At 42.5% G+C, this 58491-nt stretch overlaps 1 long non-coding RNA gene across 1 annotated transcript; it reads right to left on the bottom strand.

The window, feature by feature from the left end:
• Nucleotides 1-37493: 37493 nt before the first annotated feature.
• Nucleotides 37494-51833, bottom strand: LOC124527076 (uncharacterized). The gene is made up of 3 exons (XR_006965800.1): nt 51797-51833; nt 38371-38742; nt 37494-37735 (listed from the first exon to the last, which is right to left on the bottom strand). It is a non-coding gene; the product is annotated as an uncharacterized LOC124527076 (long non-coding RNA).
• Nucleotides 51834-58491: the final 6658 nt, after the last annotated feature.

A 58491-nucleotide genomic window follows, 5' to 3' on the forward strand; every position in this document is an offset into this window, starting at 1 on the left:
GTATTGTGTTTCCTATATGCATCCACACATTTATGTTAAGCTGACTTCTCATTTTTTGATTCACATTTCTTTGGCAAAATTGTCTATATCAGTAGTACTGATATAGTAGTACTTTGGCTAAAAGTAACAGAAACTCCATTTCAACTGGTTCATACCTTAAAGGGGATTTACTGACTCATGCAACTAAAAGAGTCCAGATGTACAATAGCCATCAAGTGTGGTTCCATCAGCCTCCAAACTGCCTCTCGATCGTCTGCTTGGTCCCTCCCTCTTTTGTGGGTTCGCAGCATAGTCAGGCTGACGGCAAGGTGACCGTAGCATCTCCTGGCTTTGCAGTCTGGCCATAACAATGTCCAAAGAAGAGGGACCACTCGGCTCAGTAACACGGCTGTTAAGAGTGAGACCTCTTAAACACTCTTTACCCTAGACAATAGATGTCACATGTGCACTGTAAAAAACTTGAAAAATAGAGACAAACAGATTGAAAATCGTAACTCAGTCACTCAGAAAACCACTCCTTTAGCATTTTTCTTCTAACGGGTTTTTGCAATTGTTAAGATTCTAGAGTGTTAGCAATTTTGAATCCTTTTTATTTAATATTATGTCATAATCATTTTCCACATCATTATAAATCTCTTGAAAATACTACTTTTAATGACACAGTGCTCAATTAATTTCATGTTCTAAAATGGAAAAAAAAAAAGTGAGACCTCTTACCCTGAAACTCCTGCCAAACCTTCCATTGCATCATCTCATTGGCGAGAATTTGGTCAGATGCCCACCCCTGAACCAATCCCTTTGGCCTGAGGAATGTCACACACTAACTGTCTAAGGTCTGGATTCCTAGACTTTTTCTGCGGCAAGGAGGGAAGATTATTCAGACCAATCAAGCCCACACTGCAACTGGAGGTGGAGTCAACTTCCCTAAACCTCAGGGCTGCATGGACCCAAACAAAACTCCCTGAACAAATCAGGGGACCGCCAGAAACAGGCGAAAGGAAAGGGATGCTGGGTAAGCATCTTCAAAGTTCCTTCTGTACAAAATTATAGAATACCTATCTCATCTCATACCACTAAACAGGATACAGGCATGTCTGATAACCAGAGGCTGTAATGTTCACAGAGTTCAAGTCTGCCAGATCTTTATCTAACAAGGAAATGGGAAGCATGTAAACAGTGACCGCTCTGTGGGTAACCATCCACCAGCATACGTGAAGCCAATTGTTTCCACTCCATATGGGATACTAATCAGCTTAATTGTGTGGGGGAAAAAAAAAAAAACTCAAGAACCAAAACTGCTCCAACGTTTCACCAGAGTTGGGGGAAAAAAAAGGTGAAAAATATGCTTTCTTCAAACAGAACAGGAAAATGTTTGAAAGGAACGATCAAAAATGAAATATTCTTTAATCGCTGGGGTTTTTTTCACCAGAGGAACATAAAAGATGTTGGAAAATATACTCTGTTCAGATAGAAAAATAGAGTGTTGGAAAAGATCAATCAGAGACTGAGCAGTTTTTAACTGTCAGTCGTTAATATCCATTTTTATTCTGCTACCAAATTTACACTCAGCATTTATATAGTATTTGCAAAATACTATGTTTATCAGTTTTGTGGGTGTGGCGAGAAGTCTGTCAATCCAACCCTGCTTTTGGTCTCAAATTGACTTAGAAGAACAGTCGATCCATTCTTCCAACAAAACATCTATTGAGGGCCTCTGACGTACCAGGCTGCCCCGTGCCTGCTGCATAGTCACGTGGTCAGCCAGCTGCCTTCCTTACCTTTCACAGAAAGAGGGTGCCTTGGAGGCCATCATCCAAGGCCCTTCTTTTGAGCACCCTGATCCTTCCTCTGATGCCAGCTCAGATGGGTCACCGACTTATTAAGCTCCCACTACCAAGAAAGAACAGTACAAAATGCGTGATGTGAAGATAAAGAGAAATCATTAACATACCTCATATTCCTGGGACCTTCGCAACCTTTCTGGAGATATAGCACCACCAGGAAAGAAAGAAGAGCCCATCTTCTTTCAAAGAGTTGGTGAACTGACACCGGAAGGGTAGGTAGTGCAGGAGTAAACTATGTCCAGGTTAATATAATATGTGTGCAAGGTGGGAAGGGAGACTGGCATGAATGCAGAACAGTGGGAATGAACCACTAAAGGCTAAACTGTGGAAGGCTTGGAAGTCAGAGATAGATTTAGACCCCATGGGCTAAGGAAAAGGGAAATGGTTTACATCTCAAAAGCAAGGCTGTGATCCAGTGCTTCCTCCCCCCACCCCCCCCCCCCAAAATCCTGCCTGTTGAAGCAGCCAATGTGGTACAGTAGAAAGAGTAAAGCCTTTGGTGTCCAGCTAACCTAGGGTTGAATCCTGGGTCAACCACTTGCCAGCCACGTGACCTTGGGAAAACTACTTATCCTCCCTGAGCCTCGGTTTTCTCATGTAAATAAAGAAATGAAGCCCATGTTCTAAAGTTGTGCTGTCTAGTGAGGTAGACATAAGCCCTGTGTAGCTATTGCACTTGAAATGCAGCTGGTCCAAATTCAGACGTACTCTTAGTATGAAATGTACACCAGATTTGGAAAATTGAGTATGAAAAAGTAAAAAGAAAAATATCTCATAATTCTTTATATTGATTATATGCTGAAATGATAATGTTGGATATATTGGGTTAAATAAAATACATTATGGAAATTCATTTTATCTGTTTCTTTTTGCTTCTTGTAATGTAGCTATTGGAAACTTTAAAATTACATAGCTATAATGTTAGGCAAGGCAAGAAACAGTTCTTTTTTTCTGGTAGAAACTGGAAGTAGAATTTTGTTCCTTAATGTCTTTAAAATCAGTGAGCACAGTAATTTGTAAACGTGGCCACAATTTCTATCAATGCCAGTTGGCCGTGTCCTCCTACTCAGATTCTGAGCTGAACTTGCTACTTGCTTTGCTGATGGGATTTGAGCAAACAGGGTGCGAGCAGAGGCTGTCAAAGTGCTTGTGCATCAGGGCTAACTCTCTTGTGTTCTTGGGAAACTCACAGCTAAATGAATAAACCCAAGCTAGCCTGCTGAATGACAAAAGATACATGGTCAAGTTTCCCCCAATGCCCCAGCTGTCATGGAGCCAACCTCCAGACATGTAAGTAAGGCCATGCTAGGTCATCCAGCCCCAACTGAGCTGATCTAGCTGACCCATAGAATCATGAGAAATCATAAATGTTTATTGTTTTAACATAAGTTTTGGGGCATCTTGTGCAGTAAAACTTAGCTGGTAGAGTGTGGATGGGTCCATGACAGCCATGATATTCATAGAATCTTCACCAGAGTCTGGGGAAGAATGGAGACTAAAAAATTCCAGTTAATCTGGTCTCTGTTTGAGGGGAGAACTTCCAACTGCGTTCATACACACACATACACTCACACACACACATACACACACACATACACACACAGAACTGACAGAAGAATTAGAAATGTGGGTGCAAACAGATTGAAGATCTCACACGGGAATTTCCAACCTTTTGGGGCATAAAGATTTCTTTTTCTGAGGGAAAAACACTTGGACACCTGTATTCTGGTAGTTGTTTATTAATATCTATCTATTGGCAGAGAACATATATAATGCCCAGAGAGCCCCTGCTGGTATTTACATGCATTTATGAAATTGAGATAAAAGAAGTCTTTCTAGATGGATCAGTTAAAATATGGTGCCACCTGGGGATGACTCAGCCCCAAAGTAGGACAAATGGCTCATGGAAAGGAATTGGGGTTCGTTTTCAACCCTTGTATGAGCCCCCTCATACAAGGCACTTTGGGCCAGGGGACAACCCATTTAACCATAGGGAAGCCCTGATGACCCAAAGACTCTATGGATTCAGTAAAGCCTTGAAATGAAACTGTGTTTGGCTCATAGGAACAGAATCTGGATGAATTTGAAAAATAGTCATTATTTTACATAAAAGACAAAAAAAAAAGCTTTGAGGTTTGAAATGGATTCAGACTCCTTGCCATAAACTTATACTTCCCCAAGGCTCTATAGTCCAGAGCTGGGTTCAGACAACTCAAGATTGTGTCTAATGGTCACAGTGGGGCAAGAGTGAGGGTGACATTGTCCATCTCTGGCCCGAACTCAGTTCACAGCTGCAGATCAAGTGTGAGTATTGGCAAAGGAAATACAGTGACAACTTACCACTTCGCCCCACATTGAAATCACGGGATATGATGCTAAATTAATCCTTTTACGTTTTGTTCACACGTATTTTTCTGTGAAAAAAAGATGCCTACAAGTGAATAATCTTAACATAAAATTCTGAGTTATTAATAGCACTTAGTTTGAGCCATGAGTTAATTTAGCCACTCAAGTGTCCCAGCGTAACCGAAATGTGCCATCTTAAAAACTGCTCCGGTGCATCAAGTTCCCCCAAAAGGGCACAGATTCCAAAGATGGGCATTGGAACATTATTCTATCGCTCCTCACATCCAACCAAACACTAAATTAAATACAGAAATATGCCTTCGTATCTGTTGACTGTTCTCTTGAGACTGTGTGATCCTCTGTAACGATCTCTTGTGTTTGCATGAGGCATTCGCTTTTTTAGAGCCCATTCATGAAACCACAAAACATAAACCATAGAACTATTTTAGACAGTTAAAATAAGCTTTTCTTTTCACAGTGATCTTATGGGATGACAGGGGCAAGCATTGCACTTTTGCCTGCTTCAGAGATGGGGGCAAATTGCAGGACAGAGACGGTATTCTCAAAAGTACTAGCAGAACTAGTCAGTGCCCAGCTCTCCCCACTAACATGTAGCTGCTTTATAAGGGGCAATAGGACATCCCAAGGACCATACTTTTCAACTCATTAGTTAACCCAAGCCAGTGGCGTGCTGGCAAATGTATAACAACTGAATCTCCAAGTGACAAAGCCGTGATTTGCACAACTTGCCAATTTCCATGGTATAAAGACGCCTATTGCAGCTGATACCCAGCTACCGCGTGATATCACCGAGTGCAGCTGGGGAGAGGTGCTCAGCAATACTCCATTATTTAATATTTCTGAACAATAGACCTAAGCAACCTCAAGAATGTGATAGTAGTAAAATGTAGTCAAATAATTAGTACATGATGAATTTGGAATATTTGTTACCTCCATTTTTAAATAGAATTTATTTAATTGTAAGTTCTTACAAGTTAATTTTTAATGATGGCCGTATCACCCAATTCCTGAAAATTTAACAATTGTCTCTCACTTGTCAGGAGGAGCTAACTTCGCATGCTCCCCGCCCCCCCAAGCCTTCCTTTCAAGTTATTTCAGTTTTAAAATAAAATACATATTACCCCTAGGGGGCACAGCCAGGGATACACTTAACTCAGTCCTCCCCAACTAACACACATATTTTGACACTTTTTAGGTTGCACAAGCAAACGCATAGCAATTTGTAGATGGCCTGGGCTAAAAGTCAAAGACAAGTGCTAGAAGCAGAGGTCTGAGGACCGTTGATAGGATTAAGGAATATGCACTGAGGAATGTTCATACAACCTTCCTGAAGACCAGAACAAAGAAAATCTGCCCTCCTGTTGCAGAAGAAGAGAGTACCTTTGGTCTGAATTATTCCGCTTTGGCTACTGACTGAACTAAACCAGATTATTACACAAGTTTCCATTTTCTTCTAGCTTGGCCTAAGGTTTATGTTTGGGACATAAAATATTAGCACTGGGAAAGATAGTAGTCAAGCCCGCCTCATCAGTTTACAGATGAGAAACCCAGTGGATGAGGGAATAGAGTAAGGCAAATAAGGTACTGGGGGTGCAAAATTTAAAGAGGCATGTATTCTCAGGATCAAGTGCAGTAAGGATCCAGTGTCTCCTTAAATTTTGCACTCGAGGCACCTCACTCACTTCGCCTTCTCTTGGTCCTGAAACAAATGCCCAAAGAGGTCCAGTTTACTCTGCTAGCTGGAACTAATACAGGTCCTTTAACCTCTGCTCTGGAATCTTCCCCCTCCAGTAGGCTACCCTCAGCTCTGGCCAACCTTTGGAGGGAAAACCTTCAAAACCACGCAGGAAGTTTTGTGCCCAGCTAGGGTAGCAGTTCTGGCTCTCAATCGAGGTGGCATAATAGAATATCCCCAGGGAGCCTTAACTGTTTCTGATTCCCAGGTGCCACTCAGATTTTAATTTCAGACTTGTTCTGAGATGGGCCCTGCATCATATTTGTTTATTTGTTTTTTTTTAAATTTTTTTGAACGTTTATTCATTTTTGAGAGAGAGAGAGACAGACAGACAGACAGAGCATTAGTGGGGGAGGAGCAGAGAGAGAGGGAGACACAGAATCCAAAGCAGGCTCCAGGTTCCGAGCTGTCAGCACAGAGCCCGACGCGGGGCTTGAACTCACAAACCATGAGATCATGACCTGAGCTGAAGTCAGATGATTAACCGACTGAGCCACCCAGGTGCCCCTGTTTATTTGTTTTTAAAGCTCCTCTGTGATTATTATATGCAGCCAAGGTTGAGAACCATTGCATAATAAAAACAATAATAATAATAACTGTCCAAATAAAAATCCAGATTAGTTAAGAAAGGGCAGGTTTTGTTTAAGCCGTGGTGTGGAACATCATTGTTTGTGTCCCTTCCCATTGTTATTGTTAATTCAGTACATTATCTGCATCCATAAAGAACTACCTTGTTTAAGAAAAAAATGAAAATCAAACAAGCAGGTAGCACCTTGGCCTGCATTAAGACTGCACTGATTCCATCCCACAGTGCAAGACCTCACCCACCACAAGGCAATCATAGTATTCCAACGGGTGGACTTTTGCACTCTCAGTGGGAAAAATGCAAAGCAATATATATACAAGGGTGGGGCACTTGGGTGGCTCAGTTGGTTAAGCGTCTGACTTCCACTCAGGTCATGATCTCACTACTCGTGAGTTCAAGCCCCACATCGCGCTCTGTGCTAACAGCTTGGAGCCTGGAGCCTGCTTCAGATTCTGTGTCTCCTTCTCTCTCTGCCCCTTCCTGCTCATGCTCTGTCTCTCTCTGTCTCTCAAAAATAAATAAATGTAAAAAAAATTTTTAATAAATGAACATTTAAAAAATTAAAAAATATATATAAACAAGGGAAATATTTATTATTCTTTTTTTTAATTTCTTTTTTTAACGTTTATTTATTTTTGAGACAGAGAGAGACAGAGCATGAACGGGGGAGGGGCAGAGAGAGAGGGAGACACAGAATCGGAAGCAGGCTTCAGGCTCTGAGCCATCAGTCCAGAGCCCGACGCGGGGCTCGAACTCACGGACCGTGAGATCGTGACCTGAGCTGAAGTCGGACGCTTAACCGACTGAGCCACCCAGGCGCCCCTGAAATATTTATTATTCTTAAGAAGGAAAGCTACAAACTATTTCTGAGTACTGGTAAAATTATTTTCAATAGAACCATCTGACCAAACAATGACTTTGCTAATTTACAAATCACTCCTCTTTGTGATTGAGACACAGAGGATCCTCCAAAAGGAAGAGTGATTTTACCATTTTCATCAGTGTTTGTCAGAGATTTGAGAGCAAGAATTCTGCATTTATTCAAAAACATTCTAGACTATAGGCTTTTTAGTAACACGGGTATACCCAGAAATCCCTATTTCACTCGAGAAAATGTAAACTTTATGAATCAATTTGTGGTGGTGGTTCCCTGATTGCATACATTAGTCAAAACTCATAGAACTGTACACGCTAAAAGTGGTCAATCTCACTGTAAGTAAATAGCATCTCAATTTTTAAAAATTAAACATAGGGAGGGGCACCTGGGTGGGTCAGTCAACTCTTGACTTAGACTCGGCCCCACGTGGTTCATGAAGTCCAGCCCCACATCGGGCTCTACGCTGACAGTGCGAAGCTTGTTTGGGATTCTCGCTCTCCTTCCCTCTCTGCCCCTCCTGTGTGTTCAATCTCTCTCTCTCTCTCTCTCTCTCCATCAAAATGGGTGAATAAACTTAAAAAATAAAATAAAATTGCTCTTCTGAAGGCATCGTTTGTACTGCAGGCCAGCATCTCTGAGACTAAAGACCCACTCAGTTGCCTGTGTAATCCTGGGTATCCCGTTTAAGCCCAAGTTATTCATCTTTGAGAACTAACAAAATCAGGTATTAGAAATCATGGTATCACTGAGTAGAATAAATTGTCTGTGAATTTAAATGCAACAATAGTAGAAAGTTTGCCATATGTCAGGCACTGTAATGAAATGATCAAACTTTTCTTTTCAATAGGGCCACTCTGGCTTCTATGTTGAGAAGTGAGAGAGGTGAAGGGAGGAAGGGGTGTGAACAAAGTGGAAGCAGGGAGGCCCATTAGAAGGGTATTGAAACATTCAGGTGACAGATGGTGATGGTTTGTCCGCAGTGAAGGTCGTGAAAGTGGTGGGACAAGGTTGCCGTTTGGATATTTTGAAGACAGAATCCATCAACTTTGCCGATAGATTGGATTTGAGGTGTTAGAGAAAAAGAGGAGGCAAGAATATCCTATAGATTTGAGCTCCTGAATAGCTAGAAGGATCGAGTTGCCATTTCCTGGGATGGGAAGATAAAAGAGAAGGAAATTGCAAAGGACAGAAGGTCAGGTGTTCGGCATGTTAAGAGTGAGATATCTACTAGCTGTCCAGTAGGGTTGTCAAATGGGCAAGTGGAGAAATGAGTCTGGAGTTCAGAGGAAGGGTCAGCACTGCAGGTGGGTAAGCTACAGCCATGACGCTGGAAAAGTCACCATTGGATGAGGGAGGTGAGAAAGAGAAGAGGTCCAAGGACTGGGATCTGGGACACTGCAACATCAGAAGGTTGTGGAGGTAAAGAGCAGCCAGCAAGGGACCGAGCAGGAGCAGCCAACAAGGTAAGAAGAGGGTGACATCCTGGAAGATGAGGGAAGACAGTGTATCTGTAGGGGGAAAGATCTACTGCATCAAAAAGATCTCAGAGGTCAAACTTTTAGTGAGGCAACCTGAAGGCTGAGTGGCCGGTAGCCCTCCCTGGATCTCAGTCCAAGAGGCCACCCTTCCTTCCTCACTGTCAGCTTGCCCATTTCTATCTCTGTCACGTGTGTTATTACTCTCCCCTGTAGTCAGCTCCATACTCTATCTTGAGCTCTCCTCTTGGTCATTTCACTATTTCCAGTGCCCTGTGTATGCTCCATAAATGGTTATTGACTAAACAAAAGATGAATGAGTGAGAAAATGGTCAGGGATGGGGACGGGACTGGAGAGAGGTTTATATGCCTCCCATCCCCAATATCTAAGGAAAATGAGTTGTCTTCAAGTGCCACAAGAGTCAGGGTTCAGTTGGAGCCTCTTCTCTTGGCTCACATGCACTGTTATATTTTCAGGAATTCTGATAGCTGGCTATTAAAAACAGCCATAATTAAAAACTACATTATGCAAACTTATACCCAAATAAATACATTAAATGCAAAGGTAATAAAATCTCCATTTCCCAATGATTTCACTACATTTTACTATTCTCTATGCTCTTGAGTTTACCACTTCTATTGTATCTGAATGGTGGAAACACTATAAAATGCGGGGCTATTGGATTCTTCTTCCCAACATCGCATTCGGTGGTATCACGTTGGTAGCTTGAAACAGAAACGGACTACGGTGAGAGTGTTTCCACCACAGACACAAGCGCTTTCTACAAATCAGGGACCCCTCCCCCCAGTCTGTTGTTAAACCTTTGCCATCTTACCATTGGCAATGTTCTTTTATTATTATTTTTTTATTTGAGAGAGAGAGAGAGAGAGAGAGAAAGTGCACGCATGCACCCATGGGGGGGCAGAGAGAGAGAGAGAGAGAGAATCTTTTAAAAAAATTTTTTCGGGGCGCCTGGGTGGCGCAGTCGGTTAAGCGTCCGACTTCAGCCAGGTCACGATCTCGCGGTCCGTGAGTTCGAGCCCCGCGTCGGGCTCTGGGCTGATGGCTCAGAGCCTGGAGCCTGTTTCCCATTCTGTGTCTCCCTCTCTCTCTGGCCCTCCCCCGTTCATGCTCTGTCTCTCTCTCTGTCCCAAAAATAAATAAACGTTGAAAAAAAAATTAAAAAAAAAAAATTTTTTTTCTTTAAATGTTCGTTCATCTTTGAGAGAGAGAGAGAGACAGAGCATGAGCAGGGGAGGGGCAGAGAGAGAGGGAGACACAGAATCCAAAACAGGCTCCAGGCTCCGAGCTGACAGCACAGAGTCCAACACGGGGCTCGAACCCGGGAACGGCATGACCGGAGCGGAAGTCGAACACTCAACCGACTGAGCCACCCAGGTAAATATATATATTTTTAGATGTTTATTTATTTATTTTGGGAGGGGAGGGGCAGAGAGGAAAAGAGAGAAAGAATCCCAAGCAGGCCCCATGCCCAGCACAGAGCCCGATTTGTGGCTTGATCTCACGACTCTGAGATCATGACCTGAGCAGAAATCAAGAGTTGGACGCTTAACCAACTGAGTGTCTCAGCCCCTGGTTGTTCTGTATTTCCTTTTTTTTTTTTTTTTTTTTTTTTTTTTTTTTTTTTTTAAATTTTTTTTCAACGTTCATTTATTTGTGGGACAGAGAGAGACAGAGCATGAACGGGGGAGGGTCAGAGAGAGAGGGAGACACAGAATCGGAAACAGGCTCCAGGCTCTGAGCCATCAGCCCAGAGCCCGACGCGGGGCTCGAACTCACGGACCGCGAGATCGTGACCTGGCTGAAGTCGGACGCCCAACCGACTGCGCCACCCAGGCGCCCCTGTTCTGTATTTCCTATAACAACCTCCAGTAGGCGACCTTTCTTCAACGGGGGAAAAAAAGATCACTGAATTCTCTGAGAAAGCAACATTTTCTTCTTTGAATTTCTATCTTTTACTTGTGTGGATTGCAGGTGGACAAAACAACCAGTGGATTCACTGAATTCTTTTTCTCCCACCAGTGGTTTGATGGTTTGCAGACAGCTAGTGTTTAGCGCCATCAATCAAAGAGGTTTCAACATCACCACTGATGACTTCTCTCCCAACCACCACCCTGCAGCCTCTTCCGCTGGATTCTTATGAGAGAAAGTTTAGATTTATAAAAATCACTCATTATTATTTAACTGGGTCGGCAGCTGAGCTGGTTATGAAACATGTGTCTGGATCGGAAATGTGGGTATAAACTGCCAGACTTTAGGGAATTAAAAAAAAACATATATGGTGAATGTGGAGGAGAGTAGGATTATTCCCTTTGAATGCTAAGATTCCAGCCTGATTCCTCTCCAGGTCTCTTTCCAGCTCCCGGATGATGCAATTCATCTCCCCACTGGAGTGCATTATGCTCTCTTTAAAGACCCAGAGCTAATGGAATGCTGAGAAAATCAATCCTTTCTTATTATGCAGGCCTGCTGTTTGGTAAATGGAAAGCAAATCCTTTCTTCTTCTAAGTAGGAAAAAAAAAAAAACCAAACAAACTTGAGAGACACCTTGATTATATCCTCTGCATGTCCTGAATGAGAGTCTACACACAATATCTGTGCTTAACATACATCGAATTCAAGAAGGCCAGGTGCATATCCACTCACAATTCAATGGAGAGATGGCACACACACACACCCTATCTCTCTTTCTTTCTCTCTCTCCTCTGAAGAGGGCATATATCATAATGCAATACTTAGAAGGAGATGTATTAAATTGACATCTCACATCCATAGTAATTTTTTTACCATTTATTAAGCATTTACCATGTGCCAATTATCATGCTTTAAGCATACTTTTTTTTTTAATTTATTTATTTTGAGAAAGAGAGAACAAGTGGGGGAGGGACAGAGAGAGGATCACAAGCAGGTTCCATGCTGTCAGCAAGGAACCCATGAGCCGTGGGGCTTGGGCCCATGAGCCGTGAGGTCATGACCTGAGCTGAAATCAAAAGTCATAGCCAATAGGTGCCCCTAAACATTTCTTTTAAACAACAACCTCAGTAAGTATATTCTATTTTTATCCCCATTTTACATTGAGCAAACTAGGTGAGATAAGTGGACTGAGGACACTGTTGGGAACACACTCTGGATTTAAGCCCAGTTCTGACTCTAAAACCAGGGCTACTAAACTTAGTTCCATGTTGATGATCATGCCTCACTTAGAACTAACAAAGTGAAAAGCTATGGGCAGTGTCAGATTTGATATAAGGATTCTGCTAAGAGTGAGAATACATTGCCTTGCAAAAAGATGAGCTCCCTGATACTGGAGGTATTCAAGAAAAAGTTGAAAGAACACTTCCTAGTGGAGGCTTCACCATTTGGTAGGCTTCTTGTTCTAAGAAGAATGGTTGGTCAAATCTGCTATTTCCCTAAGTGGATTTTTCTCCAGAGAAACAGAGAACATATTTTTGGTAAGAAAGTTGACTGTTCTAGGGGCACCTGGGTGGTGGCTCAGTCAGTCAAGCGCCGACCTCGGCTCAGGTCGTGATATTGCGGTTCATGAGTTCGAGCCCCGCGTTGGGCTCTGTGCTGACAGCTCAGAGCCTGGAGCCTGCTTCGGATTCTGTGTCTCCCTCTCTCTCTGCCCCTCCCACACTCGCCCTCTGTCTCTCAAAAATAAATAAACATTAAAAACAAAAGAGAAAGAAAGAAAGAAAGAAAAAAGGAAGGAAGTTGACTGCTCTACAAAACCAGACTAGAAATGATGGACAAAATGCAATGATTGGGCCATCATGAGGAAGGACTTCTTTTTAGTCCATGCAGTGAACCAGGCTTCGCTGAGAATGATGACCTTCTCTCCATGAGGTTGTTTATGGAAAAGCTGGTGACCACACATAGAGTTCCTTTTGCCTCTACCCTTGTCTAGGGGACTTTATTTTCTCTCACTTGTAGTTTTGCCCCATTTTCCTAACTGATCCGTCCTCCAATCTCTCCACAACCTACCCCATCCTCACACTGATCTGAGTTATCACCACCACCACCCATGGCAGTCTTACTTTTCGCTCTCTTGCTTAAAGACTTGTTAGCTCACATTGGCAGGCTGAGTTCCCAGGGAAGCAGGATGAGACAGAGACCAGCAGGTCCGATGCTTACTCAGCAGAGCTCTTGACATGAACACCTGTGGCCAGGAGGAAAGGAGGCAGGACTGGGCACACGGAGAAGTCATCACAGCAGAGCTGCAACTAATCCCAAGGGGGACTTTCGATACTGGGACGGCCCTTCAGAGTTCTCCTGAAGTGGGGTAAGATGGGCAGCCTCTTTCTACTCCTATGTAGACCAGTCATCAGATGTAGGCTGCTCCAGGAAGCTGCGCGAGTTCAGGCAAGGCGGCTGCCTTCAGGAAAGAGTGCAAGAGAACTGAGACACGGGGCCATCTGCTAGCAGCACTCCATGAAGCTTAAGCCCACCGGTCCTGAAAGGGGATCTGGGCAACACAGCACAGTGTATGCCAGTGGAACACACTCAACTCCTTGACCTGACATGCAAGGCCCTTCGCAATCTAGCCCCTGCTACCTGCCCAGCCCCATCTTTCTCCATTCCCTATTGCTGAACACAGATCCATTCGGCTTCTCAGGGGATTCTTCAATGTGCTGCCACTTTCATGATTTGTATATACGACTCGCTCTTTCTAGGATCCCCTTACCTGCTGTATTAGCTTCCTATGGCTGCTGTAACAAATTACCACAAACCATGTGCCTTAAAACAACACACATTTATTTCCTCACAGTCCTGGAGGTCCAAAGTCCAAACTTGAGTTCACCCAAGTCGAAATGAAGGTGTCAGCAGAGCCATGCTCCCTGAAAGCTCTGGGGAAGAATCCAACTGTCTTTTCCAGCCTCTAGAGCTACATTCTTCGCATTCCTTGGCTCCAAGTTCCTTCCTTCGTCTTCAAAGCCAGCAGCAAAGTAAGTATCTTGCTTCATTGTCACCTTCACTTCTGCTGCTGTTACACCTACCTTTGTCGCCCTCTTATAAGGGTATTTGTGATTGCATTTGGGCGTCCACCGGGATAATATCGGACAATCTCTCCCACCTCGAGATACTTAATCACACCTGCAGGTCTCTTCTGTCATATAAAGGTAATGTTCGCAGACTCCAGGAAAAAGGACCTGGTTATCTTTGGGGGCCATTATTCCGCCTACCACACCTGCCTCGACCCACCTCCCTCTCTTTCAAGTCCCAGATCAAGTGTCACCTCTTCTGTGAAACTTACACTGACATTCTCAGGTAGCTTGAATTGGCACCGCATTGTCATCCCTCAGCACTCAGCCTATGTCTTTATTCAATCAGTTACGCTGTCATGCATACTTCAGTCATGAAACGATGAATTCATTCATTCGTTGAGCACTTCCTACGTGCCAGGCACCATTATGAATTCTTGGGATTTGAACAGTGAACAAATGGGACAAAAGGCCCTGCCGCTGTCTAGCTTCTATTCCAATGAAGGTGGACAGACAACTTAAAGTTAACATAAATAGTGTGTTAGAAAAAAACAAGTAGGCAAAAAAAAAAAAAAAAAAAAAAAGCAGGATCATGAGCATGAGCGACAGCCAGGTATAGGAGAATAGGAATGTAGCGGAGGAAGATGGAAATAGTTGCAATTTAAAACAGGTGGCCAAGGAAGGCCTCAAGGAAATGGTGACATTTGAGTAAAGCCTCGAAGGAGATCTGGATGGATATCTGACAGAAGAGCTTTCTCTAGGTAGAGGGAAGCACCAGCACCAAGGTTCTGAGGCTAGTGTATGGCTTACCTGTTTGGGGAGTAGAGAAGAGTTTCTAGAGCATTTTGTGCAGAGGGGTAATGTGATCTGTCTTTTAACAGGATCCCTTTCCTGGGGCTGCCACATATAGCCCTATGGGGTGTACATTCCACAGCACAGTCTAGTGGGTTCCGTTCCCATGTTTAGTCCATGTACATAGACTATATGTGTAACAAAGAAACTATAATGGCTACTGGCTGAGAAAAAATGAAGGAGATGCCAGGGAGGAAGCAAGAAGACCAATGAAAAGGCCTTTATAATAATTCAGGCAATCTATCTACCGCTAGGCATCTCCAATGCCTAGAACGGTGCCTGGAACGTGGTAAGCAGACAAGAATAAAATGACTATCACATTTTATATCATAGTGTAAGCTAGACTTGAGGACTCACTCACTGGTTACTTCTTGGATTCATAGTCTTGAATGAAGGGGTAGACCAGATGATTTTTCAAATCTAAAATTCTGTCAACCCAACTGCCATCTGGGCTTCTCCATTAGGATGTTCCACTATCATCTCCAATTCTACACGTTTAACCTGTATTTCTTTCTTTCTCCCCTCCCCACCTGAAAGAAGTTCCTCCTGGCTTTGCTCATCTGTTGATGGAGGCATCATTTTCCCACCTAGATTTGAAATCTGTTATTTTAACCAACTGTATCCAGGTCCAAGTCCTGGGACACCTCTTCTTTCAATTTCACTGCCCATAACCCAATCCTGCCCTCACCACGTCTCCCCAGGAGCCAAGAGCCCACGGTGGCATCTCATTCTCTATCTGCCACCAAGTTTCTGCATTTGCGTCTTGCCATCCCTCCCCACCCCTCAGATGCTCTCCTGTCCTTTGCTGTACCTCCAGGACTTCCATCCAAGCTCAAGCCCTTTACGGTCCTTTGTCAGTCCCTATTGGCCCCGTCCCTCTATGATCCCCTTCTCCTCAAAATTTCTCTGCCCTTTGTGGCCTGGCATTTGGTAATATCTAGAGAGGAGGTGATGGGTAGGGGAAAGAATGCAAGCTTTGGATGCAGTCAGGTGGGAATAAAATCCCAGCTCAGCCATCTCCTAGTGTGGGGTCTTGGGAATTCATTCACATTCTCTGGGCCATAGTTTCTTCATATTAAAACTTTTTTAAAAAATTAAAACTTTAAAAAGTCTACTTCGTAGACCTGTGTGAGCATCCAAAGATAATGTTTACAAAGCATCTTGTACACATTAGGCGCTTGGTAAATACTGATTCCTTCTTCCCTGCCTGCTGTCCCTTGCCCGCAGCTCCCGTGCTTGTGTTTGGCATTTTGATTCCTTTCCCTACCACCTTATTGAATTCAGTTAAATTCTTATTTATAAGTATATGTTAATAACACATTTATTGCAGCCCGGGTTAGAACACCAGATTTTGGAAAACCCTTTCTCAGTAATTACCTACTTTAGATATGTATCAAAATCACCTTACAATTGTCACTGTCAATTTTTTCAACTTATTTGGATATTTTCAAAAGCGCTCTACAATAGAAGAGAATAGTGTAATGAACCTCTGTGTACCTGTTACCCAGCTCCAATAATTGTCAATTCTTAGCCAGTCTTGTTTCATCTATTACTCTAAATTTTTATTTCCGAAGAAGCATTTTTCCCCAGAGTATTTTACAGCAAATCTCAGACATCATATTGTTCTACATATAAATAATTCAGTAGGTATCTCTACTATGTAAAGACTAGTCTCAGTTTGCTAGACCTGCCATAACAAAATACCATAGATTCAGTGACTTAAACAACAGAAATTTATTTTCTAACAGTTCTGGAATCTATAAGTCCAAGATCAAGGCGTCAGCAGGTTTGGTTTCTCCTGAGGCCTCTCTTCTTGGCTTACAGATGGCCACCTTCTCTCTGTAACCCCACATGACCTTTTCTCTGTGCCCATGCACTCATGGTATCTCTTCCTCTTCTTATAAGGACACCAGGCCTACTGGATTAGAGCTCCACCCTTATGATCTCATTTAATCTTACTTATTTCTTTAAAGGGCCCTGTCTCCAAATATAGTCCCTTTGGGGGGTAGGGCTTCAACATTTAAATTTTGGGGGAACACAATTCAGTCCATAATAGGACTTCTCAAAAACATGATTGTAACATCATTATTATACCTAAAAAATAATAATAATTGCTTAATATTATCTAATATCCTGTCCTTGCTTAAACTTTCCTAGTTGCCCCCAAAAACATTTTAATTTTTTTTTAAGTTTTTTTTTTTCTTTTGAGAGAGAGAGAGTGAGACAGAGCATGAGCGTGGGAGGGGCAGAGAGAGAGGGAGACACAGAATCCAAAGGCGGCTCCAGGCCCTGAGCTATCAGCACAGAGCTCGACGCGGGGCTTGAACTCACAGACTGCAAGATCATGACCTGAGCCGAAGTCAGACGCTTAACTGACTGAGACACCCAGGTGAGCTGCCCCCAAAACATTTTTAAATTGTTTAAATTAAGATTCAAAAGGGGACATATTGTTTTAGAAATACAGATTCCCAGGTCTTTACCCTGGAGTTGTGATTTACCTTCCACCCAGCTGCCTCTTCAGGAGACAGCCTCTGTGGAGTTATGATAATTTTTGACTGTAATGCTACCCCAATGGAAGTTTGGCCATAAATGTTTTAATCAAAATTATGCCAACATTGATAGATTTCTATCAAGAAAGTAATTTCTACAATAAGTGTTTTGTTTGTTTTTGAAAGAGAGAGAGAATGACCAAGCAGGGGAGGGGCAGAGCGAGTTGGGGAAAGAGAATCTTAAGCAGGCTCCATGCCCAGCTTGGAGATCAATTTGGGACTTGATCTCACAACTGCAAGATCATGACCTGAGCCAAAATCAAGGGTCTGAGGCTTAGACAGAGCCACCCAGGTGTCCCTAGAATAAGCGTTTTCTTTACTGAAGTATAGTTGGCATACAATATCATATTCGTTTCACATGTACGACATAGTGATTGACAATTAGATACATTATGCAGTGCTCACCATAGTAAGTGTAGTTATCATCGGTCACCATACAATGTTATTACAATATTATTGACTATATTCCCTATGCTGTACTTTTCATTCTTGTGACTTATTTATTTTATAAATGTGTGCCTCTTAATCTCCTTAATCTCCTCGACCTACTCTCCAACCTCTTCCTTTGCTGGCAACTACCAGTTTGGTCTCTCTATTTATGATTCTGTTTCTGATTTTTTGTTTGTTCACTTGTTTTGTTTTTTAAATTCCACATATAAGTGTAATCATATGGTATTTGTCTTTCTCTGTCTCACTTATTTCACTCAGCATAATATCCTCTAGGTTCATCCAGGTTGTCACAAAGGGCAAGATTTCTTCTCTTTTTTTATGTCTGAGTAATATTCCATTGCATATATGTATACATGACATCTTTATTCATTCATAGGGCTTGTTTCTCTATCTTGGCTATTGTAAATAATGCTGCAATAAACATAGGGGTGCATGTGTCTTTCTGAATTAGTTTTTTTTGTTTTCTTCAGGTGAATATTGAGAAGTAAAATTACAGGATCATATGGTATTTCTATTTTTCGTTTTTTGAGGGACCTCACATTTTTTTCCATAGTGGCTGCACCAATTTATGTTCCCACCAACTGTGCATGAAGGTTCCCAGAACAAATGTCATTAAGTAATAAAATTCATTGATTCCCTAAGCACAATTCGTTTCCAGTTTTACCACTTTTATTATAGTTTATGGGACTTATTTTCATCAGCATTAATTGTTTTTCTGTTTAAATGTTATAATGAAATCTGATTCAGGTTTTCATCCGTGTCAAATTTTCCCAATTATAACATCTGCCTTTCATTTTGTGGCCATTATTTCTACTAAATCCAGTTTTTTCCCCAGTCAGATTTGGGTGTCTACATTTTGGTCAAGGTTGGATTCTTCAGGCCATTTTTTCCCGGTATGTAGTTTTAGCTGTTGTTACTCTTATTTTGTGGTGGTTATTTCCATCAGGAATATTCATTATTACTTGGTAATAGGCTGAGAGCTTAGATTTATTTCTTTACTTATCCATGAAAAAATGCTATGTATCTAAGACATAGCAAGGGAGATAAAGTGTAGGAGTCAGAAAATGACAAAAAGAGACACACACAGGGGAGACAGATTGAGACAGAAGCTGCAGCTATCTTGAGATACTGTTTGCTAAGCTCTCTGAGGGGTCTGAATGTCCTGAGGGTCAAAATGGCGAGATTAAAACAATATGGAGACCGCAGTATGGTTGTTGAGCATGGGCTAGGCAAATAATTCCAGGACTTTAAATCCTAGGAAGTTAAACACACAGTGTTACTCACCCCGCCTCCTCCCCCTTTTATGGCTCTTTTTATTTCCTTCTTATCCTTGCCTTGGGACTGAATTTTAGCCCTCTGCTCTTCTTGAACTTCAGACTGACCACAGCCTGCCCCAAACCTCTGTTCCTTCCCTTCCATTGTTCATAAAGCACCTTTATCAGTGGTGACCTCCCACATGGTTTTATCAATGTCTAGCACAGTGCCCTACATGCAGTGAGTGTCCAATAATTACCTGTTACTGGTTTATCTTAAAGTATCACCCTTCTGATTTAAACTCCCATAAGCTAGGCCACTGTTAACAAAATCCAAACACATCTAACTCGACCTACCACTTCCTGGGGCTTAAGTGGGTGGATGGAGCCAGATTCGGCAATTCTGAACTGTTGGGGGGCCTCTCAATCTGTCTGCAGAATTGAAGCTTGAAAAGTTTTATTTTTTGCCGACGTTCCCTAGCAAATGCCTGCTGCACACCCACACACTTAGCCAGCAAGAAGAGAAGAGCTGTTGCAAGAATTGTTCCCTCTGGGACCAATCACCACAGGGGCAGCCCTCCCTGAAGATTCGTCCAGCGGAGGGCCTCCAGTCCCTCTAGTCCAGCCCCCCAGCTGCCATCCGCAGAAGCTCAGAAGGAGGAGGTGTTGAGGGGAGGTGCAGAGAAGGGCTACAAATGGCAGCTCCTGGAGGGAGAGTGAGGCCCTGGCGGAGTGACCTTGTGGAGGCCAGGAGGAGGGACACAGAAACCAAGCCAACAGAGAGACAAGTAGATAAGGAGGAGACTACAGGGCTACGTTTTTGCAGATGTCTTAAATGGCTTGGAATGGCGGCACCCATAACGTAAACTGTGTGATTACAGCGTTAAAACCTGAGGATTAGCAAAAGAAAACAGAAGTAACAAGAGAGATCTGCTGGCATTTAAGGGGAATAGGAGAAACAAGACTGAGACGGGCTAGACTTGATGTTTCTCAAACTCGGCTGCAGGTTGAGATCGCCTAGAGAGATTTAAAAAGACTGAGAGGCATGGGTCCCACCCCAAGAGACTTAGTTAATTGGTTTGGGGTGGGTTCTGGGCATCCAGATTTTGTAAACGCTCCCCAAGGGGTTCTAAAGTACAGCCAGCTGAGATCAACTGAGCTACACTGAAGACCAAAAAGGAAATACAATCTGCTGTGTCTTCTGTGGCCCCGCAATGCAAGAGAGAAGGACCTTGGGCCGGACCCCCTTTGGTGTCTGTGGCCGGCTGTGTGTCTCAGTGGAGACAGCTGAGCATGTGCATCTCAAAGTCTTGGTTCTGGTTTGGGCTTGACCACCACCGTGGCTGGTGTGACCTTGGACAATGGGAGTCCTGGTCAGAGAAGACCTGAGCTCACCCTGTGCTGGGCTGGTCACTTCTCCCTGCCTGCACTTCCCTCATATAATCTCCAGCTCTGAAACATTTCAAGTCTCTACTTTCATTAAAATAGCCCAGTCACTTCTAGTTCAACAGATTTTTTTTTCATGAATTATTCAAACTTGGGAGTTGAATGTTGAAAATAACATGTTCGAGTTGTCCTCATTAGGAAGCTTTTAGCTGCGGATCTCCTGTCTTCCACTATATTTACAAAGCCCGGTATCCGCAGTTTTGGGGATGAATGCAGTCAATCATTTACAAAGTCTCTAGAGAATTCCACATGGAAATAAAGTAAGTAATAAAACCCACACAATAAACAGAAATGGTGCAACAAAGGGAGCAATAAGGAGCAGCCGTGGGCACCCACAGCCTTCAGTAAGCCTCTCGGCCTCGCTGGGCTTCTGTTTCACTTATGTTCATGAATGTCTATTTCATGCCTACCTTGTAGAAGGGGAATTAAACAGATGACAGTTGCCCTTGAAGGATCCCTAATCTGGGGGATTGTGGCAGACTCATAAATAGCCAATGATAAGGGAATATGAGTGAGAGGCAGAATGTGGTACAGGCTTTTAACATCTGACTTTCTCCTTGACTTTTAACCATGAAGCAGTAAATCAGAGGAAGCAGAAGGTGGGACTGAGCGATGACACCCCTCAGAGGGGCCCAGAGCCTCTGCTTGTGGGACACCATAAAATCATCACAGACGTTGCCACATTCCAGACAACACAGGGCTTCATTGCAATTGCGTCTTTAGATGGAATTGCTAAAGTGTGGAAATGCAAACCTAGTTGTCTGTATAATTTGTAATAAACTTATAAATATATTGTAACTCTAGAAGAAAGGTATTTCTAGAGAACAGAAGTGAGATAAGATTCATTTGCTTGGTTTTCAAGATCATTCTCCTTAAAGGGGCGCGTGGCTCAGTCGGTTAAGTGTCCGACTTCGGCTCAGGTCACGATCACACACAGTCTGTGAGTTCGAGCCCCATGTCGGGCTCTGTGCTGACAGTTCAGAGCCTGGAGCCTGCTTCAGATTCTATGTCTCCCTCTCTCTCCTCTCCTCCCCTACTCGCACACGCTCTCTCTCTCTCTCTCTCTCTGGCTCTCAAAAATGAATAAATGTTAAAAAAATTTTTTTTAAAAAGATCATTCTCCTTATTATTACTTCATGATTAAATAAATCCCACCCAGGACAGTGGAGAAAGTTATATCTGGTGACTGTGTTCATGCATATCTCTGCAAGAATCAGCAGACAGTAATATCTGGAATTTTCACAGTATATGTCAAGGAGGTGCGGAAATTAAAATGCTAAGACATTTATGATATCATTTTACTTTGCATTGGAAAAGATGGCTGTAAGCTGTCATAATGTAAACCAGTAATACCTGACCTCTAGTGTGCATGGGAATCACATGTAAGCTCGGCTAAAACACTGCTGGTCCCACCCCCAGGATTTTTGATTCAGTAAGCCTGGGCCGGAGCTGGAGTATTCACATTTCTAACAATTTCCCAGCTGCTGCTGCTGCTGCTGCTGCTGCTGCTGCTGCTAAGGGACCACACTTTGGAAACTGCCAATAAGGGTATATGATTTCACTATACAAAATGCTGTGCAAGGCAGGAAAAAAAATGCATTTGAGGACTCTCAGTGCTGTGCTTCTGCTCTACTGTGTGATCTCTCTTGTCTATGCATGTTCTGACTTAGCTCTCATAACCTATAACACTGATCTGTGGTTGATCAGCAGTAGAGAAATGTGTCTCTTCTTGGCCACCATCATCTTAAAGTATTATTGGCATATAAGTGCTATTGTAAAATCTGAAATTTGGCTCGTCGGTGCAGATTATTTTTCCGCCAGTATCTTCACGAGTGAATGAGATGATTTTTAAGAACTTGCCCTGGGCTAGAATCCCATGATTTTATGAAGCAATGATTTTTAAGAAGCACTGTCCATTTGTTTTGGAAGGGGGAGGAAAATCTGTTATATACATCCATTCAGCTACTTATGTGCTAAGCCTCATTTAATTCTCTTGTGGCCCTTCGAGCTGCTGGCCATCTTAGAGATAGAGACATAGAAGTTCACAGAGCTTAGGTAACTTGTCTGCATCCCTCAGCTAATGAGTGATGGAGCAGATTTTGAACTCTGGGCAGTCCTTGCTCTGTCCAGCACACTGTGGGCTTTTCTGCTGTGGAGGCAAAGTGAGAATGATGTCGGGGAAATGCTCCTTCCCACGGACTTCTCCCAAACACCACTGCCACTTGGGTGTTTGTGCCCAGGAGGGAAGCTTTGGTGCCAGGCCCCCTTGTTTAGAGATCTGGAATCCCACACACATGGAGAGTGAATGTGGGGCTAGGAGGGAGGGCGGAGGGCTAGGCCAAGCTCAGATAGCACAACTGTCAACCCAGCAAAAAATACAGAGAAAGGCGAAAACATTTCAAAAATACAACCACAGCCATTTTCTTCTTGTTAGAGCCAGTAGCTTTTGACCCTCGATGTGAATGGGCTTTTATTTTCCGTAAAAAAAAAAGAAAAAAGAAAAAGAAAAAAAAAAGCTATTCTATTTGCAGCTCCCCTAATGACAGTGTTCACAGGGATGATGGGAGGAAACCTCTCCGTGACACAGGCGGGTCTTGCCAATCTTAACATCAAGTGATTCAAAATCACAGGCTGGAATGAAACTCAGAGAGGAAAACAGACCTACCCAAATCTGACCATTAGCGAGAAGGAAGTAAGAGCTATCAACCAACACTTACCAAGGGTCCCTTAGGGGCCATCTAGTCTTACATAAACAGCTTTTCAAATTATTTGTAATCAGAAAGCCCAGCTCAGCCAGTCCCATAGGCTGCTAGAAACCCAACCAGCAGACTTCGTAGAGAACGGAAGCCAGGAGCATTAGCAGCAGACGCTGAAGAGGTATTTAAATGATAGCCTACCCTAGGAAGGAGCCCACGCGGAGAACACGGACAGATTCCAGGCTACGAAGCCACGTTCTTCCAGGAGGGGAGTGGCGGTGGTCCAGCTCAGTGTTTCTCAGACTTGAATGTGCTTGCAAATCACCCTGAGATTCCATCAAATGCAGATTCTGATTCCATAGGTCTGGAGTAGGCCCAAGAGTCTGCATTTCTACCCAGCTCCCAGGTGATGCCGATGCTGCCTGTCCACAGACCACACTACAATAGCAAGAATCTGGACAACTTACCATGTGAGTCTTGAGTTCTTACGGGAGTCAATTTTCAGATCCTCAAAGCCCGTTTTTCCTCTTTTCTCAAATCTACCTAAGAAAAAATGAGGTCAAAGTTGTACGTTCCTCTTGTGAAATGGACTTCTTTCCACCTTACAGAGCAAAGGCCCTCCTCCTTGCATCTTACATTTTAGGGAAAACGTTGCCTCGGGTGCAAAACCCACCAGGTTCCCTGGTAAAGCAACAATGTGAAACATCGATGTTATGATGAGAAACTGACTCACTCTAATAAATGGTTACAAACATTTTCACAAGTCAAAGAGTATTGATTCATTGCTTGCAACAAAGTTGAAGGAGATGTCAATTATCCACTGAGTGTTATTTTAAAATAATCTTGAGGGGCGCCTGGGTGGCTCCATGGATTAAGTGTCCGACTCTTCCTTTCAGCTCAGGTCATGATCTCAAGGTTTGTGAGTTTGAGCCCCTGATCAGGCTCTGCACTGACAGCCCGCAGGGAGTCTGCTTGGAATTCTCTCTCTCTCTCTCTCTCTCTCTCTCTCTCTCTCTCCCTCTCTCTCTCTGTCCCTCCCCCACTTGTGCACGGGCGCAGACACACACACACACACACCCGGTCTCTCTCTCTCTCTCAAAATAAATACATTAATAAAAAAATAAATTTTGGGGGCACCTGGGTGGCGCAGTCGGTTAAGCGTCCGACTTCAGCCAGGTCACGATCTCGCGGTCCGTGGGTTCGAGCCCCGCATCAGGCTCTGGGCTGATGGCTCGGAGCCTGGAGCCTGTTTCCGATTCTGTGTCTCCCTCTCTCTCTGCCCCTCCCCCGTTCATGCTCTGTCTCTCTCTGTCCCAAAAATAAATAAAAAACGTTGAAAAAAAAATAAAAAATAAAATAAAAAAAAATAAATTTTGGGGCGCCTGGGTGGCTCAGTCGGTTAAGCGCCGACTTCAGCTCAGGTCACGATCTCGCGATCTCGCGGTCCGTGAGTTCCAGCCCCGTGTTGCGCTCTGGGCTGATGGCTCAGAGCCTGGAGCCTGCTTCTGATTCTGTGTCTCCCTCTCTCTCTGCTCCTCCCCCGTTCATGCTCTCTGTCTCTGTCTCAAAAATAAATAAACGTTAAAAAAATAATAATAATAATAAATTTTGAGGAAAAAACAACCACAAAGTGATTTTGAACATTTAACTCAAAAAAATTCAAAGAACTAAAATGACATTTCTATAACAAAACTTCCAATCCCACTGCTTAAATATGAACAAAATATCTCAGCATTTACATCTTTTAAAAAACAAAAAAAAAATTGGGGTGCCTGGGTGGCTTAGTCAGTTGACTGTCCGACTTTTGCTCAGGTCATGATCTCACATCTCGTGAGTTCGAGCCCACAACAGGCTCTGGGCTGACAGCTCAGAGCCTACGGCCTGTTTTGGATTCTGTCTCCTCCTCTCTCTCTGCCCCTCCACCACTCGCTCTCCATCTGTCTCTCTCTCTCTAATATAAATAAAAATTTTTTTGAATTAAAAAACATAAAAATAAAAAAATGAAAAAATAGAATGAGTACTGATGCTGAAACCTATTCCATTTTGGCAATTTTATTAATAGTCAACATGGAAATATTATTTAATTTGTTTTAAAAAGCAGAGCAATGTAAATAAAGAAAATATCTATCTTATGAAAAGATCTGTTTCCAATAAACATTGTTTAAAAATAATAATTACCCAAACACATTTATGTTGTTTTCATAATTTGTATACCAGTGATGACTGTATGACTCAACCCAGAAGAAATGTGTTAACACTTAGAGACTTATAGGCTCTGAGTTTATATATATTATTTTGTTATAGAAAAAGATGACACAAATTATGTTTCATAAGGATAAAGTTTTATGAGGTAAAAGAAGGGAAATAGGAATCAAAGAGAAGAAAGAATGATGCAACGTTTAAGAACCTGTTCTTCTATTTCTAAAATGATGCTGATGTCAAATCACCATGGTATACAGGTTCCATTGGAAGCATTTTTAAAAATCATATAAAAGTCTTGTTTTAAATGTCAATACTTTATGAAGAGTTTGCCCTTGTGATATATTTTTATCACATGATTATATATCAAATTACCGTAGAATATAGATTCCATTGGAAACAGTTTTTGAACTGTGCAAAAGGTTTGTTTTAAAATATCAGCATTTAGGGGTGCCTGGGTAGCTTAGCTGGTCGAGCATCCAACTGTTGATTTTGGCTCAGGTCATGATCTCACAGTTCATGGGACCAAGTCCCACGTCAGGCTCCAAGCTGACAGTGGGGAACCTACTTGGGATTCTCTTTCTCCCTCTCTCTCCACCACTCACACTCAATCTCTCTTTCAAAATAACTAAATAAACTTAAAAAAAATAAAAAATAATAAAATGTTGGTATTCATAATAAGCAGACACTTGCACTCTTTACAACTACTTAAACTCATAACAAAATGTAAATGAAAATTATGAACTATACATAGTTTTTCATATTTTCTCTAACAAGTTCACAGCAAAACAAACAAAAAGTTTGAAGACCACATGTCTGAAAGCTTTTCCTCTGATCTTCAAGGCGCATCAGGGCATATCAAGACACAGAGTCATCTTGTCTGCGATGAAGCCCTCTCAGGCAAGCAGAGCAGCCCCCTTGTGACCTCGTGCCTCCAAGTCTGCCCAAGACCTGATTCCAACCTCACACTGGCATCCCGCAGTGCGATTACCTCTAACTCCTGTTCACATCCTCTCTAGCAGCTCCTTAGCCCAGGCATGAAGGAGCAACTCAATGCTGGAGGACAGATGAAGGATGGATGGATACATGCATACATGGACAGATTGCAGCCTACGTAGTCAGGCATTCTAGATTATTCAGGACAAAAGCATTGATGTTTAAGGTTAAAAACAGCTCTCTGAGACCCTGATTCCAAGGGGCTCTCTGTATAATAGCATTCCACCAGATTATCACCACCTCCTGCTCATATCATAAAGGGTGCACCTGACTGGGAGGAATTAATGTCGTGGCAGAACAGTCTTCTCAGCTTTTAGGAGAATTATCTTTGGTATCTTGGTTTTACTGGTTAGTTTTTTATTTTAATTTTAAAATAACTGTATTCAAATTATGGGTTATTTATATGGTTTTGTTTGTTTTCTTTTTTTGGAAGTGGGGAGGTGGGAGGAATAGGGAAGGTTGATAGAGAAGATAAAAGAGAATACAGATTGGTATCTCCAAACAATACCATCACTTCCTTGAGTTATTTAATACATAGCCATCCATTCCAGTCATCTTCTCATTTCTGATCTCTGTTTTTCTTCCTTATTTAATACTTACAAAAATGTATAAAGTATTAGTAATAATAGTATAAACTGGGGCACCTGGGTGGCTCAGTCAGTTAAGTGTCTGGCTCTTAACTTTGGCTCAGGTCATGACCTCACAGTTTATGAGTTTGAGTCCCATGTTGGGCTCTACACTGACAATGCAGAGCCTACTTGGGATTCTCTCTCTCTCTGCCCCTCCCTCACTTGTGTGCTCTTTCTCTCTCTCAAAATAAATAAATATACTTAAATTTTTTTTTAAAATATGAACTTTCATGATTCTACCACTCTGTTCAAGAAAGAGAACATGATCAGTCCCAAGTCCCCTCTGTGCCCCACCTTCGTGTCTTTCTCCTGACTTCCCTTTGCCCAAAAGTAAGCACTGCTCTAAGCTGTGTGTATATCATCCCATCACTTTTTTAAAAATAGATTTTCACACATGTCTTAACACTATATGGTTCAGTTTTGCCTGTTTTTGCACTTTGTATGTTATCATAGTCCATATATTCTTCTACAACGTGATTTTTTTTCACTTGACATTTTGTTTGAAAAAAGCATCCATCTTGTGTACATAGCTAAAGGTCATTAATTTTCATTGCAGCAAGGTATTCATTGTATAAGTATGGCAAAGATGATCCATTTTCCTATTGATAGCCATTTAAATAGTATTTTATTGTTTTCACTACAATAGAAATACTGCTGTGGACATATTTGAACCTACCTCAGTTGCACGCGTGTACGAGTTAATAGGAGGAGGGATCCACACATTCCTAGGAATTTCTGGGTTACAGAACACTTTATGTGTATGTTCTAGTATGTTTACTAGATAATGCCAAATTATTTCTTTTTTTAATTTTTTTTCATGTTTGTGAGAGAGAGAGATCAGAGCATGGGTGGGGGAGGGGCAGAGAGAGAGGGAGACACAGAATCCAAAGCAGGCTCCAGGTTCTGAGCTGTCAGCAAAGAGCCCAACGTGGGGTTTCAACCCACGAACCGTGAGATCATGACCTGAGCCGAAGTCAGACATTCAACCAGCTGAGCCACCCAGCCGCCCCAATAATGCCAGATTATTTCTAAAAGTGGTTGGAATAATTTATACTCCCACCAGCAGTGTATAAGACTTCATGTTAACCCATGGCTTCACCAACATGTTTTTAAAATGTTTTATCAATTTGGGGGCTATAAAATGTTACCTCATTCTTTAATTTGTATTTCCCTAATTATAAATGATTGAACATGTTTCCCTGTTTATTGGACATTCATGGTTTCTTTTCTATTAAATACCTTTCTGTGCCTCTTGCCTATTTTTTTAATAGAGTTTTTGCTTTTTCATTGATTTTTAAAATATGTGTGTATTAAACGTGTGTTATAAAACATACGTCTTATATATATATTACACAACGTACGTTTTTTCTGGATAGAATTCCTTGTCAGTTATGTTTTGTGAATTTCTTTTCCCAGATTATATCTTGTATTTCACATTGTTCTGCCCTCTTTTGATAATCACAAGTTCTTAATTTTCACAGGGCCAAGTTTGACAACACTTTCCTTGCCTATTTTTCTTTGTTTAGAAAACTGTTTCCTGTATGGAGATCAAACAGGTATTCTCCTACATTTTCTTCTAAAAGTTTTGAAATTTTCCTTTTCACACACAACTCTTTGGTTTACCTCGAATTCACTATTGTGTTCTGTGTGAGGGAGGAACCAAACCCAAAAAAATTTTCCCGTAAGTATATTGCATGTTCCATACTTTTCTCCCCAATCTGTAGTGCCAGCTCCATTATTGGTATAAAACATTCCTAACCATGCATGGGGCAAGTTCTGGGATCTGCTCTGTTCCATTGGTTTCAATTTAAAAAATCTCTCTTTAGCTTCTTTCCAATTGTGCTTCAATCAGTGTGGGGAAGTCATACCATTACCCTCATTTGGCTGAGGATTTGGGGGGCTATCTGGTAACTGCATCTACTTCACAGCATTGGCGTGAAGATCTCACACAGGATATGACACACACATTGTTTAATAAAATGCCTGGCCCAGAGTAAACCCCTCAGTAAACTGTACTTATCATTACCATGATACCTTATAGTGTTCATAATTTACTTTCTTTAGTGTCAACAGTGGCTACATTCCTTAAAAAATAAATTTATTTTATTTTTATAATTTATTATAAAATTATCTGAGGATATTCAGGGAGGGGGCAGGCCATGTAGCATATACTGCCTGTTTTGTGCCAACAAAATTAATTAAAAGAAAAGAGGAATTAAGTCATGAAAAAATATGTGTCTGTATCAGAAGGAAGGATATTAAAAGGAGAGGTGGGCTCTTTGGCCAATGATCAGCTTAAGCCAGATCTGAGAGTGTTTGAAAATTTCATCAAGATTTAAATTTAAGGCATCTTATGGATTGTGGTGATATTAAAATATGTCCACAAATTCTTTTTTTAAATTTTTATCATTTTATTTATTTGAGAAAGAGAGAGAGAGAGAGAGAGAGAGAGAGAGAGAGAGAGAGAGAGAGAATCTCAAGCAGGCTTCACGCTCAGCACGGAGCCCAGTGTAGGGCTCGATCCCACAACCCTGGGATCATGGCCTGAACCAAAATCAAGAGTCAGACACTCAACCGACTGAGCCACCCAGGTGCCCCTGTCCACAAATTCTTTAACATTCCTCTTCTCAAAAAGTGGAGCCTAAATCCCTTCCCTCAAGTGTGGGCTAGACTTAATGGCTTACTCCTTACTAACTAATAGATTGTGCTGGAAGTGATATTTATGTGACTTCCAAGATCAGGATCCAAGGTGTATGGCTTCGTTTTTGCCCTCTTTTGAATTATTCATAGTGGAGAAAACCAAGTGATATGCTGTGTGGACACTCAGGTAGTCCTAGGGAGAGGTCCATGTGGTGAGGAACTGAGGGAACCATCTTGGCAACAGATCATCCAGCCCCAGTCAAGCCTTGAGATGACTACGGTCCCAGCAAAATCTTGACTGCAACTTCATGACAGACCTTGAGTCAGAACCACTTAGCAAAGCTGCTTCCTAATTTCTCAGCCCCAGAAACTATTGAGATAATAAATGTTTGTTGTTTTAAGCCACTACGTTTTGAGTTAATCTATTACACAGCAGTAGATAACTCATATATGGGTCTTCCATGGTTGATAACAAATAAAAAAATGTGATAAAAAATAAATAATTAAAACATTAAAATTAAAAAATAAATTAATTTAAAAAATAAAATTCAAACAAGTTAATTTAAAAAATTAAAAAATAAAGAAAAAGAAGCTGAGGAGAAGACAGTGATGGATATGGGGAAATGACTTGATGTTTGTATCCGGATAATGACCAGGGTTGGTAGAGGTTTCCATAGTCCAGTGACATTTGCTTAAAAGTAGAAGAGGTACTATCCCATTTGTTAATTTGCTTATTTTTTTTTTTAATTTTTTTTTTCAACGTTTATTTATTTTTGGGACAGAGAGAGACAGAGCATGAACGGGGGAGGGGCAGAGAGAGAGGGAGACACAGAATCGGAAACAGGCTCCAGGCTCCGAGCCGTCAGCCCAGAGCCTGACGCGGGGCTCGAACTCCCGGACCGCGAGATCATGACCTGGCTGAAGTCGGACGCTTAACCGACTGCGCCACCCAGGCGCCCCTAATTTGCTTATTTTAATGAGGGAAGAATATTAAGATGAAGAACAGCATTTTAAGTACATGATGTGTCTTCATCATGAAGACACATGAATAGCTCCGTTTTACAGATGAAGAAATATAGCTCAGAGTTACACAATCAGTAAGTGGAGAAGTCTGCCCAACTCCAGAGCCCATTCCCTTAAAATTTATGTTATACTGGAATCTTCTATGATACCATAGTCAGTCTTATTATAGAATATCTAATTTCTACTATCCGATTTCATAAACACTTGTTGAACACCCACAGTGTAAGCATCTTACTACCTATGTGATTCCAAATTAAATCTGGGTCTGTCCCTGCTCTTGAGTTGTACACAATCTCAACATAATATCTAAAAGCTGTGACCTTCTCACCACCTCTACTGGCACACCCTACCCGAAGTCATCATCCTTCCTCACCTAGACCCCAACAAATAGCCTTCCCTGACGGGTTGCCTTGCTGTATTCCTGCCCTGCTCCCTCTGTTCTCCATGTGTCCAAAGTGATCTTGTCAAAATACCATTTCAGTCATGACACTCACCTGTTAATACCCACCAATGGCTTTCCACCGAATAAAATCCAATCCCTTCACCACAACCTGCACAACTCCACAGAGTCTAGTCTCTGCCTGTCCCTAATCCCTCTTTCTTTCCCAGTGGCCTCATTTTCCAGCCACATAGGCCACTTCTCCAGTCCTCAGTCCTGTCGGTCCTCCTTCCTGGAAAACTTGTCCTGCTCTTCCCATACTTCAAATCTCAGTTTAAATGTCACCTCCTCAAGGGAGATTTCTCAGACCGCCCCCTTACTCTACCCACCATCTGTCTCCCAGCACATCACAGGTTTCCTTACAGCAATTATCACAATTTTATGCACTAATACATTTGCTTATTTTTCTATTTTCCCCACTAGAATGTAAACCTCTTGAAGGCAAAAGCCATGTATATCAAGATCACACTTCTTTATGTCCAACCTAGTTCTGTGCCTGCATAGTGTGGATGCTGAATAACTATTTATTGAATGAATCAACCAATCAGCTGAGGGGGGGAGAAAACCAGCAAATAATTATAATATAGATGTCAATCATAATGGTTACCATTTCTCAAATGCTCCTGATGAGCCAGGCAATGTATTCATACACTTAAAATCTTGTTTTGTTGAGTTCTTATATTGTTCCAAGTCCTTACAAATACCATTTTTTATTTCCACAAGAACTCTGCAGAGCAAATACTATCATCTTCAGTATTACAGATGAGGAAACTGAGGCTGTACACAATTTATAACATAGTTTATGGAAGGCCACTAGACAAGAAAGTGGAAAAGTCAAGATGTAACAGAATAGTCTTGCTACCAAGACTAGACCTTTGCCTTTTTAAAAATATCTTTATTTATTTTTGAGAGAGAGAGCATGAGCAGGGAAGGGGCAGAAAGAAAGGGGGAGGCAGGGTCCCAGGAGGGTTCTGTGCTGACAGTGGTGAGCCTGAAGCGGGGCTCAAACTCAGAAAACATGAGATCATGACCTGAGCCAAAGTCAGACACTCAACTGAGTGAGCCACCCAGGTACCCCTACATCTCTGCCTTATATCACATCATGTCTCTAAAACTTGGTACGTCACACAAAACATGAGTTAAGTGCAAATCCTTGTATCACCATCACCCTATTCTAACCAATAAAGAACCAGTTATAACCAGGGATGTACCAAGTGCTATAGAACTCCCTGCACTTACTTAATAAAATATAATTATATACATTAACGCGTTTACATATATGAAGTGCTTAGCTTCATGCCAGGCACAAAATAGTCACTCAAGAAACGGTTGCTCTAACTGGGAGGTTGACTCTCAAGGTGGTTAAGGGCATGGACTTTGGAGCCGGGCTAAATCTGAATTTGAATCTGGTCTCCTCAACTTACTAGTTACATGACCTCGGGTAAGTTTGCTCACACTTCACATCTCGATATCTTCTTAGGTTTGCTGTAAGATTAAATGCATTTCAAATGCTTGGCACAGTACCTGGCACATGATAAACAGCTAACAATCAATAATTTTCATTGTGTTGGCTATTGAAGTATCACAGAAAAAGTGTTTAACTCTCCTCAGAGCAGCTGCATGCTGTGTTACCTGATGTTAGCACCTTTGCATTTCAGGGGCTGTGCAAGCATGGAGCCCATCAATGCTGCCCCATTTATTTGGTCATATGGCTGACCCTGTCTTCTTTCAGACAGTTTCCTGATAATGTGGAGCATTTGGAATTCTTAACTTGTGGTTATTGTTTACCAAATGAAACAAATATATATATATATATATATATATATATATATATATATATATAGTTAGAGTGATGCAAGAATTTTAATTATGGAAAAGGGAATATTGATTAATTTAATAATGTCATATTGTGACATGAAAAAGAATGTTGAAGCAAGAGAAAACTGACCTCTCATATCAGCTCTTCCTAGCTGTGCATGCTTGGGGTTGGTTAAGTGACTTTTCTGAGTTTCTGTTTCTTCGTCTATAAAATGAATACAGTAAAACTTACTTGCTAGATTATTAGGATTATTTGAATGTATACGAGTCATGTGGGACAGTGAATTGTGCACAGTAGGTCCTCAATCCATAGCAAATAAACTCATTTGCTGATCCAGAGACCCAGACCCTAAGTTAGGTGTCAAAACTAAAAAAGAAAAAAAAGGTATCTTTCTGCATCATAGATTCTAACACATGGATTATAAAATGATAATTTCATTTGGATCACATGGTGGTATTGCTGTTGCCAACTTTTAAATATTGGCAGATATATTAATACCGTTGGATAACTTCCATCGTCCTCAAGGTATGTTTTCACTAGAAGCATTGGAAGAGACAGTAGGTGTTGTCTCCCATAAATTAAACACTATATTAATAATTCATTAATTTATGATGAAAAACATTAACAACTTTAGGAAGCAGGACTCAAGCCTTCTTTAATCAACACATTCTCTTCCGGGAGGAGATGTACATGGATGGCCAGATTGTAGACAGAGGATTCCTTGGTGAAGAGCAAATCAGAATATGGGGTGTGTTCAACAATTCCAATGGCCAGTGACATCAATCCATAATGAATTCATCCAATAATTCCCTCCAAGGGGAACTACGGGAAAGAGCTCCAAGGGGCAATTACCTGAGTCTATGCTCTCTAATGGACAGCCCTGGAGAACACCATTGACTTGTTATTCTTTTGCACACTTGACTCTTCTTTGGTTGCGCTCCATGCAGACATAGTTCAGTTCAAGCCCTCCTATGTAATAAAATTGATAAGTGTAGTGTGTTAGCAGAATACTTTATTTTTTTTTAATTTTTTTTAACGTTTTATTTATTTTTGAGACAGAGAGAGACAGAGCATGAACGGGGGAGGGGCAGAGAGAGAGGGACACAGACACAGAATCGGAAGTAGGCTCCAGGCTCTGGGCCATCAGCCCAGAGCCCGACGCAGGGCTCGAACTCACGGACCGCGAGATAGTGACCTGAGCTGAAGTCGGCCGCTTAACCGACTGAGCCACCCAGGCGCCCCAGCAGAATACTTTTTTAAGTAAATAGGGGAAAAGTTCACTGGAAAAAAATGAGGGAATTATAAGAAAAGAATGCATTCAACATTTTATTCCAAAATTTAAATGCACCTTTGTATGTCAATCTTTTGATCTAGGACTAAGACCGATTCTTTAAAATTTACCTCATTTCCCTTGCATAAAGCCCACCTACAAGGAGTCATCTACAATTTCCTTTTAGGTTTCTTTAAAGTGGAGAAAGAACATAAAGGTCCCTATGAAGCAATCTGAGAGCAGAATACTTCTAGATTTTTACAATTTCAACCCAAAGTTGTCTCATTTACATATCATTCAATGGCAACTTTAATAAAAAGCACCTTGGCCAAGTTTTTCACAGCACCTAACTTAATTTTCATCAGTACAAGAACTCATCATTTTTTTTTTTTTGCACTCATTATTTCACAGATTAACATAGTATTTTATTTAAGTATATAATTACAAAAGGCACAACTGGCATAAAACAGGTTTGGGAACAAACCCAACTGAGTCTAAGAAAGTCTATAATGTTATTAGGAGACATACATCAGACTGGACTTCCAGCCAGAAGTTTTTAGTGAGATGTGGGCATTCATCAGAATGTCTTACAGAGAAAACAGCACATCAGCTAACCTAGCTAGTCTGTTTAGTGGGAGTCAGTTAAAAAAATACAATCTAGAAGCTTTTTTTTTTTTTTTTCAGATCATGGCTTATATAACTGGTTGGATCCATGCTCTCTTAGATACAATTACAATCCTCTCTTGCCTCCCTGAGAATACAGCCACCCACTATTTAGCCACCCAATGAGTGATTATTAAGTCAGGAAGATTCCCTTCTCATTTATCGCAAGCTCATTTTGTAGCTCCAAGTTTGGAACTTACCTTGCTATAGCCACTGTGTGATACTTCCAGGATCTGTTGTAAGCATCAAATGTGAGGGGTGCCTGAGTAGCTCAGGTGGTTAAGTGGCCAACTTTGGCTCAGGTCATGATCTCGAGGTTCACAAGTTCAAGCCCTGCATTGGGCTCTGTGCTGACAGCTCAGAGCCTGGAGCCTGCTTCGGATTCTGTGTCTCCCTCTCTCTCTGCCCCTCCTTTGCTTGTGCTCTGTCTCTCTCACTCTGGAAAATAAATAATAAAACATTTTTTAAAAATGTTAAAAAAAAAAGAAACTGTATCTGTGAGAACACTTTGTTAACTCAAAAGCCTTAATCTAAAGGCTGTCATTCATTCTGTGTGCATTTATCAAACCATCCTGTTAGATTGTGGGTTCCATGAGGATAGGAAAAAAACCATTCCATACAAAGCCAGCAGAGTACTGACCACACAGTGAGGACCAAGATTACTTGGGAATTGATATTCCAAGGGCATATGTAAATCATCCTTGTTGTTCTTATCTGCCAGGTACAAGCATATGCTGGAAAGAGGATCCCGTCAATTCTGCCCATCCCATAAGTACTAGAACATTGTCAATGATCAAGAAAATAATGAATTTTACAGGATCCTTCACTCCAGAAGGAATCAGCTGGTGGCAGCTCCTCGGAATTATCTGGGATGACAAAGGAGATTGACAAGGAAGATGAGCAGGTGGTTTTGTCTGAAAGGAGTGGCACTTTCACATAAAACCACAGCTCAATTTTTTTTGACATTTTTCTTTGCTCTCTTCCTATGCTATAAAAAGTCTGTTTTGAAATCATTGAATGTATTTTTTTACAGGCAAAGTTTCTGTTTTTTCAGGAAGGATAACAACCTGCCATTACTGATTTATTTCTTCCTGGTCATTGGTGATATCTTTGTGGTATTTCTTTTCTTTTTCCTGTTTTTTTCTTTCTTTCCTTTTTTTTTTTTTTTTTTTGCAAAGATGGTGGGTGGCAATAGAATAGTATAAAGAAGTGTCTGTTACAGAGAAAAAGCATCTGAGTTCTTGATGTCCCAAAGCCAGAGCAAGTCTTCTAAGCTCAAATATTCTATAACAATCATTCTCAAACTTTAATCAGAATCTCCTGGAGGGCTTGTTAACCAGATTAGTGGACTCCGCCTCCAGGGTTTCTGATTCAGTAGGTCTAGGATGAGGCCCCAAGAATTTACATTTCCAACAAGTCCTCAGCTGATGCTGACACTATAGGTCTGGGACCATACATTGAGCACCACTGCCCTAGCCCTAGAATGCTAGTTCAGTTACCATATATTGAACACCTACAATGGGCTAGGCTCTGTGCTGGGGACACCAAGATGGGTGAGACTCATCTCATGCCCTTGAGGAGTCAAAGGCATGGAGCAAAAAATAGACACAGACATGAATTCATTTACTCATTGAGCACTGTTAAGGGAATACAGCATCAAAGTTCTTTCTCTGGGCCTCAGTTTCCCTCCTCACATCCCAGGCTTCTGGTGTACCATCCCACTGCTCTTTTCGACACTAGCTCTTCCCTTCTCTGACTGGGTGACCAGGGTAGAGAACCGGCTCCAGAAGGTCACAGATGAAAAGGAACCTTGGGTTCTTGAGGAGTGGGTGGAGAAGACAGGGGCTGGTTTCTTTTTATTAGCATGTCCGTGAAGCTCCCTTCTGGGCCAAGAGAGCACTGAGGAAGGAGCCAGAGGGGCCTGGACACAGGTCAGCAGCACTTTGGTGTGGAAGGCAGAGTGAGCATGTCAGAAATTATCCCCTCACCCAATCTCTACCCTTGAAATCCTTATTTCTTCATGTCCAAATGTCACCCTTAATTTAAAGCTTGGCTTAGATGCCATCGTGTGTGCAAAGCCTTTCTTGGCCCTCTATCCTTCACTGTCTCCACTGAACCTGCTTCCCTCACTGTGAATAATTACAGGATTTTATTCTTGCCTCTTCTGGGGCAGCTGCTTCCTCCTGCCGTTTAGAATAGCCCAGTCTTTTCTCTCTTGCTGACCATGAATTCCATCTTTTCTTAGAATTCTCCATTGCACGTGGTGCCAGGCCTCACACAGCATTCAACACACATCAGAATGTGGAATGAATCAGAATGTGGAATGAGGAATGAATAAACTAAGAGTTCATGCTACAGAAATCACTTCAATCCCAAAACCCACAATGTGAAGCAAAAGAGAGCAGAAGGGAAGTGGGGATGGAAGGAAATGGGAAATGGAGTAGGTAGGCTGACCAGTTCCAGAATTTGGCTAGGGACTGGACTGAAGAGATTATAGGCCTTGCCAGAGATTATGATTTAGTGGAGGATCACGGGAGCTCCAGGGTTCACGTATTCACTCAGTTATTTGCTTAGTTTTTCCTTTCTTTAGTGTTCCCAGTGTAACCAGGCTCCCTTGGGCAGCACCTGCTCTCACCCTGAACCTCCTGGAAACAGAACTCACCATTCGATGTGCCCCTCAAGACAGATCCACAATGCACTCACAGAAGAGACAATTTACTGAAGGTTTTGTTGGAGAGAATGGAGAGAGGATTGACCTCACACACCACAAGACTTCTTCAATTCCTAAGGGGTATCTTGGTTCCCTTCCAAATCCTCTTCTAGTCAGCTCCTTTGCTGCTCCCTGCTTCCTTCCCCAGACAGCCTCCAAAGCCCTGTTTGCTGCCCCGAGCACTTCAGATCTTCTCAGATACAATACTTCACTCTGCAAAATGGAAGCCTAAGAGTTAGTCAACCACAATAAGCTATGGCTCCTGACAAGTCCCTCGGAGGCCCCAGAACAGCCCTCTCGCGCACTCAGTCTTATTACCCAGCTTCCACACTGCTCCCCACTCAGTGAGGATGCCCTTACGGAGTCCCCTCCCAAACGCATTAGAGCTGGCCTGTGTGACAAATAGAATTTGGTGTTAGTAGATTGTGTGACTGCTGGATTAGAGCAAAATGGCCTCCAAACCTCTACTTTATTCTTCCAGATTACCTGCTCCTAGTGCCTTGAAATGCATGTAAGATGCACGTCTATCCTGAGGCCACGAGCTGGAAGTACCACATGAGAAATCTCATAGAGAGTCTTGGCTCTGTGCAAAGGGAGAATGAAATGCCCAGCCAGCCCTCAGCAGATCCAGCCCCAGCCATTTGAGTCACTCCAGCTGGGGGCCCAGACGTGGCATGGAGCGGAGACAAGCTCTGCCCAAATTGCAGATTCCTGATAGACTCCTGTGACTTTAGGCCAGTAACTGTGGGGATGATCTGTTATACGGCAACAGATAACAAGGTAGGTGCTTTTATTACTTTTATTTTATAGAGGAGAAAAATGCGGGTCAGAGAAGTGAAGTAACTTACCCAGTAAGTGGTGGTGTCTAGATTTGGATGCAAGCAATCTGGCTTCTAAGTCTGTTCTCACAACGTCAAAGGCTTTACATAAACTCAGAGCCTTCTTCAACATTCAAATGTTGAAGGTGTGGACCTCACAGACTGTTGTTCTTTATGGGGCCATGATGCTCCAGGCACCGTGATGTAACTTCTGGCCCACCACTGCCTCTCTCAGTCTGTAAGTTCTTGTTCTCCGTCAGCCAGGCATGGCATACACTCAGTTTCACACCAGAGCAATTCAAATTCCTGAAAACCAGCTTACACATCCAGCAAATCCACTCTCAAGCACATCAGGACGCTCCTGTTGGCCAGTCTTCCATTTTCCTCATAGCAGGGGAGCCTCTTTGGAAAAAGAACTTGGGGTCAGAAAACTCAGAGCCAAGGGAGTAAATGATGCATGATAGGGAGGTTCAGCCCAACATGTGGGACTGCAGTGGGGAGGAGGTAGGGGGTCTGCCTAGTGTCTGGGTTGTGAGGTAAACAACTGATGTGGTCATGTGCTGGCTATTCTCTGCCTGGCCCTGCTCTCCTGCATGCACTCTCCCCCTTCCTCTGCCCTGCTCTGCGCTCAGGGAAACTGATCCCAGGGGACTGCATCAGCTGGGCTCCCTCGTCAGGTGGATACTGATTGGACTCAGCAATGAGAGGCACTGGCCGGAGACTGGAAAGTGGGAGAAGAGAGGATTCAGCTCTGCACCGTATTTGTGGCCTTGGCTGCACCCCTCCACAGCCACAGCTCCTCAATGGCTCCAGCTCACACGAGCTCTGGTAAGACGACCTTTTTGTCCCTTTCTCCTTCCAAGCCTAAAAGGGTGGTAACATCTTCCCGCCAGTCTCTGGGTGCCTCAACATCCTGTTTGTTCCCTTGACCTGAACACACCTTTGTAAGCAGATCCCTCCTGAAAGTCTCCTCGGTTGTACCATCTGGGTGAAGTTGATTTCAGCTGAGACTCTGATTCAGGTGCCCAGGCATGCACATGGGCTGAGCAAGGTGAGTCAGAAGAAGTAAGGGGCAGACTGGGGTGGGAGTGTTTGGGAGCTGGCCCTGCACCAAAGTATAAATGTCAGATACTCTCAGACATAGTGCTGGCTGGGCCCAACAGATGCTTCTAAGAGGACTTATTTACCATCCACCCATTTGGGGAGCCTGGCAAAGCCCTTCCTTGTATAGGAGAATGATAATCCAAGCCTCCTATGGTCTTCACTGTGGCCAGCCAGGACACCATTACTCTAGGACAGAGCTGGAGAAACCCTCATATATGCTTTTGCTTTTGTTTTTGCAAACATTGCAACATTCCCTTTCTAGCATAGAACGTAGATACACCTCTGCTTCAGTTCAGACCTTGGCTCTACCCCTTGGTACCTGTGCGACCTTGAATAAATAGGTAATCCCTCTGGGCCTCTGTGTTCTCATCTGTAAAATGAGGGATAATAATGGGTTTGGGGCAGGGACTAAATGACCTACTATATATACAGCTCTTAGCACAGCGCCTGACACCAGCCAGTGCTCAAAATTGTTACTATCTCCACCGCTTACGTAGCCACGCGACCCTAGGCAGTTCACTTCACCTTTCTGTGCCTCCATTTCCTCCTCGATCAACTGGAGAAGTAACACAGACCTCTTGCATTACAAGGAGATCAAAATGAAGAAAATGTCATTGAAAGCATTCTAGAAGCTCTAAGCATCTTATGAATACAAGGCCTGTTTAAAAAAAAATGTAATAATAATTACCACAATTGAAAAACTAGCGGGGGCCCTAAAGACATGTTTCAGTAAGTCTTCATGCCATTATCCATAATGATATGGAGAAGGAATTTAATAATAAGACCCCTGAGAAAGTCTCAGGTAAAGAACAAATCATGAAAGAAAGAAAGAAAGAAAGAAAGAAAGAAAGAAAGAAAGAAAGAAAGAAAGAAAGAAAAGGTTAAGAAAACTTCTGAGAAATGGATTTGGTTTCATTTCTAAGCCTACCCATTTAAACACACCTCCTGAAAAGGAATTTCTACCACAATATATTTTCCAAATTCACTGATCATTAAGCCACGTATGAACAATGACTAAAACACACAGGATCAGATGCACTGAAATGAGTGAGTCCCCCCAGGAAAACACCTAGAGGAGTTCCCCCACCTCCCCAGGCATCCAGAGTGGACCACTCCCCTCCTCAGGGCAGGACACCTCCCTGCCCATGCCCAGCCGGGAAGACAGCCACAGGCCAGGGCCCAGGGCCCGGAGCCATGACTGTGTTTTTGGGAAATTTAGACTCTCAAACCAGACTACTTTTGTTTTCCTGCCTCTCGTGATCTGCCTTTCCCTTCATGATAATGAAAGCATTGACTTTGTGGTAAGGGTTTTAACATCTCCAGACTCAGAGTATGGTCTGTGGACCAGCAGTATCAGCATCACCAGGAGCTCGTTAGAAGTCTACAATCTTAGGCCCCACCTCAGCCCTGTTGAATCAGAATCTGCATTTTAACATGATCCTCAGGTGATTCGTAGGCTCATTAAAGTTTGAGAAGCACTGTTTTAATCTTTCTGAGCCTCATACTTATCTTGCAAGGTTATTGTGAGGATTAAATATGTTCAAAGTGGCTGGCAAGAACTAAGTGCTAAATACATTTTTATCCTCTTCTTTACCCGGCACCCTGCACTGCCTCTGTGCCCGGCCTCCATCTGCCTGAGCCCTTCTTCTTGGCCTGGGCTTCTGAAAGCTGACCTTAACTTGCTTACTCAGACCCTGCCACTTGGCCAGTGCCCCAGACTGACCTCAACTCTTTCCTTGGAGTCCCTGGCAGACTCGCTGGGGCCTGTTGCTATACTTTTCAGCACTCCCTGGTGACCTAGACTGTCCTAGACTTATCCTTGCTCTCCCCAAGCCCCACCTCTCTTGGCCCATCGCTGCCTTTGGACACCAAAAACTCTACAACAGCACGTATTTTAGTCACGCTGCCATTGCTCAAAATGGCCTTGGAACCGCTCCTTGGAATTTGCCTTTACAACCTCACACGGTGCCTGGCCCAGCAGAGTCACTAACTAAATATTCCTTAGAGGAATGAATGAAGAACAAGCCTTCATACTGGGCCACAGGGTTTGTATCTCCTTTTGGGGATTCAGTTTCTTTGCTTTTCCTTTTTCCCACTTTTCTTTGCCATCTCAAAAGTGTGATGCAGAAGGCTGAGATTCAATGTTGACCCAGAAAGAAAGAGCCAATGAGAATGCCTGACTTGTTACGATTCTAGACCTCAATTCTCTATGCAAGGGAGCCCCTGTGGCCCCCAGGGTCCAGCCCTGCTCACTATGATAACATGCTGGGGCTTGAGGCCAAATTGCCAGAAAGTATTGTCAGGTCCTGGCCTGGCCTTCTGTGCTTAGGTGGCTATGGGCTATCGGTATCCTGTCCAAATATCCTTCACTAGCTAGTACGCACGTCACCCAGCTGCTGCAAGTGCTAGGGCCCGAAGCTCCCACCTGTGACCTTCTTTGGACAATTGCTATTGAATGAGCCACCTCACCTAGAAAATTAGGATATATGTCATCCTCATTCTCACCCCAAGGAACCAATGACTGAAGGATATAGGGGTATAAAAGCCAGCACCTTTTTCTCCAGGTGAGAGAACTCTGTAGTGCAGTTCACATTGCAGAGTTCCCACAGATCAGACCAAGGCTAGAATTTACCTGAGACCATATCCCTGACCAGTTCATTCCTCTGCTTCCTTTACTCCTTTACAAGTTTCCTTCTAGGGCATCCCTCAATAAACTGTGTGCACCTGAAACTCTTTCTCAGGCTCTGGTTCCAGGAAAACTGGCCGAAAACAGCACTTTTGGGATTGAGTGGCAGAACAAGGTTTCTGTGTTCAGGAGCCTGAGGGCTCAGCAGACACCATCTCGACACCAGCCCGACATGACTTATACTGGCATCTCCCCCCCACTCCCATCAGCCCCTGGAGGCCCCAGAGCCAACTCTAAGAGAGAGGGATGAGAATCTAGAGCCGTGTTGTCCAAAATGGTAGCCACTAGCTACAGGTGACTGCTGAACATTTGAAATGTGGCTCATGCAATTAAAAAGCCGAATAGTTAATTTCACTTTATTTTAATTAAAAAAATTGGTATTCGGGGTGCCGGGGTGGCTCAGTCGGTTGAGCTTCCGACTTTGGCTCAGGTCATGATCTCGTGGTCTCTGAGTTCAAGCCCCGTGTCGGGCTCTGCGCTGGCAGCTCAGAGCCTGGAGCCTGTTTCTGTGCTGACAGCTCAGAGCCTGGAGCCTGCTTTGGATTTTGTGTCTCCCTCTCTCTCTGCTCTTCCCCCGCTCATGCTCTGTCTGTCTCTCTCTCTGTCAAAAATAAAAATAAACATTAAAAAAATTTTTTAAATAAAAAATAAAAAAAATAAAAAATTGGTACTCAATTCAGTTATTAGGAAACTATTAAGCATATTTGTAACAACTTGGGTGTGTAAATCTACATCTTTGCAGGTTGCAAATCTTTCTTAAAAAAATTTACATCCAAGTTAATTAGCATAGAGTGCAATAATGATTTCAGTAGAATCCAGTGATTCATCTCCCACATATAACATCCAGTGCTCATCCCAACAAGCGTCCTCCCTAATGCCCCTTGCCCATTTAGCCCATCCCCCCACCCACCTCCCCTCCAGCGACCCTCAATTTGTTCTCCGTATTTAAGAGTCTATCTTGCCACTCTCCCTGTTTTTATATTATTTTTGCTTCCCTTCCCTTATGTTCATCTGTTTTGTATCTTAAATTCCACATATGAGGGAAGTCACATGACATTTGTCTTTCTCTGACTAATTTTGCTTAGGATAATACCCTCTAGTTCCATCCACATGGTTGCAAATGGCAAGATTTCATTATTTTTGATTGCCGAGTAATACTCCATTATATATATGTGTGTATATATATACACACACATATATAATTTATCCATTAATTTGTCGATAGACATTTGGGCTCTTTCCATACTTTGGCTGTTGTTGATAGTGCTGCTATAAGCATTGGGGTGCATGTGCCCCTTCGAAACAGCACACCGGGATCCTTTGGATAAATTTCAGGTTGCAAATCTTATGAAATCCAAATACAGTTCAAGGATTTTTCCAATGAAAATTTAGCATCCAAATTGAGAGGTGCTGTATGTATTAAAAAGGTACACCAGAGTCTAGAGATCTAGTATTAAACGATAACATAAAAGATACCATTAATATTTTTATTTTATTTATTTATTTATTTATTTTTAATTTTTTTTTTTCAACGTTTATTTATTTTTGGGACAGAGAGAGACAGAGCATGAACGGGGGAGGGGCAGAGAGAGAGGGAGACACAGAATCGGAAACAGGCTCCAGGCTCTGAGCCATTGGCCCAGAGCCTGACGCGGGGCTCGAACTCCCGGACCGCGAGATCGTGACCTGGCCGAAGTCGGTTGCTTAACCGACTGTGCCACCCAGGCGCCCCTATTTTTTAATTAAAAAATGTTTATTTATTTATTTTTGAGAGAGTTGGGGAGGGGCTGGGGGGGGGACAGAGAGAGAGAATCCCAAGAGAGAGAATCCCAAGCTAACAGCTCAGAGCCCAATGTAGGGCTTGATCTCACGAACCCTGAGGTCATGACCTGAGCCAAAATCAAGAGTAGGATGCCTGACCGACTGAGCCACCCAGGCACCCCTCATTAATATTTTTAATATTGGTTACATGTTAAAATAATATTTTATTTACTTTGTTAAATAAAAATGTTATTAGTATTTAAACTATGGCTTCGAAAAATGTTTAATTATGTACATATAAGAATATGTACTAATTACATGTGTAATAAGAATTAAATGCAAGGACCAGGCAGGGTACTGGAGTCCAGACTGAAATGTGACCAAAAAGGGACTTAGAGATACTGAGCCCCAGAGATGTTAAGATAAAACAGTTGCTCATATATCCTCTCAGGAAACTCCCATGTCTCAAGTGGGGTTCCCCAGAAACAGACATTGATATGAGGATTAATGTGCAAAGCAATTATTGCCGAAAAGCTGGTAGGAAGTGGAGGACAGGAGAGGGGAACGGGGAAAACCGGGAATGATTTCAGCAGTCTGCAGAGGGCAGCTTAAGCTTCACCCAGATGGCAAATTCTGGAGTATAAGTTATACTTCAGAGGTTGTCTCAACTCCAGGTGAGGGAGGCTGGTTTTCAAAGCCCCCCACCAATCAGTCCTTTGTCAAAGGACTCAGCAGGATACCTAAACTCCTGGGTACCTCCTACTTGTGATCCTAGGCAAAGCAGCTCTAGCAGCCCAAAGAGAGTTCTAAGAAAAAGAGTTACATGTACAGACTATTGAAGGCAAAAGCACGCTGAAGCCAGGGGAGGAGTGACCAGACATAGTAAAGAAATTTAAGGATTCTGGGTAGTGCATCAACAGCCTCCACTGTACTCCATCTTGGAAGGTCACCTGCGTACATCTCTTCCCTGCAGCCTGAAGAGTGTAGCTGGATCAGCAACCTTATGTGCTCTCTTCAATTCACCTTCTGGTTTTCAGACTGTTCTTACAGAGTTTCCTTTTGGGTCACTATAAATCCAGGAGACCCCAGCTGGTAAGGCTCCATGCCCTCTACCTGGCTAAAAATGAAGCAGTTCTACTTTTATTTTCTCCTATGTATTGGGTTTCCAAGGATGATTTTGCTTAACTAGAGGTCTCCACAGCTAAAAGAAAGCCTTGAAAACTACAGTGATAGGCCGTGGTCAAAATAAGTGTATTACTTTTTTTTTTAATCACTGGATAACAAATCACCCAAAACTTAGAAGCTCAAAATAACATATATTTTTTTCTCACAGTCTCTGTAGGTCAGAAGTCCAAGCACAGCTAAGCTCAGAGTCTCATAAGGCTGCCATCTAGGTATTGACAGAGGCTGTGGTCTCATCAGAGGCTTGACTAGGGAAGGATCTGATTCCAAGCTCCTTCAGGCTGTTGGCAGAATTGATCTCCTTGTAATTGTAGGACTAGGGCCTGTTTTCTTGCTGACTGTCAGCAAATATGGGCCACCCAAAGTTTCTTGCCAGGTGGGCCCCTCCATAGGCCCTCTTGTGACAAGGCAGCTTACTCCTTCAAGGCATAATGAAGTCTCTCTAGTCTATGCTAGCAAGATAGAGCTATATATGTATATAATAACATAATCATGAGTGATATATAACAACATAATCATGAAAGTGACACCCTTGCCATGTTCTAGGGTGAGTTCCTAGTCCTACCCACACTCAAAGGGAGGACATGATACAGGACATAAAAATGGGGCCATACTAGGGTCTGTCCACCACAATGGTTATAGAGGAAGGATGTTTAATTGGAGGCTTCTTGGTAAAAGCCTTGCCATGTAAGAGAAAGAATTGCTATATTTCTAATTCTTCCATTCATCCCAACCTGGTCTTAAGCAAGCAAGGTCTTTCTTGTGCAGACCCTAAATGATTTTGATCTATTGTCTTGCTTTCTGACCTCTCATATCTGTGTGCATTTTGACAACACATTTTCAACCAGTATCTCTAGACCACGGGTGGGGTCTTGGGCTTGCCCTGGCTAGTTACGTAGCCCTATCTCTGCATTCTTACAGCTGTTGCCTCTGGTCCCACACCTAATAGTCTTTTTTTTTTTTTTTTCACTTAATTTCCTGCCTTGGTTTTCATATATTCAATCAAAACTGTCACATGGGAAAAAGCTACAGCTCACTGGATCAAACAAAACACATTATAATAATTAAAAAGCAAATCTTGGTTAAATTTCTTCAGATAAGAAGGAGTTACTTTAGATTAACTGTACTTGACTACCTTGATAAATTTGACATCATTTAGATTTTTAGTTTAGCCTTATGGTAATTTTTAAACAACATCTGTAGGATACCAGCTTCAGGGAATTTGGCCGGCATTACTAAAAGTCACATTTTGCTGAAAGCTTGTTGAATTTAGAGCTCACATTTTATGTAAAATTTGAAGACTTTGATGCTTAATACCTCCAATTTATTACCTCTCTGAGGTCTTAAAGTGTCATTATACTTTATTTCACCAATGAAAACAGTAAATAGTAAATGTTAGGGAATGAAACAAAAACAAGTTATTCATCAAGCATTATCAGAAAAAGAAAACCTTAAGAATCACCAGAGAAACAAAAGGAATTTGAGAACTGAAGATCAATCCAGAGACTGACTAATCAGGAATGGCAAATATTTAGCATGGATGCCTCAACTTCCCAACTGGTGCCCGTGGCAGACATCATCAATTCATCACTACATTCCTCTGCTGAGTCTGAATAGGGCTTCTGAGTTCTCCATTCCCAGAAATGACTACTGCTTTAGATAAGGCTCTTTAGTTACAAGTAATAGAAACCAACTTGAGCCACCTTGAGCAAATAAGGAGGAAATTCACAGAAACATACGAGGGTGTCCTAAAGAAGTCCAGCACAAGTATGCAGCTAGGCCCCAGGAACCAGGAACCAGAAAGCCATCAGGCCTCTGTCCCTTACCTCTGCATGTTTTTGCCTGCTTTTTTTCACTTTTTTTCTCTGCAGTCAGGCTTTCTCTTCATCTCCAATCTGCTTGAGGTCATGTGGCCACTCTTAGCACCCATGTTTTCTTATTCCAATTATAGCCTCCTACAGCAACTGTATCTGAATCTCAGCATCAGATTCCCAAGGGAGAAGCTCTGACTGACTGTGCTTAGATCAGGTGACTACCCCTGACCCTGTCAGCCCTCATCTAAAAGGTAGGGACAGCGTTCAAAATGGCTATGCAGTGCCCGCTCCTGTGGAATGGCGAGCAGTTCTCAGAGAGGGCAGGGATGGCTCACAGCCTGAGCAGAAAAGTCAGAGATCTTTTCTATTACTATTATCAATCAACAGGCAGTGGCATAAGAGATGAAACATATTTTCTCCTTAGGATCTAGATCAGGCGAGACCAGTAGAGCTTCTGCGGATGGCGGAGATGTTCTGTATCTGCACGCTCAGATGTGATAGCCACTCACCACATGTGAGCTGTCAAGTGCTTGACATGTGTGTGGGGAACCAAATTGTTAGCCTTATTTACTTTTAATTTAAATTTAAATAGCCATATATATCAAGTGGCCACCATACCAGGCAGTGTAGTTTAAAGATAAGGAAACTGAGCTCCCAGACCACATAGCTAGTTAATAACACAACTGGAACTGAATGCTTGCTCTCCTCTGTCTTTAAAATCTTTCCATCCCATTAATTGGAATTGAGGAATCCGCACAAAGGATCTTCCCAGGTAATTCAAATTTGCTACTTTAAGTGTCCACACCTAACCATTCGTTGATGTCAAGCTTTCTGAAGTGTACTGCACACGTCCCTGCCTTGGAAAAAAGCCATGTGGCCGTAATTGTAGACTTTTCTTAATAACACCAAGTGTGAACCTCAGTTGTCACTCTGGGGAATAATAATGAGGCCCTCAGAACAGGGCCTAGTGAGGCTTACAGGGCTGTCTTCCCCACACTTAACGTCTCTACAGCTGGGAGCGATTTGGCTGTTTCCTCTCTCCTTGTCACATCTTGATGTGGTGGCTTCTGACAGCATCCCACCTCCCTTCACTAGCTCAGCAACGAACCAAGTACAGGAACTTGATCCATTAGTGAGCTTAATTTCACCCACGATTCTAAACCATTAGGCCTGGGGGAGTTTCACAACTGAGTCAGGTACACAGGGTTTTGTATAAAATTTTCCACAATACACAGTTTTTTTTCTTAAAGGTGTATAATGATGTGAGTCTCATGAAAGCTGTTTGCGGGATAAATGGTATGATGTTTTTTGGTTTTTGTTTTTTTTTTTTTTTTATTGTGCCACTGTGGGTATGTCAATATTGCTATGTCTAGGGTACCAAGGTAGGATAGGACTGTGCACAAAATATTTCAAGAAATGAGATGGAAACTTGGTGTGGATTATTTTAGATTACTTTCCTGAGCTCTTTTTCCACAGTGTGTTTTCAGGTCATGGAATAGCCACAGTTTTACAAATCTTTTGAAAATATTCAAACTCCAAAGTGAATTTGAAGGATACTAAAAGAAATAATAAATTCGTTTCTGTATTCTCTGCTTATATGGGGGCCAGACTTGCAGTAATTGTATCTATTCAAAACATACCTGAGTGCGTGAGAGCCAGAAAGGGCTCAAAGCAAAGGGAATAGTTGTCGCAAAGCCCATGCACTAGAGACCCTGACCTGTAGCCAGGAGAAACAAGACACCATGATGGCCTTCAGCCTGGGTCTCATGCTCTTCTCCTGGAGCCCGGACTGAGGGTGTGTGAGAAGGGTGGTTCAAAAGGAAATCTGGGCTCTGCTTCCCGGACCACCAAAAGCCACTATATGACTATATGCTCTGTTCACCATTTCTGGGGAGAATGTAATCTATTTTAGAAATATTTCCCTTACACGATTAAAATGTTTGGGTTTTTGTGGCATCTGTGAGGTGAGCTTTCAGTTATCTGAAAAAAAAAAAAAAAAGCTTTATGCAGAGGCACACCACCAGACAGGGGTCCTGCATTTTTCACTTGCCTTCTGAAAACACCGTGAGGATTTGTTCAAGGGAAGCACTCATTTTGCCTTTATGCTACTTTACAAAATAACTTCACTAACGCGTTCATCGGTTCATCAGTTATTTATAGTCAAGTCTTGATTATCCTCTAGGCAGGTTCCTGGCACGGTTTTCAGCCCTCTGTTTGCCTTTCTCACCTCCCACGGACACACACACTTCTGCAGCTTGTAGCAACTTAGAATTTCCCCTGAGTCACAGCTCCCCTACCCCTCGTGCCAGCTCAGCCGCCCTTCCCCCAAGGTGTCTACAAACCCAAACAACAGTTACCTACCTCCCCACGGCCTTTCCCAAGAACCAGACGAGGCCGCCAGAGAGGATTCTGGGGTTCCTGGGAAGCATGCGGAGAGCCCCAGATCTTGCGGGAAGGCTGGAGAGGGGTCACTAGCCAGGGCGGGGTGGGGCCATCCACTAGCTTCCCATCTCATTTCACAGCATGGCATCACTTTGTTTGAAGTGTTATGTATTCCCAAGACATGTGACACACCCTCCCCTCCTCAAATTCCAGATGAGTACAAAAACAAATTCCTAAGTTGCATCAGAATTATTTCTTTTCTATCTGCACTTTGGGCCTCCGTGAAAGTGGCACTGGCATTTTTTTTTTTTTTTTTTTTTTTTTTGTGATGAGGAATAGATTCTAGGTCTCCTAATTCCTGAGCCAGAGCTGTTTCCATGCTGCCCTTAGTTAGAGCAGTGGTTCTCAGTCTCGGGATTCTGATGCCTCGGCCTCAGCTCTAGAGATTCTGATTTTAACTGATCTGAGGTTAGACCTGAGCACTGGGCTCTTCACACATCCTCCAAGCGGTTCTAGTGTGCAGCCAAGGCTGAGAACCACTGGCTCAGAGCCTCCCTTGGCTAATAGTGATTGCGAGTGCAGCTCTTCAGTTGCACAGCTGTGGCTCCACTGATTGAGAATAAATGTTTGACTAGGAAGGGGAGGAGATGTACACACACACACACAGAACAATTCAGGGGCTGTTGCACATCGCCAGGGTGAACATTTCATTCACTCATTCAGTCCACAAACATTTATTGAGGCCCGCCACTAGAATGGGTAGATGCAAAAATGCATGATAAAGTCATTAAAACCTCCAGGATATAACAACCCCCTAGAAGAAGCTTTCCGACAGGTTCTCTGGACCCCCAGAGTCCCCTATAGGGACAGTCAATTCTAGCCCTTCCTCCTTCCTGGTTTATGCCCAGTTAGTGACTCATAATTCCCCTGCATTTGCACATGATTTGACTGAACATATATAATCCTGATGCTTGTAGTCTCTGGTTGCTCTGCAGAGTACAGTTGCTTGAATTATGACAGTTATCTCTGCTAATAAAGTTCACTTTTTTACTGCAGAGTTATAAATACATATGCAGCTTGCATATTCGAGGAGGCATGTGGGAGGAAACGCTGAGCTGTGGGGCCCTTCTAGAACAGAAGCCACTCCCTGGCACCTGCACATACATAACTTTCCTGATACATCCCTCCATGCACTACCCCCCCCCCCCACCATCCCAAAGGCTCATCTTCAGGGCTTTCTTATAAAAAGGATGTACTGTATACGACCCTGGTGAGATCAGAAATTAGCATCCTTGACATTTGCCTGCTTTCCTCAGCCCCCAAATGGATTCAGAGCTATCAGCTTCCCTTTTCCCAGGAGAAAACTGGTCCCACAGTCTCTGAGGAGACTGGAATGGCATTAACTGGGATGTAAAACGACAGCCAAATGGGGATTAGGAAGACAGGCAGCAGGAAGGGGGATGGCCGATCTTGTAAATTTGAGCCCTGCAAATAAGTTCATTAAGTCTAGGATATGCTCGGGGTGCTGGTAAGGCATATAAAGGAGCAGCAGACAAATAAATCTAGCCAGTTGTTTGAAGGAGAAGAGCTAATGGAGGAATTTTTCTAAAAGGAACTTTAACTTTTTACTGAATGCAATAACACTATGCATTATCAATCAGCTGACTATAATTTTACAATTTAGCCTGGAATTTGAACTGCCTGCAGGAGATTGTACCTTGTGGGTAATAATAGGTATGCATGGCGAATGTTGTATAGCATATTTCCTTAAAATATATAGCGGGCTACTTTGGTAACGAATACGTTTATTCGCAGAGAAAATTACGATTATGGTGTGACTCAGCATGGAGCAGGCGCTGCTGGTTGTCGAACCAACAGCTTTTCCCCATTTTCCTTGCTAGTCAAGGAAATCCCACTGAGTTGGGAGGGGGTGGCTAGATTTCCACCCTCCCCCAAGTGACAGGGTTGAGAGTGACTTCGCCCTCCCCCCAGGATCAAAGGGAAATCCTCACGGGCCTCAGCCAATCCCAGTAACCCATTCCCCTCGCTGGAGCTACTTCAGGGGTGGGTGTACTGGACTGTCTGCTACCAGAATTGTACCACCATTCGCCTCCAAGTCGAGGATCCGTGCTGTCCAGAATGACCATCTCTGCCCTGTTCCAGCTCATTGCTCGCAAGAGGACCTCGGGTCAGGATTTGCAAAGAGGACGGTGTTATTCCTCTAGAGATAGTTGTAGCTGCATGGGTGGGCAGATGAGAAAGTCCCCGCAGCTTCCTGGCACAAATGTAAGGAATTACACACTTAGGTGTTTGAGGCTAAGGTTGTTCAGGGTCAGCTCCTCTGATCTTTAAAGATAGAGTTTCTAAACTCTGCTCCCCTGGCTCTCCCAGGAGTTGTGGGAGATCCTACGTTAGGTCTGTTAGATCCAGGATGCATCGAGTGGCTTTAGTTTTCCATCCTGAACCCTGACTGATACAGTGGCCAGGGGTCCAGTATTGACCAATAGGTTGGAGCGCTTTTCTTTACCTCTGAGAAGTAGACTGTAGGAGAGACAGCCCCTATCTGCTGCCTCTGGATGACGTGGCATTTGGATGTGATGCCTGGTACAGCTGTCACCATTTGCTGCCCGCCTGAAATAGAGCCAATATGCAAGTAAAAGGAGAGCCGAGAGAAATGCCCAGCAAGAGGAGCTGAAGTCCTGATGTACCTGCAGCCAATGGCTTTCTAATTGGCACAGACATATTCTTTAAGGAAGCAAATGTTAAGATAGTTTGACAGTGGCTGCCGTGTTTTCTGAGGATGAGACATTATAGAGTGATTCACACCTGCTCTCCAGCCTTTTCTTCTTATATTCTTCCCCACCCCAGCAAATGAATATCCAGATAATCTCTGTCTCAAATGTATCACACACCTTTGAAATATCTATGTGAATTATTGGTTTGCATTGGCATATGTGTCTACAATATTATTGCACCTTTTTTTTTCAAACTCCAATTACACTTTAAAAGACTTACACTGCCAAAGCATTAGTATAATCCTATCATTTTGAATTTCTTCTTGTTTTACCCATACACATTCAGTCCTCACTTTGCAGGATAGTGCAGGAGCAAAAAAATGACCCTGACAGCTGAAGCTATACCAAGCAATCTTAATAATTAACAGGAAAAATCACAACTGTTGCATGAAAGTTTTTTTGAAAATACTAAAAACTCTTACTTTCATTTATAAACATATGGAGATGCTTTAAAAATGGTAAAAGTTACATTTATTTGATACAATGTTACTTAAAACATTGGAAACATTGATTAAATGTTCTATTTCTCTAAAAAATTTGAGTGTTTGAACAGTGCTTACCTTCAGAGCATCTTTTCTCTGCCCTGGCAAATTGTCATGTCATTCTAAGTTTAGAGCAGCTTCTAACATTTCATCCTTTACACTTACAGTGTAAGTGTAACTTTAGAGTTTTTTTAATATGAAAATTTTGTCCATGTCACTTCCCCTGAGACATCTTCCTTTTTGCCACACCACTCACTGATGATAAATTTGCCTTCTGGCTGCGTACCTATGTTTCTTGAATAGCTGCAGTGTCAACATTCTCACTGTAGAAACTTATGTATTATTTGCAACCCAAATAATCATGATATAGGAAGTATTATTACTATTATTGTTGTAAATTCCATATGAAAACTTCCTGCTGAGTTCTAAATCAGTTATAGTAGTAGCACTTGAAGAGCACTGTCCACAAACCTTGGGAGTCTGCCTCTGGACAAGCAAAAAAGCATGTTGTTATATGAATTCTCCCATCCTATTGAGTACTGACTTCCTAAAATGCCATTGTTCTTCCCCAGGACCCCCTTGGGTGAACCACAAGGCATTGTTTTGGTTTTGGAACCTATCTACCTTTCTGGGAAAAAGAAAAGAAGTCAAGTTTTTACCTGAGGAAAGCCAGCTGGGCACAAAGGAAATTTGTTTTGTGAAGTTGTTATCCATCCAGGCTAGCAATCAAGAGAATCTTATGGGTCAAGTGACAGTACCTTCCTGGATTACTGTGTTAAAAAGGACTTTCAGGGGCACCTGGGTGGCTCGGTCGGTTAAGCGGCCGAATTCGGCTCAGGTCATGATCTCGCGGTCCGTGAGTTCGAGCCCCGCGTCGGGCTCTGTGCTGACAGCTCAGAGCCTGGAGCCTGTTTCAGATTCTGTGTCTCCCTCTCTCTGACCCTCCCCCATTCATGCTCTGTCTCTCTCTGTCTCAAAAATAAATAAACGTTAAAATAAATAAATAAATAAATAAATAAATAGGACTTTCAGACGATGTCTAGGCTCAACAGAAGAAAGCATCGCGGCACCTGGGTGGCGCAGTCGGTTAAGCGTCCGACTTCAGCCAGGTCACGATCTCGCGGTCTGTGAGTTCGAGCCCCGCGTCGGGCTCTGGGCTGATGGCTCAGAGCCTGGAGCCTGTTTCCGATGCTGTGTCTCCCTCTCTCTCTGCCCCTCCCCCGTTCATGCTCTGTCTCTCTCTGTCCCAAAAATAAACGTTGAAAAAAAAATTAAAAAAAAAAAAAAAGAAAGCATCGCAATTGATTAGCAATGTCTGTCACAGTTAAGGGAGAGGAGAGTAAGGGTATCTGCTCTGGACAGGCCATTCCTAATCTAGAGGCTGCCTCTTGGTAAGGTCAGCCATCCAAGTCTGGCAGCATACGAAAACATATTTGATACCAACCAAATTCATACGAAACTGATATATAAATCAGAAAGACAGTTTATTGACTTGATTTAGAAATGAAACTGCTAATGTGCACCTGTTATTAAATGGGAACTTGAATGGCATAATGAAGGAACTTTGGAGTCAGGCAGACCTAGTTTTGCATCACGGCAGCAGCTCTCAGTAGCTACAAGCTCGTCCATAGCATTCTGTTGATAAGGACATTGACGCTGTGTCTGGGGTCAGTAGGAAAAAATGTCCTGGTTAATTAACTATGTCTGAAGCAGTCAAAATGGGGAAAGTGGGAGTGGCTATTGTTGGTACATACTGTTATATGTTCCAGTTTTTAACCAATGAATGCATGCTGGATTCCTGATAGGAGAGTCTGTTTTCTAGAATCGAAAAACTGCTTTGCGAACAAGGATATAAAAGATGTTTGCTGCAAGATTTGTATGGTTAGTATCACCGAGGCATCTTCACAGTATAAACACAAAGGACACATAAATAAGAAATGATGGTTTGTGGTTCTGGACACTCACTCTCCTGCTCAGAGCTGGAGAAAAAATGGTCACATTTTGTCTCCTATCTATCCTCCATTTTATATACACATTATAGACCAGTGCTGACCAACAGAAATATAATGCAAGCCATAAATGTGAACTATGTAGGTTATTTTAAATTTTCTAGTAGCCATATGAAAAAGTGAAGAGAAATTAACACCTTTTTACAAGGATTTGACCAGTTTTATTACCTCTATACCTTGTGTACATACCCTCATCTTTAGAGAATAATCTCTACATTTAGCCTTTGGAGTATCTCTGGCCAAGGACTGGTATCTCAGAGGAGACTGGGGGCCTGGTCCCTCCAAGCCTTAGCTCTCTCTAGTCTTACTGCTGGGTGGTAGGCAGCAGCTGCCCAGCCTGGTAATTGTGGTTCTTTTTGTGGAACACTGGTCTCTCCACAACCACAGTTCTGTTGGGCCCTCAGCAAAGCTGAACCATTTTTCTACCTTGGATTCTTTCAAAGTTTCTCCTATAACCATAATTTTTTTAACTTGGAGAAAAGAACAGGCTCCTTTTTCTTCTTTAAACTGCATTTATGGCACCATTACTGGTTTTCCCTAAACCAGTGGTTCTCATACTTGAGTGAACATCAGCCTCACCTGGAGGGTTTGTTAAATCACTGGTCCAGCTCCAGAGTTTCAGCTTCAGTAGGTCTGAGGTGGGGCTTGAGCATCTGCATTGCTAAAAGTTCCCAGGGGATGGCAGTGCTGTGGTCCAGGAACCACACTTTGAGAACCACTGATATTTTTACCTTTCATTTCAGTGCAGGAAGGAGATGAGAGGCTTTGGGTATCTGAAAGTGAAAGAATTGGGGGAAGTGAAAAGCATCAGGTTATATCTTTCCTCCAAAATAAGTCAAACCCAGTTCTGTTGTTATTCTTTCCCCTGAACCAGCATCTTAGCATGCTCGAACACCTCCTCTTCCAAGATTTCTCCCCCAGTCTCCTGCTAGAGGCAGAGCAATGGGGCCTCTGTCTTTCACAGACCTCTTCTACAGCCCTCTATTGTTCTCTGATGTTGTAAGCATCTGGGCATGCATGTTGACAGTCATGTGCAGTAGGGCTGGAGACTTCTTTTGGCTAGCAGCACCCTCTCCCTAACACCAGGACCTCTCATAGAACTCTCTTGGCCAAAGAGTATTGAATGATTGAGTGAATGAATGATACATGTTTGGAAAACAAGAAGGGGACTATTCACACGTTAGTTAAAACCTTCCCAAGTATCAGAGATAACAATGACACAAGAAATTGTTAAGAAAAAAAAAAAAAAAACAAAAACCCAAAAAACAACAGACAGACTTGGACCTCCTGAGAACTCATTATAACTTTAATATCACTTACATGGTGTCAATCACACAGTTCTAAACACCTATCATGGTTTTACAGACACAACTTCCATTTGACATAGATGCTGTTACTTGGAGTGATAGACTTGTAAGGCATGTTATTATGAAGAAAATGTTTTCGGTGCCCTTAAAACACTGGGTCTCAGGGGCGCTTGGGTGACTCAGTCGGCTAAGCCTGTGACCTCAGCTCAGGTCATGGTCTTGTGGTTGATGGGCTCGAGCTCCACGTTGGGCTCTGACAGCTCAGAGACTGGAGCCTGTTTCAGATTCTGTGTCTACCTCTCTATGTCCTTCCCTCTGCTCATGGTCTGTCTCTCAAAAATGAAGAAATGTTTTAAAAAAATAAAAATAAACCCACTGGTCTCAGAGACCCTTCTTTTTTTTTTTTAACTTTTTATTTTGGAAAATTTCAAATATATATAAAGATAAAGAGGACAATACGATGAACTTTCATGAAGCAATAATCTAGCTTCAATAATGATCAACTCTTGGCAAATCTTGTTTAATCTATAACTTCACTCACTTCAGTAATACATGCATTTCTTATGAAGCAACCCCCAGTGTATATCAGCTCATACATAAAAAGTTTCAGTGTGTATCTCTAATATTTGAAGATTATTTTAAGAATATAACTACACTGGGGTGCCTGGGTGGCTCAGGTTGAGCGTTGGACCCTCGGTTTCAGCTCAGGTCATGATCTCACATTTCATGAGTTTGAGCCCCACATCGGGCTCTAAGCTGACAGCACAGAGCCTGCTTGGGTTTCTCTCTCCCTATCTCTCTGCCCCTCCCTGGCTTGTGCTGTCTCTGCCTCTCTCAAAATAAGTAAATAAACTTAAAAAAAAAAAGAATATAACCACATTGTCATTATCACACTTAATAAATCCTTAACATCATCAAATATTAAAAAAAAAATTTTTTTAATGTTTATTTATTTTTGAGAGACAGAGACAGAGTGTGAGGGGGAGAGGGACTGAGAGAGGGAGACACAGAATCAGAAGTAGGCTCTAGGCTCCGAGCTGTCAGCACAGAGCCTGACGCGGGGCTTGAACTCACGAACAGTGAGATGACCTGAGCTGAAGTCAGACGCTCGACCGACTGAGCTACCCAGGCGCCCCAAAATCATCAAATATTTTAACTAGTGTTTCAATTTTCCCATTGTCTCATAAACCTTTTCAGTTTGTTTATCTAAACAACTTGTATTCAAGTTGTATTGGTGTATTCAGAATACAATTGGTTTATAAATTGCATTGGTTGACATGCAGTTAAATCCCTCCTTTTTAAAAAAAATTTTTTTTAATGTTTAGTTATTTCTGAGAGAGAGAGAGAGAGACAGAATCTGAAGCAGGCTCCAGGCTCCAAGCTGTCAGCACAGAACCCGATGAGAGGCTCCAACCCTGGAACCACAAGATCATGACCTGAGCCACAAATGGATGCCCAACTGACTGAGCCACCCAGGCGCTCCAAGTCCCTCTTTTTAATTGTTGGGTTCTCATTCTTTCCCTTTTGGGTTTTTAATTATTATTATTATTATTATTATTAATATTATTATTATTATCATTTTATTCTGAGAGAGAGATAGAGAGCAAGCTGGGGAGGGGCAAAGAGAGAGGGAAACAGAATCCCAAATAGGCTTCATGCTGCCAGCGCAGAGCCCGACACAGGGCTCCAACTCACAGACCGTAAGATCATGACCTGAGCTGAAATCAAGAGTCAGATGCTTAACCAACTGAGCCACCCATGGACCCCCCTTTGGGTTTAAAAAAAAAAAAAAATTATTTGCTGAAGAAACTGGGTTGGTTGTTCTATAAGGTTTCTCACAGTCTGGAGTTTGCATATTATATTTCTGTTGTGCCATTTACCTCTATTCGTTCTGTCCCTCTATAGGTAATAATTTCTTTTGAGATTTTTATATTTTATCCTTGCATTAAAAAACAATAGTAAAAATGTAGCATACCATACACACTTTCTCTGCCTTGCTTTTTTTCACTCAATGTTATATCCTGGTGATCACTCCACCACAGTTTACAGAGGAATACTGCATTTCTTTTTTATAGCTGCATATTACTCCATCATATGTTACATAGCTTATTCAACCAGTCCTCTACTGATAGACAAGTGAACTGTTTGAAGTTTGTTGCTACTACACATGGTGCTGCAATGAATAGCCAAAACCTCTCATTGTATTTTTGCCTGGGTATTTCTGGAATAGATTCCTAGAAGGGAAACTGCTGAGACAAAGGATAATTGCATTTGTAATTTTGCTAGAAATTGCAGAAGCTCTGCTTTTTATTTTAATTTAATTTAATTTATTTTTTTAAAGTTTATTTTTGAGAGAGAGACACACACACACATACACACACAGAGTATAAGTGGGGGGAGGGCAGAGAGAGAGAGGGAGACACAGAATCCAAAGCAGGCTCCAGGCTCTGTGCTGACAGCTCAGAGCCCGACACAGGGCTCAAACCCACAATCCGTGAGATCATGACCTGAGCCGAAGTTGGACGCCTAACTGACTGAGCCACCCAGGCGCCTCCAGAAGTTCTGCTTTTAAATGCAGTGTGTTTCCAGAAGTTTTGTTATAAAATGGATCCTGGAACAGATCCTATTT

This window comes from Lynx rufus, unplaced genomic scaffold (assembly GCF_022079265.1).
Source record: "Lynx rufus isolate CCGP_SWC_20201006 ecotype Redwood Valley unplaced genomic scaffold, mLynRuf1.p SCAF_5, whole genome shotgun sequence".
NCBI lineage: Eukaryota > Metazoa > Chordata > Mammalia > Carnivora > Felidae > Lynx > Lynx rufus.